Source organism: Arachis ipaensis, chromosome B6 (assembly GCF_059453495.1).
Source record: "Arachis ipaensis isolate K30076 ecotype BB chromosome B6, ASM5945349v1, whole genome shotgun sequence".
In the NCBI taxonomy this organism is placed as follows: domain Eukaryota; kingdom Viridiplantae; phylum Streptophyta; class Magnoliopsida; order Fabales; family Fabaceae; genus Arachis; species Arachis ipaensis.
Genome location: NC_142441.1, coordinates 2,320,445 through 2,392,533, shown reverse-complemented (window position 1 = coordinate 2,392,533; position 72,089 = coordinate 2,320,445). Strand labels below are relative to the sequence as shown.

General features: G+C 30.6%; 6 protein-coding genes and 1 pseudogene across 7 annotated transcripts; 3 read left to right on the top strand and 4 right to left on the bottom strand.

Annotated features, from left to right (window-relative positions):
• Positions 1-7,730: 7,730 nt before the first annotated feature.
• LOC107647928 (protein FANTASTIC FOUR 3) lies at positions 7,731-8,842 on the bottom strand. The gene has a single exon (XM_016351978.3). It carries the CDS (start codon positions 8,764-8,766, stop codon positions 7,936-7,938), a length of 831 nt encoding a protein of 276 aa, XP_016207464.1. The 5' UTR covers positions 8,767-8,842; the 3' UTR covers positions 7,731-7,935.
• A 7,352-nt stretch (positions 8,843-16,194) lies between these two features.
• Positions 16,195-17,964, bottom strand: LOC148554411 (uncharacterized). Its single transcript, XM_088489803.1, has 3 exons — positions 17,899-17,964; positions 16,723-17,820; positions 16,195-16,587 (listed from the first exon to the last, which is right to left on the bottom strand). Exons 1-3 carry the CDS (start codon positions 17,962-17,964, stop codon positions 16,195-16,197), a joined length of 1,557 nt encoding a protein of 518 aa, XP_088345929.1.
• A 7,701-nt stretch (positions 17,965-25,665) lies between these two features.
• Positions 25,666-28,432, top strand: LOC107645171 (uncharacterized). Of its 2 annotated transcripts, none has more exons than XM_016349139.3 (5): positions 25,666-25,836; positions 26,444-26,980; positions 27,067-27,150; positions 27,243-27,293; positions 27,922-28,432. In XM_016349139.3, the coding sequence occupies exons 1-5, from the start codon at positions 25,777-25,779 to the stop codon at positions 28,093-28,095; spliced, it is 906 nt and encodes a 301-aa protein (XP_016204625.1). In that variant the 5' UTR covers positions 25,666-25,776; the 3' UTR covers positions 28,096-28,432. The 2 variants fall into 2 exon arrangements, with proteins under 2 accessions (XP_016204625.1, XP_016204624.1); XM_016349138.3 differs by having other exon boundaries at positions 26,432-26,980.
• A 184-nt stretch (positions 28,433-28,616) lies between these two features.
• On the bottom strand, positions 28,617-30,244 carry LOC107645170 (GRIP/coiled-coil protein). Its single transcript, XM_016349136.3, has 5 exons — positions 30,010-30,244; positions 29,815-29,925; positions 29,454-29,672; positions 29,195-29,359; positions 28,617-29,093 (listed from the first exon to the last, which is right to left on the bottom strand). Exons 1-5 carry the CDS (start codon positions 30,172-30,174, stop codon positions 28,788-28,790), a joined length of 966 nt encoding a protein of 321 aa, XP_016204622.1. The 5' UTR covers positions 30,175-30,244; the 3' UTR covers positions 28,617-28,787.
• Positions 30,245-35,678: 5,434 nt separating this feature from the next.
• Positions 35,679-38,317, top strand: CYCP1;1 (cyclin p1;1). Its single transcript, XM_016349140.3, has 3 exons — positions 35,679-36,237; positions 37,062-37,466; positions 37,729-38,317. Exons 2-3 carry the CDS (start codon positions 37,069-37,071, stop codon positions 37,979-37,981), a joined length of 651 nt encoding a protein of 216 aa, XP_016204626.1. The 5' UTR covers positions 35,679-36,237; positions 37,062-37,068; the 3' UTR covers positions 37,982-38,317.
• A 3,514-nt stretch (positions 38,318-41,831) lies between these two features.
• On the bottom strand, positions 41,832-46,726 carry LOC107645173 (ARM REPEAT PROTEIN INTERACTING WITH ABF2). Its single transcript, XM_016349141.3, has 18 exons — positions 46,462-46,726; positions 46,208-46,359; positions 45,808-46,104; positions 45,650-45,724; positions 45,453-45,547; positions 44,840-44,915; positions 44,638-44,745; positions 44,214-44,342; positions 44,048-44,116; positions 43,818-43,877; positions 43,611-43,734; positions 43,379-43,518; positions 43,151-43,214; positions 42,973-43,049; positions 42,715-42,779; positions 42,481-42,598; positions 42,275-42,399; positions 41,832-42,170 (listed from the first exon to the last, which is right to left on the bottom strand). Exons 1-18 carry the CDS (start codon positions 46,697-46,699, stop codon positions 42,083-42,085), a joined length of 2,100 nt encoding a protein of 699 aa, XP_016204627.1. The 5' UTR covers positions 46,700-46,726; the 3' UTR covers positions 41,832-42,082.
• A 25,276-nt stretch (positions 46,727-72,002) lies between these two features.
• Positions 72,003-72,089, top strand: part of LOC148554410 (uncharacterized) — an 897-nt pseudogene continuing 810 nt past the window's right edge.

Sequence of the window (72,089 nt, the reverse complement as noted above, 5' to 3'; positions counted from 1 at the left end):
TTGCAATACCACCACGATAAATCACTAACATAAACTGCCACTAAAACTACATGCAAAACCACTAACTCAAATAAACCATGTGCACTTAATCATGAGTAATTCGAACCAATTAGGTTCGAATTATGTGGTGGCACCAACTCGTGTGTAATTCGAACCAATTAGGTTCGAATTATGTGTGTGTAGTTCGAACCAAATAGGTTCGATTTATATGCAAATGTAGTTCGAACCAAATAGGTTCGAATTACATATAAGTATGCTCTGGCTCATTCGTGAATCAATCTTCAATTTGGCTTATTCATGTAACAACTTTTTTCCCATGGTTTATTTATGTTTTTTACCCTTGAAGTTATGCCTTACTAAACATAAATCAGGAAACTCTAAGAGTAGATAAATATGTAAACCTGCGACCCAAATCATTAAATTAAGGGAATCAACGTAACTCTTATAATAAAAAATCAAAATTTCTCTCCAACATCGTATTGACCTGACGAAAAATTAATAATTAAAAATATTTTCTACAAGTCATTAAAAATTCAAAACTTTATAATTTTACCAAAATTATAATTTTAAATTTTAAATTTTTTATTTTATTGATTTGTTGAGCATTTATTAAAATAAAAAATTTAAAATTTTTTAATAACAATCTTAACTTGTATTCTTAGATATAAGAATTAAATTCAAAATTAATTAATGTTTTATCAAAATTAAATACTAAATAGAATAAAAATATTTTTATATGAAAAACAATCAATCATCTATATAATTATTAGCGCTATATACATCGAAGAGTCATTTGGCTTGGTGGTAACATGACATTGTTAAAGCTTTTCTTTCTTCCAGGTTCCAGGTTCGAGCATTGCCTTCTTCATTTGTGGAAGGTATACATAGAGTGTGTGGGTCTATTGGTGGAAGCACGGATTTAATGATTGAGTCGCTAAACAAATGATGTTTTCGTTTATTTGCTATTTAGTAGCGGTTTGCAACTCGCCGCAAAATTGATAAACGTTTAACGACGGTTATTCTAGCGATTGAATAAAACCGCCGCTATCCGTTTAGCCGTGCCCCATCTTCCAGCGTTTTATTAAACCGCCGCAAAATATTTTGCGGCAGTTAAAAACCACTGCTAAACGGCTCCAGGAACCACTCCTAAATGCCGGTTTTGTTGTAGTGTATGCACGACCTTCTAAAATGAGGAATACATTTTGCAAACAGAATTGTTAGGTAACTAACGCTAATTAGTCCTTGTTTAGCCAATAACATTTGAGTCTCAATAACATGATTGTAGAGAGTAGAGACGACCCTTATCTAAATTTATTGTGCTATTTAAAAGAAAAGAAAAAAAAAACTATTTTTTGTTTTGGATAATTGTATCGCAATTTACCACTATTGTGCGCATATGGCATCCAAAAGTGTTCCATTCTTTTTCTCTCTAGTAAGTAATTAGATTTAATTATATTTTTGTGATTACATTTCGGATGTGCTTCGGAAGTTTCTTTGTGGATTTGTTTAATTTTGGGTCTGAATTTGACATTTTTTAACTTGGTACAAATAATTTCAGATGTGCTTGGATTGTTTTTTAAAATTAGCTATTAAAGTTAATTATTAACATAAAATATATATTAAAATATAAAAGATATGTTAAAAATAAATTAAATTATATATATTAATACATAAATATATAATGACTAATTTTTAATATACATATAATACTTTTTTATATGGATAATTTTGTATATGAAAAAAAGTTTTGTATGTCTTTGGGTCGTTTTTAGATGTAGAATGACTCTTGAGTCTTGAATGCCTTTGGAAATGCTTATAGAATATTGGTGATGTAGAAAAGAGAAAGAAGGATGTAACCGTGGTACAAAAAATTGTATGTAAAGGTAATTTTAGAATGAAAATTGATGATCATATACTGTGAATAAGAAAAAGGAATTGAGAGTGAAAAAATGTGAAAGAAAAATCAAAAACATAAAAAGGGTGATTAATAAAAAAAATATATATATATATAAAATTAATTAACAAACTTTAAGATTTGATATTGGTTGATGAAAAGTATATGAAAAGTAAATATAAAGTGACAGAAGATTTAGTTATTTTGTGTTTTAAGAGTTCACTTTAAGAAAATAATATTAGAATTTTTTGAATTGTTAATTCCTTTAATACATTGAAAATATAAAAATATTCATCTTTTTAATAATTTTTAATAAATTATTATTTTATAGTATCCTTAAAATATTCTTTTAGGACAAATCTGTTGCAATATTCATATTAATTAGTTAAGTAAACATTCATAATTATGGGATAATGGTTCTAAAATTTAAGTATCCAAAGCATTTTTTATTGAAGAAAAAAAAAAGTATAGACAAAACGTTTGACCAAGTACTCCGTTCATACTAAAATTATTGAAGTTAATGCAATTACACCTTATCCCTCCAAACACAATATCTAACATCTACATTCACCAAAATTTCAAGTAATCCTATCAAAGTAATTGTTTCAGGTAAATTTTTTCTATAAAAATGATTCAAATTTTGTTTTATTTTAATATATAAAACATTATAATATTTTATTTTAATTATTTAATAATCATCCCTATCTATAAATAAAAATTCAATACAATAATTTTCACAAAAGCTTGAATTTAGTTTTTCTAGTTAGTGTGTATTACATTGATTGATGATTCTAAGTTATACTACTCATAGAATATTAATGAATTTAGGGTTTAATAGTAAGTAGTGTGTAAAGATAGTGTTTGACCAATGAATTTTGTAACTGTTTTGTCGGTATAATTTAGGGTCTGAGTTCAGCGATATTTTTATCCATATTTAGAATATACAAATTAGAGTCTGCATTCAGTCATATTTTTATCCATTTTGAGAATATATAAAAAAGTACTCTTTTATTTTATAATGATTTCGAACAACATAAGTTAAGTTTTGGAGTGGATCTTTGAGATTGGTTATCTACTCTAAAATAATTTAAAAAATATAATTGAATTAATTAAAATCTCAAAATGAATATAATTTAAACAAAAATATCAAGATACATTGAAAATTAATTAGCATATATTTGTGTATAAATATAAATATATGTATTATTTTATATATTTTATATTTTAATAATAATAATAATAATAATAATAATAATAATAATAATAATAATAATAATAATAATAATTAATTTAGTAGTCACTGTATATGTATAATATATTTTTTAAAATTTTTTTCATATAACCTTAATTAAGCAGCATTTTTGTGGAAGATACCATATTTTATATCTTTTTATTGAATAAAAAATAAGAAAACTTAAAAAATTTAAAAAAAAATAAAAAAGCATCTCTTTCAGCTTTGAATCAGGATTTGAAGATATTAACATTAGTACTGTACTAATGTAATTAGTTTAATTAAAATATCGAAAAAGTATTTTAATTGGTAAATATAATTTAAACAAAAATATCAAGATGCATTAAAAATTAATTAATATATATTTGTGTATAAATATAAGTATTATTTTATATATTTTTAATATATATTTTATATTTTAATATTAATTCTATAATAATAATTATAATTGATCATTTGATCTAGTAGTTATTGTATACCCAATCAATTTCTTTTTCTTTTTTTAATATAACATTAGTTAGGCAGCATTTTGGTGGAAGATACCATATTTTATATTCTTTTTATCGAATAAAAAACACGAGAAATTAAAAAATTAAGAAGAAGAGGAGCATCTCTTTTATTTTTGAATTCTATAATTGACTAACTGTTCTGTCAGTATTTAGTATAATTTAAAATTTATACGATTAGCTATATTTTTATCTATTTGAAAATCTAAAATAGTATTTAATTTTATAACGGTTTTATCGATATCTAATATAATTCAAAATTCGTACTATCAATCATATTTTTATATATTTGAAGAATCTATAAAAAGTATTCTTTTGTGAAATATAATTAATTTAATTAAAATTGTAAATAGTATTTTAATTGGTGAATATAATTTAAATAAAAATATCAAAATACATTAAAAATTAATTAATATATATTTATATATAAATATATGTATTATTTTATATATTTTAATATTAATTCTATTATAATAATAATAATTGATTTAGTAGTAGTTAAGCCACATATATACCCACCAATGATAGCTCCTCTGCCGCCAATATCGAACGGCACGGAGAAACTAATAGTTAATATACCTAGGTTGATGCCGACTTCAAAAATCATGGTTGATGATCATTCTTTCTTTCTTTCTAAGAAGATTAAGAGACAAATGGAATTTCTTTAATATTTAATCACATTATTTATAGTCTCTGATGTTCACTCACGTGTCAGAAATAATATATATACTATATATTATCTAAATTATACATTGTTTCGTTTTATACATTTTCTAAAATAATATATATATTATATACTATCTAAATAAAATACATATTCGTTATTATATATAATTACACCTATATATGGATTTGTTTAAAAAAATTAAAAAAAATACATGGAAAGTGAATATAAAGTGATGGATTTAGTTTTCTTGTGTCGTAAGAGTACATTTTAAGAGAATAATACCAAAAAAGTTTAAAATTTTTTATGCATTTAATGCTTTAAAAATATAAAAGTATTTATCTTTTTAATAAATTTTAATAGATTATTTTTTTATAATATCCTTAAAATATTCTCTTAGAACACATGTTAATAAAATCTTAAAGTAATTAAGACAAATTTATTGTAATATTTATATTAATTAATCAAACAATCATTAACAATAATGGAGCAATGATTTCAAAAGCTAAATATGAGAAACAGTTTTTTATTGAAAAAAGAAAGTATGATAAGAGGTTTGACATAATTGCAATACTGACTTACAAAGTATTGAAGTTATTGTAATTGCACCTTATCCTTTCAAATTTTCTCAATATCTAACATCTGTATTCACCAAAATTTCAAGTATTTCTGTCAAAATAATTTTTTAGGTAAATTTTTTTCTATAAAAAATATTCAAGTTTGGATTTATTTTAATACATCAAATTAATTATAATGTTTTACTTTATTATTCAATAATCACTGTCTGTGAATAAAAACTCACACAATAATATTTATCTGGTAGTGTGTATTACATTGATTGATGATCTCTAAGTTATACTACTCATAAAATATTAATGAATTTGAGGTTTAATAGTAAGAAGTGTACATAAGAATAATGTAGTGTTTGACCAATGAGTTCTGTAAATTGACTAACTGTTTTATCAATATTCATTATAATTTAGAAATTGTACTATCAGTTGTATTTTTATCTATTTTGAGAATCTAGAATAGTCTTTTAACTATTTTTAGTATTCAGTCACAAAAAAAAAACTATTTTTAGTATTCAGTCCTCAGTATTTAAAATCTGTAACTGCTGTTTCATCAATCAAATTGGTTTTCAGTATTTTAAATTTGTAGGGTCAACCATCTTTTTATTCCTTTAAAGAATCTACAAAAAATACTATTTTATTTAATAATAATTTTAAAAAATTCTTAGATACATAAAATATAATTTATAAGTTAAATTCTAAAATAGGTCTTTTAGATTGGCTACATACTCTAAGATAATTTTTAAAATATAATTAATTTAATTGAAATTATGAAAGGTATTTTAATTGGTGAATATAATTTAAAACAAAAACATCAAAATGCATTAAATTTGTGCGTAAATATATGTATTATTTTAAATTTTGTTTTATTTTAATATATAAAACTAATTATAATATTCTTCCTTTATTATTCAATAATCACTGTCTATAACTAAAAACTCATATAATAATTTTTAAAAAAAATTGAATTTAGTTCCTCTATATAATGTGTATTACATTGATTGATAGATGATCCCTAAGTTATACTACTCATAAAATATTAATGAATTTGGAATTTAATAGGAAGTAGTGTACGATAAGAATAGTATTTTAACTATTTTCGTAATGAAATCTGTAACTGATGTTCCATCAATCAAATCTGTATCTATTTTATCCGTATAACTTAGTGGGTCTGTCTGTACGTTATGGATATTTTTATCTATTTTGAGAATCTAAAAAAGTACTCTTTTGTTTAGCAATGATTTCAAAAAATTCTCATATGCATAGAATACAATTTATAAGTTAAGCTCTAGAGTGAATTTTGGAATTAATTTAAAAAATGTAATTAGTTTAATTAAAATCAAGAAAAATATTTTAATTGGTGTATATAATTTAAACAAAAATATTAAGATGCATTAAAAATTAATTAATATATGTTTGTATGTAAATATATGTATTATTTTATATATTTTTAGTATATATTTTATATTTTAATATTAATTTTATTATAATAATAATAATTGATTTAGTAGTTATTGTATACACATAATTTTTTTTTCTTCAATATAACGTTACTTAAGCAGCATTTTCATGGAAAATACCATGTATCTATATCTCTTTTATCGAATAATTAAAAAACAAGAGAAATTAAAAAACCAACTCAAGAAAAGAAGAAAAGCATCTCTTTCAGCTTTGAACCAGGATTTGAAGATATTAACATTAGTACTATACTACACTACTACCCCCTCCATGTGACATTAAAATTAAGGGACATGCTGATTTGCTCGGGAAGATTTTTCTTACCGTGAAATGATATGGTGAGAGAATATGTGCCTAATAAAGAGGCTATATACCTTACAACTAAGGTTCCAAAAAGCACATGATGTTAGGGACCAAAAACCTCTTGCATGCATGTGAATGGTTGAAAGTTTCGTTTCACTGTCATTGCTTATATAGTAGTTTCTTCCCTCTCAACAAATTTAGTTAACTTCTGGTTGGCCACACTCCACGATTTGTCACTGCCTTCGATTCCTCCCTCTCTTAAAGAATCCCACACCCAACTTCTTAATTACCAATCATGTAGTTGAAGAGAGCTTTTGATTGAAAATTAAATTCAAATTATAAAAGGTGACACCATAGGATGTGATAGAAGAATATACCATTCTTTAATAAAGGGAAGGGAGTAGTAGGGTCATGATAGATAATATTTTTTTCCAATTTGCGATGTGTGTGTTGGTAACATGATTGGTGGATAAGGGGAAGCACATGGGTGATACCTAGGTGATGAAATGAGTCCATGTTACAGTGTTTTTTGGGGACCCTATTCTCCTTTTTGATAGTTACTGGGCATTGCTTGGTACTGTGTCCGTACACAAACACCACAACTTGGGGTTTTAGACTTTTAGGTTTGATTTCTATTGGATGATGATGCATGAGTGTACGTGTAACAATTCTACTTTTTTCAAGTGACCCCCGTTTTGATTTATTACCACATTAAGTAGCCATGCACTTTGATAGCTAGAAGATCCCCATGATGAGCTAGCTTGCTAGATTCCAAGCCCACCACCACCCATGTTGTTAACTGACATTGATGTAGGGGAAGCAAGGAATGAAGGAAGGAATACATCATTTCATTTCATCCGTTCCAAACATCAAACGCGTGAGTAGTGATGATTCATCACTTATCTTTCATGTTATTGCTGATACTATATACACAACTACTCATATTTAATTTCATTCTTCAAGGTAGTTAGTTACTTAGTTATAATTGCGTTTTAGTGCTAGCTAGCTGGCTCTACTACTATTTTGAACAACTAAAACTTTTATTTTATTTATTTACTCAGAAATTAAATATCCTTGTTTTAATGTCTAGTGTATGTATGTGTTGGCATTAGCAAATCAAAGTTTTTATAGTTATGAAAGGAAGCAATTTATAATACATAGATATAGAAGGACGATAGTGAGCAAGAGCAACAGGAACTAACAGTAACTAATAACTATAATAACTACCAATTAGAAGATTCAGAAAAAAATGAAGGAGCTAACCAATCCTAAGATAGATGAGAGAATAGAAATAATATTATTGTACTATACTATACTATACTTGTCCTGATGAGATCAAAGAAGGAATCAGCACCAAAAAAGTTTGGATTCCCGCCTTCCTTGCACCTGCCGCCATTACTCATGCCTCTCCCAAACTTTCTCACTACTCCCTCCTCCACACTATTCTCTACAGACTCTTCTTCATCTTCTTCTTCATCTTTGTCGTCTTTATCTTTTTCCTCTTCGCTTTCACTCTCCTCGGGGAGGGAAAGCCGAAGCCTGAGCCTGCCATGGCTGCGTTCAGCGTGAAAGTAAGCGCCACTCTCCGGAGGAGGAGAAGCGACGGCGACGGCTTCCAAGACGAGCCTGCCGTCATGGCGGTGAGGCATTAGATGAGTGATGGAAGTAAGAGGCGGTGGAAAGCTTCGAGCCCCGCGGCCGTGAGGCGATCTCTTTCTATGCTTTATCAAAGTTGTGTTACTACTCTGATGAGTCTCGTGAATCTCAGAGATGAAGAGAGAATTTTGATCGCTACCTGTTTCGCTTCCGAGGCTTTCAGTGCACATTTCTAAGCTCTTAGCACTGAGCATTGAAGAGGAGCGTTTAACTGTTGGATGAACATAAACTTTGTCATCGTTATTATGATCATTACATTGAGAAGTAGGGTGGTGTGAGAGTGCTTGAAGGAAACTCCAGTCACCACTGCCAGCAGCCATGTCCTTTTTCTCATCAGGTTGTTCTTGTTGGTGGGACTCGGATTCCGAGGGTGGAGGAGCAATTTTGGAACCTGGTGGAGCCAATTTCAGCCTAATGACACGTGGCTCAATCACACGGGGTTCAAGACATGATTGTAACCCTTGACACACGCTTAACGATGACATTCTTTTTCTCTTTTTTAAAATAATGGTGAAAAAAAAAAGAAAACAGGGGAAAACAGAGGAAGTGGTATGAGTTTCAGTGAAGTGAAGAAAAATGAATGAGGATTGAGTAGTGAAAAGTGGATGGTATATATATATATAGTTCAGCAACGGTGAACCTACCTTGTGGTTGTGGATAGAGGGTCCCCAACAACTAGATAGTGAATCATAACAAGCAATTTGTTTTCCATACTTTAATTTTTAAATTATTATTTGTTGAAATTTTTAAATCTTTTAATTTATTTTAATAAATACATAATAAATGTATTAAAAATGAACAAATTATATGTATCATTGCTCGTATGTAATTTACTATCATACTCCCATCTTATTATAAAGATAACAAAAGCAATAAAGCAATGAGACTTGGTTTGTTGGTTACATAATTGCTTAGGGGTGAACTTTTAAATTAAGTCACTGTTAAAGTTAGTTGTTTGAGTCTTAGATAATGTCTACTTACTCAGTACCTTCACAAAATTGAACGGCTTCAATAAATTTTCAAAATTTGAAGACTCAATTGAAAAATTAAACCATATAAAGAATAGTTAGAGATATAATTAATTTATATATTTTTTATTAATTTAAATTTTTTAGATCAATAATAATATTGAAAGAATTTTAAGTATACTATGTACATTAGTATTCTAATAATTTTAATCATTAATTTTAATTATAAAAAATATATATAATATATTATAATTAAAATCAACTGTTAAAATTATTAGGACACTCATGTTCTGCATATATTTAAAATTTTTTTAATAATATTATATCAAAAATTTTTATGATAAGAAGATTTAGAATAAAATTATAAACAAACAATATGGCAAATGATTTTCACTCTCGACGAACTATAATTCAAATGACATATTTTTTCTATACTCATTTAAGATGTCGCGAGTTTAAGCCTAATTTAAAAAAAAAATGTTCTCACTCTCTCTCGTTTGTCTCGGTCAATATTCAATAGTAAAAAGAAATGCACATCCACTATGAAATTTCACATGACATGGTTTTCTCTCTGTGTAGATATATAGAGCACATAGAATAGTGGGTTATCTCATTCTCCATTGTCTATTTTTGAAATATCTATGACCAGAGGCCAGAGGCCAGAGGAGTGAGAGGACTGGCTTGACAGATGTTTTCCTTTGTCTGTCAACTGAATTTCCCTTATTTACTACCTTCCATTTATTGTGACCATAGCTTATTGCATCACCATCTATAGAACAAAGGAATAAGAGAGAAAGCAACCTGCAATTATTATATACAGATACAAATTACTATAATTCATCTCTTTAATTTGACTCTTCAATTATATATATTCTTATTATTTTATTCTTATTCAAATGTAAGACTTAGACCTCATCTGTTCTAGCTTCCTAAGTTAACTTTTGTGTTATCATCACCGCTTTAACGCAAAGGTGTAATAAACTAAAAGAAATATCTTTACTTTATAAATGATAGAGTCAACGACATAACAACATATATAATTTATTTATATATTTACACTAATATTGTATAAAATTAACTAAATTCTTAGAAACAAACTTTTAAATGTATATATGAATTGAATCAGTTGTATACATATCATGTATGTTTTATGTTTTTTATTTTTTTTCTTTTATTTATCTATGTTTAGGAGTGACAAATAAAACGAAGTTCTACTATACCGATCCGTTTAAATTGTAAAAAAGATGAAGCATGCATAAAATTTGAGATTGAAAAAAAAAAAAAGGCTTAAACTCGCACCACTTAACCTGCAAACATTGGTGAGACGAGTTGGACTAAATGCATGCTGTTTCTTTTTTTTTTTTATCCGAGTAAAATGACAATTAGATCTTTCAAGATATTAATTTTGTATTAGTCATTGAAAAAAAAGTATCAATTAAATTCTCTAAGATAGCAAAGGATAGACATATATGTTCTTCTGTTAATAAATAATGCAAAACGAAATGAAATTATCTATATATTTCGTTATTTACAGTAGTGCATATATTGTTACTGTCATATGAGCAAGAAAATGATGTAGTTTTGGATAGTATCTTTTCAGTTTTCATATCTCTTTTATCAAGTGTTTTTCTATTTATCACAAATTCTTTTAAAACAAACAAAATTTTACTCTAAAAATTATTATCTACATGACTATCTTTTTTAGATAGACACATCAGAATAATTTTTTTTGGTGACTTTTCTTCATAACAAACTCATCATGGCAGACACATCAAAATAATTAACAGTACATATAAGTATTACCGTTAAGTTTTAATTGATAAATTGATAGAAAAACATCATATATTTATCATTTGTTATCTAAAAGAGAATCAAATTGATACTTTTTTTTCTTTAAAAACTAATTAGTTCGAAGTCAAAATCTTCGGATTATCACTTTACTCTTCTTTTTCTTAGACCATCATTAGTCTAAAACAGTCCAAATTCAAAACTTACAATTTATTAACTCTGAAAAAGCTCACTCACTTTTCTTCTAAAAAATACAGCCGCCACCCCACCCTGCCACCCACACTCTCTAATCTCAGCCTCTCACTCTTCCTATATCCTCTCCCACACTCCAGTTTAGTCCTCCGTTTGCGCTGCACTGTCCCTGCTTCCTTGTGTCGCCTCTCAACCTCTGTCTTCTAAAATTCGTTTAAATTTGTACTTAATACATCTAAAATAATAAGATATTATACGATACTTTTTGTACATATCTAAAATTCCTTTAAATTCATGTTTATATTTTTTTAACATAAATAATTTTTTTTATATATTTAAAATTACAAGATTACTTACTAAATAAATTATTAATACATTCGAAATTCATCCAAAAATAATTATATTCATTACTCTTGTTAAATAATTATATAACACACTTAAAATCGAACAAAATTGATTTAAATAGTATTATTTTAATTTTAATTTAGTTAGGGTTTTATTTTAGTTTGTTATTTTTATTTTATTAGATTGAAATTTAAATTTAAATATTTTAAATTTAAGGATATATGATTTTAAAGTTTAAATATATATATATATATATATATATATATATATATATATATATATAATAGAATAGATTTGTGGCATAATATCTAAAAATAGTTATTACAATTATTTTTTAAAATTTTTATAAATAATAACCGATTAAATGATGAATTTGAATAGATATCTAATTGTACCGGAGAAAAAAAAATAGACACATACATATAATAGTAGATATAATTTCACTCATGTTAGTTTCTTCTCAAACTAATCCTTTCTTCAAACCATTCCGATCGAATTTTGGAGATAACAAATTCTCATTTGAAATCAAGTAGATAAATTTTAATTGGCATATACATAACTACAAATTAATAATACTTGATTCCATTTAATTGTTATAACTCTAAAATATATCATAAAGTCAAAGTAGATGCTATTTGGACATGATAAACAATAATACCTGAGACATTTTGAGTGAATGAAGAAGGAACAATAGGTAATTAGGTATTGTACGTCGCATAATATGTGTTATTTTTAGAGGAAAATAAGCAGAGAGCTCTTCATTTTAATAACAAGTTATTTAATACATAGTAGTAGATAGTATGTAACTATTTATAGTCAAACGACCAAACAAGAGGGACCGAAGGAATGGATACTAATGTTTGAATAATTCCTCATCACTTTGATATATGTCTTTTAATAAGCTAAGAGGTTCCCCAACTTTCCTTGACTTTTTTCAATCAGTCATGGAGTTTACAACAAACACACTCATCATTTTTCAAATTCTATGGCCATTGTATATTTTTTCTGGTCAGAGAAAAAAAGATAGACAGCATCATTTTCATCGCTTTTTTCTTGCTATTATCCCTGGTCCTTTCTATAAAGGTTTAATTACTGTATTGGTTCTTATAATTTCGCAAAATTTTTAATTAGGCTTTTATACTTTTTTTTTTAATTGAATTCCTGCATCAATTTTTTTTTAATTAGGTCTCTCTTAACAGTAATTGGCTTAACTTTATAGGAATCCAACTAAAAAAAATTGGTACAGAAACTCAAATAAAAGAAAAAAAAAGTATAGGGACCAATTAAAAAAAAATTGGTGCAATAACTCAATTAAAAAAAAATACAGGACCTAATTAAAAATTTTGCAAAACTATAGGGATCAACAGAATAATTAAACTTTCTACAAATTCTATTGGCCAAAATTTTAAAACTGTACGAAAAAATGTTTATAACCAGTTTTTTTGAAAAAAAATATTTATTTTTATTATATTTTAAATATTTTTTTAACAAATAAAAATTATTTTATATTTAGATAGACTTTTTAAAAAAAATTTAAATATTAAAAACGTTTTTTACTTCTGTTTTTTAAAAAGTAAAATATTGTTAACTTTTAGAAAAAAAATAATTTACTTTTTTAAAAGACATATTTAAATAAATTTTAAATTAAATAAAAATATTTTATTTTTTAAAAAATATTTAATTACTCTGTTGGTCCTTATAGTTTCGTGAAATTTTCAATTAGGTCCCTATACTTTTTTTCCTTTTAATCGAGTCCCTGCACTAATTTTTTTTTTTTAATTAGGTCCCTCTTGATAGTAATTGAGTTAATTGTATAGAGACCCAACTAAAAAAATTGGTGTAAGAACTCAAATAAAAAGAAAAAAAAAAGTGTAGAGACTCAATTAAAAAAAAATTGGTACAAAGATTCAATTAAAAGAAAAAAAATATAGAGACCTAATTAAAAATTTCACAAAACTATATAGACCAACAGAATAATTAAACCTTTTAAAAAATACTTAAAAGAAAAAAACTTGTTAGAAACAAGAGATTGAGAGAGTAATCTGAAAAGTGTATTATTGAGTATGATCAAAGGTACAACATACAAGGGGTATTTATAGGTGCTAGATGAATCAAAGTAGACATAGAATCCTACAATTAATATACAGATATAATATATAAATATAGACGATACTAATTGATCTAAATTGATTCTAACGATTCTCTAACATCCCCCCTCAAACTCAAGTGGGAGCTAAGGATACCAACTTGAGTTTGGATAACAAAGTCTGGAAACGAGTCAGGTGATGAGCTTTCGTGAAGATATCAGCAGTATGATCCAGTGTTTCAACAGCAATGAGACGAACAGTATCAATAAGGATACGTTGCCGAACAAAGTGACAATCAATTTCAATGTGTTTGGTGCGTTCATGAAACACATTATTATGGGTAATCTGAATAGCACCGCGGTTATCACAGAAAACATCAGTAGGGGACAACTGAGGATCACCCAAATCTTCAAGAAGCCAACGAATCGAGATAATCTCAGCAGTGGTGTCAGCGAGTGCACGGTACTCAGCTTCTGTGCTTGAGCGAGCAGTGAACTTTTGCTTCTTAGCACGCCAAGAAATGAGAGCGTCACCAAAGAACAAACAGTAACCAGTAGTAGAACGACGATCAGTGGAATCACCAACCCAATCAGCATCGGAGTATGCCTGAAGGGTCAAAGAGGAATGAGCAGAAAAATAAAGGCCATGAAATAGAGTGCCTTTGACGTAGTGAAGAATGCGAAGAACTGCCGCATAGTGAGTAGTACGAGGAGCCGACAAGAACTGGCTGAGGACATGAATTGGATAGGCAATGTCTGGTCGGGTGACAGTCAAGTAGACGAGACCTCCAACTAACTATCGATAGAGAGTCGGATTATCCAAAACTGTGCCATCCATAGGGGTAAATCAAACATTAGGCTCAATAGGAGTAGACTCAGTGCGACTATCTGTAATCCCAACTCGAGCAAGAAGATCTGAAGCATACTTAGCCTGAGAGAGATAGATGCCATCATCTGTTGAGATGACTTCGAGACCAAGAAAATAGCTGAGGGAACCAAGATCTTTCATCTCAAAGGTACGGTGAAGTGAGACCTTGAGATCAGAGATACCATCAACATTATCTCCAGTAATGATCATGTCATCAACATACAAAAGTAGAAGAACAACTCCACGTTTGCTTTTACGAATAAAAATGGCATTCTCATGAGGACTAGAAGTAAAACCAAGATTGCGTATGGTAGTGCTGAACTTGTCAAACCATTCACGAGGAGATTGCTTAAGTCCATAAAGTGCCTTGCGAAGGAGACAAACCTTACTAGATGGACAAGGATATCCCGGAGGTGGTTTCATATAGACTTTCTTTTTCAAATCTCCATTAAGAAATGCATTCTTCACATCCATCTGATTGAGAGACCATTTTTTAACCGCGGCAATGGCAAAGAGAGCTCTAACTGATGTAAGGCGAGCGACAGGAGCAAAACTCTCTTCATAATCAATACCATACTCTTGCGTACAACCTTGAGCAACCAAGCGTGCCTTATAACGGTCAATAGAGCCATCAGAGCGCGTCTTGATCTTGTATACCTATCTACTGCCCACAACTTCCTGATCAGAAGGAGGATCAACCAAATTCCAAGTGTGTACTTTTTCAAGTGCCTGTATTTCTTCCTGCATTGCTTGTTGTCAATTTGGATTTGTGGAGGCTTCTCTGAATGACTTAGGTTCATGTTGATGAAGAATAATAGAAAAGCAATGATAATCAAGAAGATGAGGAGGTGGATTCCTTACCCGAGAAGAACGAGTGGGAGGAGGAGGCATGACGGTAGGAGCGAGATCGCCGTCTGGACTGGAATCATCGGGAGATGGAGAAGGCGGAGGAGCAGGAGCCTCAAGGGGTGGACTTGGGGTAGACCTTGTAGTATCATCACTAGGAAAGAGATCAACATTTGGGTTAGTAAAAAACGGTGACGGAGTAGAAGGAATGGACTCAAAAGAGGAAAAACTAGAGAACATGTGATGCTCCCAGAAGACAACATGATGTGATATACAAATACGGCGAGAGATAGGATCCCAACAACGATAACCCTTATGTTCAGAAGCATAACCAAGAAAGCAACACATAGCGAGCCCGAGGTTCAAGCTTATTGTGTTCATAAGGCTGAAGAAGGACAAAACAGACACAACAAAAAATATGGAGAGAACTGTAATCGGGAGAAGTACGATAAAGATGCTCAAATGGAGTAGTGTTACCAAGAACAGAAGAAGCGAGTCTATTGATAGCATGAACAGCAGTGAGAACAGCTTCACCCCAAGCACGCTCAGGACAGGAAGATGAAATAAGCATCGCACGAACAGAGTCAAGAATATGACGGTGTTTACGCTCAGCTCTGCCATTTTGTTGAGAGGTACCAGGACAAGAAAACTCGGACAAAGTACCCTGTTCAGTGAAAAAATTTAAAAGTTTGGAGTCACGATATTCCATAGCATTGTCACGTCTGAAAATTTTAATGACCTTTGAAAACTGAGTTCGAACCATAGTGGCAAAGTTAATATAAATCTGAGGCAACTCACAACGATTATTCATCAAATAGACTCAAGTAAAACGTGAATAATCATCAATAAAGACGACAAAATATCGAGCCCCTCCCATAGAAGCGGTGGGAGCGGGGCCCCAAACATCAAAATGAATAAGATCAGAAGGAGAGCATGCAATAGAGGAATTATTATTAAAGGATAAGGCAGGTTGTTTTGCAGTGCGACAAGAAATGCAATCTAAAGACTCATTTTGAACTTGACCTAAAACACCCGTAGATATAAGAGGACGCAATTTTCCTAAGGAGCTATGGGCAAGACGACGGTGCCACAAGTGAAGAGTAGATGGAGAGGAAGCAGCACAGAGATTTGTAGAGGGAACATGAAGGTTTTCGAGCTCAAATAAGCATCCAACCTTACATCCAGTCCCGATGATCTTTCCCGTCTGACGATCCTGCACACGACAACCAGAAATAGAAAAAATGACATCAAAACCGAGTTCAACAAGTTGACCGATAGAGATAAGATTAAAATTCAATTTTGGAATAAAATAAGCATCAGAAAGATGAATATTGGACTATGAAATAACCCCATGATGTGTTGCATGCAAGAGGGAACCGTTAGCAGTGTTGACAGAAGGTGCATTTGTAGTGGGAGACGACAACGAAAAAAGATGACACAAAGGAGACATATGATTGAAACAACCAGAATCAAAATACCATTTAGAATTACCTGGAGGGGTGGAAAGAGTAGCGGGGGTATTACCAGAAAAAGAGAGAAGTTGCTTAAGAAGGGTTTCAATATCTGATGGAGAGACAGAAGGTGTGTTGAGAGATGTGGAAGAGGTGGACTCAGTAGCAGTAGCAGTAGTAGAGGCAGGCACATGCGGAGAGTTGTTGGGACGAGGTTGATACTTGTTCTGATTTGAGCGTGGTGGTCGAGTATGACAGGTAGCAATCAAGTGACCCGAGAGCTTACAATAATGGCAGAACAGTTTCGGGCAGTTGGAGCCAATGTGGCCTTTTTGTTTGCACTTACGACATTCAATAGAAGGACAGTCGGAGAAGGAATGCCCAGACCGATTACAGTTGCGACAGATTTTATCCTTTCTGTCGGTGGCAGCAAAGACAGTTTTGCTTTTAGAACGAAGCAATCCCAATCGCGTTTTTTCGGACTTAAGACGAGGAAGAGCATCTTCAAGACTAGGCAAGGGATTCTGATGAAGAAGAGAAGCCCTAACCGGCTCATAGTCATCAGTAAGTGCCATCAGAAATTGGATGAGACGTGTCCAGTTCCGATAATCCTCATATGCCTTAGCATCAGTGGGATCTTTAAGAACAGGCTCACAGGAGGTCAACTGATCCCAAATAATCTCCATTTGAGCAAGAAAACCAAAAATTGCTTGGCCACGTTCTTGCTTAAGGCTATAAAGTTCCTTAAGCAGTTGGTACTGATGAGAGAGATTAGAAATAGTGTAACGTTTTGCCAAATAATCCCATACCTCTTTAGCAGTTTTAAAACGCCCAAACTGTAAATGAATGCCAGGAGTAGAAGTGTTGCGAAACCAAGTGATAATCTGATGATTTTTACTATCCCAATCTTCTAATTTCTCTGCATAGTCCTTCTCCTTCTCAGCATCCTCATTGGATTTGGAGACACCATCTTTGGATTTGTCAGTCACAGTTGGCTTAACAGGACAGGCAATATCACCAGTCACATATCGCCATAATTTTCACCCTTTAAGAAATCCTCGCATAGCTTCAACCCAATGTGCATAGTTGGAGCCATTAAGGATAACAGGGATAGGCTGAAAGACATTCGATTTTTTCATAGTAATAGAAGAAATAGCAAAAGAAAAAAGAAAATTGCAAATTCGGGGGCAGAAAACGAGAAAACGAGACGCAGAATCGGAAAGAGCTCACAAAAAAAACCTTAGGAGGGTCCCGCTTGTCCGCCACGTCAGCGAGACGATGACACGTGGCGGCACTGGAGATGAGCGAGAGAGACATGCTGGCAGTGAGGTGGAGCGCGGGTCAACCGCGGGTCGGGCCGGGTCGCGCGCGGGTCAACCAAGGATGGCTTCGTTTCGACACGTGGCAGCACCAGGAGCGTTGAATCTGCACCAAGATCAACGGCTGCTGAAAACTGGAGGGCGAGGAAGGCTGGCATCGCGACACCTGGGAGCGCGAGGAACGTCCGATCGGCGCCGAGATCTAACGGCTGCTGAAGCTTCTGGAAGGAGAAACAATAGAGGTGGGCAGCAAGATTCCGGCGGCGCGTGAGGGCACGTCCGGTAGCGGCTGGCGGCGATCTCAGCGGCGTTGGAAAGCTGACGAAGAGAAGAACACGATGATGTCAGAGGTGACGAACTAAAGCGTCGAAAACAGATCAAAAAACGATAGAAAAGAGGCACGGTCAGAGGAGAAAAAACAAGAAGGCTATGAACAAAAATTCATTGAAAAAAAAAACTTTAGGCTCTTGATACCATGTTAGAAACAAGAGATTGAGAGAGTAATCTGAAAAGTGTATTGTTGAGTATAATCAAAGGTACAATATACAAGGGGTATTTATAAGTACTAAATGAATCAAAATAATAAATGCATAAAATCCTACAATTAATATACAGATATACTATATAAATATAGACGGTACTAATTAATCTAAATTGATTCTAACTATTCTCTAACAAAACTAATCCAAACTAACACATAATATATTCCCTTACCCTCAATTACATATCCAAGATATTATGCAAAAGCATTATAAATGTAATACCTTTATGTTATATATTTCTTATTAATTAATTTTTAATCTATCGATGTAAAACTTCATCTCTCCTACTTGATATTTTAGGCATATAAATATCTAGAGAAGTTAAGTTTCATGATGCACACAAATTAAACGTGCAATGCAATTTATAAATAAACTTTGGTCCTGAAATATCTAGAGTCCATTCCACTATTTACTCTACACGTTTTTTTTCCTTCTTTGCTTAATGATCAATAATAGATTGCTATAGGGAGTGAAACCAGCAGGTTCAAAAAACCTATTTGTGTCTTGTTACTCAACAACGTACTCTTGAGCAACATTAATATATATCATGCAGTTAAAAAAAATGAAAAAGAATTAATAATAATACATGTGTATGTATCATGGAGTTAGGAAAAAATTGTCCACTTGCACCCACATGGAGACTTAGACATAGACCATGCTTTACACACTTCAGTTCTTGTACTAAGTAGCTTATATATATACACTATTTAGCATAAAAGACGCGTGCTACATTTTTATAGAAATTTTCATACATAAAAGAAAATTCTTTCCTAGTTTCTAAAATGGGATATTTACTTTGAACAAATACATTTTTTGTTGGAGAGGGTCTGCAAAATATACATCACGTGTATGCTTTTTTTTTTTTTTTCCTCTTTGTTCATAATTGCATGCTTCTTCTTTTTTATGTGCACGCTTGACTGCTTCTATATGCAAGTAATAGAAATCTGGCTGAAAAGAAATAAAATTTTAATTGAAACCTTCTGAAAAGCATTGATAGTTTTAAAAAATAATAAATCATGGAGAGATTGAAAAATTTAGTCTTTAAAATTTTAATCGATTTTATTTTATTTTTTGAATGATTTTCAAATCACAAATATTAATGGAGTATTGATATAGAGAGTCAGATACTATACAATAGAATCTAATACAGTACTGATTTTAATGTTTAAATAATCTAAAAATAATACCATATTACTTGTTTTAGGAAGAAAAATTTCAATTAACATTACTTATGATGTTATTTTTAAAATATTTAAATGCTAAAATCTAAAACAGCATCGTTTTACAAAATTAAACGTGATATCCGATTGTTTATATCAGTATTTTATTAACGTTTGTTAGTAAAAAATTACATCAAAAACTTAGTCACGCTTGCATTAAGTACAAGTCGATAGATGAATATGGCATGTCCCATGCATTGTGCTGCAAAGAACATCCTAAGTTACCAATTAGGCACCATGCTGATATTTTCGTTTCTTAATAAAGTAATATTATATATTGATTTGGTCAGACGTGTTGATCTCCTATGCATCCCCATATTTACAGTTAATATATATACATAGACACACGCGGTCGTGTCGTGGTGATAATTAGTTAACTGATCAAACGGATGGTTAATTAATTAATTATACTCATTAAGTTAATGGTTGATTAATGGATCGGAATTAGTTTGTTGCTTTTTTAAAGTTAAGTATGTGGAAGTTTACTAGTTACTTGCACCTCAACTCTTTACTTTCCTAAAATTATATATATCAAAAAGTTAAGTTAATATCATGGTTCTGAAAACCGGACCGGACTGGCCGGTTCAACCGGAATAACCGAGAACCGATTACCTAGTTGGTTTGGGTAACGTAAAAAACCGTCTGGCAAAAAATCGGTGGAAAAACCAGTCGAACTAGTGGTTAACCGGCGAACCGGAAGAACTATCCGGTTTTTTGGCGGTTTAGTAGTTTGTAACTTCAATGCCAAACGACGTCGTTTTGGCTTAAAAAAAAAAAAGAAGAAGAAGAAAAGGCAAATGCGAAACCTAACCCACTATGCCACTAACCCTAATTTGACTGAGCTCCCCTTTCTTCCCCTTTTCCCTAACCTAATCTGCGCCAGCCTCCATTCACCCACCAAGGCCACCATTGCCACCGACAACCATCGACAGCAGCCGCGACCACCACCGGCCGAGCCCGCCTCCTTATTCGCCTCCCACAACCATCGACAGCAGCTGCGACCACCACCTGCCGAGCCCGCCTCCTCATTCGCCTCCCACAACCATCGACAGCAGCCGCGACCACCACCGGCCGAGCCCGCCTCCTCGTCGCCGAACGTCACCTAGCCAGCCTCCTCATTCGCCACCCACAACCATCCATAGCAGCCGCGACCACCACCGACCGAGCCCGCGTCCTTCTGAATTCGGTAAGACTCTGTTCTATGCTCCTTCTTGATTTTGGATTTTGATTTTCTGAGGTTCTGTGAGCTCGCCTGTTCTATGTTGCCTTCTTGATTTATGATTTTGATTTTCATCATTGCTGTTTTTGATTTTGAATATGTTTTGCTGCTTCTGTTTGTTGCTTCATGATGAATATTTTTTGCTGCTTCTGAATATGCTTGCTGTTTCATTATATTCATGATTTTCTGAATCATTGTTGTTTTTTATTTTGAATATGTTTTGCTGCTTCTGTTTGTTGCTTCATGATGAATATTTTTTGCTGCTTCTGAATATGCTTGCTGTTTCATTATATTCATGGTTTTCTGAATCATTGTTGTTTTTGATTTTGAATATGTTTTGCTGCTTCTGTTTGTTGCTTCATGATGAATATTTTTTGCTGCTTCTGAATATGCTTGCTGTTTCATTATATTCATGGTTTTCTGAATCATTGCTGTTTTTGATTTTGAATATGTTTTGCTGCTTCTGTTTGTTGCTTCATGATGAATATTTTTTGCTGCTTCTGAATATGCTTGCTGTTTCATTATATTCATGGTTTTCTGAGTCATTGCTGTTTTTGATTTTGAATATGTTTTGCTGCTTCTGTTTGTTGCTTCATGATGAATATTTTTTGCTGCTTCTGAATATACTTGCTGTTTCATTATATTCATGGTTTTCTGAAGATGTTTTCTGGTCTTTGATTTTCTGATTTTCTGATTGATTTTCTGATTTTCTGGTCTTTGAATTTTACAAAAGACTGTTGTTTTTCAAAGGTGATTCTTGAAAGTGACAATATAGAAGTAATGGGTACCCTCAAACAGAAAATGTGTTTTAATTCTTGTTTTGGAACTTTTATTACTGATGTCATTTCACTTGTTAGAAATTTTAGATTTGTGGAATTTAGTCGTGTTAAGAGGGAAGGGAATAGAGTAGCTCATGAATTAGCAACCTTAGCTCTTACCACTCCAAATTGCATGTGGATGGAAGATGCCCCAAGCCATGTTCAGAACTTGGCTATGTTAGATGTCTTTCCTTTATCCTGAATGAAATTTCCTCTGTTTCAAAAAATGTATGGAAGAATACTATATGTATATGCTGCATATTTATGCTTAGGTGCTGACTCTACATAGCTTTCTTCTTGCAGTTTTGCTCTTTATTATGTGAAATTTTAAATTTTATTAAGTTAGAAATTATTAAATTTATATATTTATAATAATTTATTATTTAAAATTATTTTTAAATTTTTAATATTTTATTTAATATTTAATTAAACCGGTTGAATCCCGGTTGAACTCCGGTCGAACCAGTGAACCATTGAACCAGTGATTTCACCGGTTCTTTGACCGGTCCGGTTCTCGCAACCTTGGTTAATATAAATAATTATATATTTACGAGAAAATCGAGGAAGGCAACACTTTTTTTTTAAAATTTAGCCTTTTTTTTTTTACCAAAGATAGGAGACTCGAACCCGCAACCTCTTAATTGAGTATGGGGAGATTATGCCATTTGAGTTATTACTCATTGGCCAAAATTTGGAAATATAGGAGACTCGAACCCGCAACCTCTTAATTGAGTATGGGGAGTCTATGCCATTTGAGCTATTACTCATTGGCAAATTTAGCTTACTTAACTAGTAAAAAAAAATTAATTTTATATTATTAGATGTAATTTTACACTATTAAAAATACTAATAATAACTAATTAATAACTACAATAAATTACAAAATCTGATGACCTTCTATAACACTCTTCTTTATTTATTATGTCTAGTAATATAATTTGTTTTTATTTATATGAATTTTTACGTAAATGTTTTTCAATGAAAAAATTTAATATTATATTATAAAATTCTTTTATCCAAAAGATTTATATATATAAGAGAAAATATATAAATAATTATATATATTATTGATATCTCTTCGATTCTTTATGTATTAATTATTATTAAACTTCTTAATATGTGACCATAATGAAATAATTAGAGAAGATATTGAGTAATTTCTCTACCAATTTACCATAGGCATGCTTGAAATAAAGAACAATTAGATTTCAAAATCATAGACTATTATATACCTATAACTAGTGGTCACTCATCATCAACCTTAGTACCATGATGACGATGAAGAAAATAGCGCAATCTTTTTTTTTTCTTTCTAAAGATATACATTTCGGCGTCGAACCTTAATTAAAATGGATTAGTGGAGTGACACGTGTGAGATGTGTTGGTCCCCCTTAACGTTGTAGTAATTATACAAATTTTCATGAGACAAGGAATGACGTAAAAACCAATTATACGATACCAAGCTAAGTTTTGAGACAAACAAAAATGAATTGTGTGAAGGAATCTTATTCCAATAAAAGAGACTTATGTGTATAAATGATGAAACCGGTGAAGCCAATAGGAGAGGGGGCCTAGCACTCCTTCCTAGTTTTGTTACATCATATACACTCACATATATAGTCCTTATTATTAGTAGCTATAATAATATATATCTATATGTTATGCACCTAACACAAGAAATTAAAATTGGGAAAGGAATATGAGAAGGAAAAGGATAAGAATATATGCGCCATTCAAGAACATGCACACTTCCTTTGAAATTAAAGGCCGTGTCAATGCCCTAATCATATCCACTATAATGCGTTTGGAGAGCGGATCATTTCCAGTAAAAAAAAATTAGATGGTGTGCAGTATTTAATCTAATTATTTATTTTTTTTTATTTATTTTTGGTCCCACTTATAGAATCAAAAGTGAGACATCACACTAAATTCTGTCAAGTATTAAAAAAATTGGAAAGAATCTATTTCTAATGCGTTTGCCCAATATTCCACCCTTTGCATTCATTTGTGGTTCTTCTAAATTGGCCAATCAATGCTAACCTGTGCAAACAAATGCTTGAAAAGACATTTATATATATATAAAAAAAGTTAAGATGTTGATATATATTATATTAAATTATTTAATAATTTTTAGATATTATCTGATTTTTATATAAAAACATTTTTATACGAATAGTTGTTAAATTTTTTTCGGATTTTAGTAAAAGTGGTTTATTCAATTATTATTTAACAAGGCACACTAATATAAATGTGTGCCTTCGTTTTCTTAATTTGTTGAGTTTTGACTTGATTAAGCCAGTGCTAGTGTGCTACAAAAACCTTTCTTAAAGCTTCTTAATTAAGCCAGGGCAATAGGGCATGGTGTTCATGTTCACTACCCTCTTCTTCTCTTTGTTTTTGGATCATTACACAAACACAATCCACACTTCAATGCCCTTGGTTTGGGCTTAATGGGCCTTATACACAAGCTTTTTGGGCTAGACCATCACATATAGTAAAATATTAAAATTAATATCTCTAACCAAGTTGGGTTGGTCTAGTGGTTAGCTCACTAGTCCGCTTAAGCAAGTGTCGGGGGTTCGAATCCCGCCTTGTGCATGCAGCAACCCATTGGCCAGCGGCAAACCCTTAAATGGAGCTCAGTACCGCGACGGATTAGTCCTTGACCTGCCGGGTCAGGGGATACCGTGGGAAACCAAAAAAAAAATAAAATTAATATCTCTCAACCAAGTAGTTTTTTTTTTTACCAGAGATAAGAGACTCGAACCCGTAACCTCTTAAATTGAGTATGAGGAGACTATGCCATTTGAGTTATAATTCATTGGCCTCTCAACCAAGTAGTTGACCTACTGATTACTTTACTAATCTATTTAAATAAAGGATAAAGTATATTTTTTGTCCCTAAAGTTTGACAAAATTTTTAAAAATACTCCTAAATTTTATTTTGTTTCAATTTTATTCCAGAAGTTTTCAATTTGCATCAAATATACCCCTGACGGATAATTTTTCAAAAAATTTAAGACCAATTCAACAACAATTTCACAAAAACAACCATCAACACAAGCAAATCAAGCATAATTTTCATGCATTATTGTTAAATTAGTCTTAATTTTTTTGAAAATTTAGCCGTCGAAGATATATTTGATGCAAATCGAAAATTTTTGGGACAAAATTGAAACAAAATAAAACTTAGAGGTATTTTAAAAATTTTTGCCAAACTTCAAAGATAAAAAGGATACTTTGCCTTTAAATAAATATAGTTATAAAATACCAAATTAGAATTTGTATTAGGAAAATTTGTGCAATCTTCAACTCTACTTAATTTCTATTGGTAACAAGTTGTTTTTATTTATTTATTTTTGTTTAGGTTTTATATGGACTAAGTTTTTATCCGATTTTATTTTAACTCAAAAGTAATAAAATTTCGACAGGCCTAAAATTGGATAAAAATCTCAAAATATATCGGATCAATATTTATAATCAAATTTAAACTAAAATTAAACTCAATTTTACTCCATTCATGATATCTTTATTTTTAGAACACATTTTAGTTAAATTGTAAAAAAAAAAAAAAGTCAATGAATAGATCAAATGGTCAAATACCCAAGGCAATACCCACACGTGTCGTGAGGCTAGACGCTATGAATCAGCAACGATGCCATGCGCCTCGATTTTGCCATTTTGAGTTTTAAACCCAAAGAAAGGTTTTTGCCCCTTAAAATCCAATACACTGCTCGTTACTGTGTCTCATAAATTTCATTTCTTTTTCGGTTTTACTTACTTGTTCATTCCCTCGTTGTTCTTCTGTTTCCGTGACACTTCACCGAAGAAAAATGGGGCGAAAACCCAGTGCTTCCAAGAACTCTTCCATCGACAAGGTTCCCATTGCCATGGTACCCTCCAATCTTATGCTTTATTTTTCTGCTTTTGTCTTTTCTTCTTGTTATTTATTATTGTTATTATTTTAGTTTATTTTATGATTTTTTTTGGTGTAGTTCAGTAGTTTCCGTTTGCATGTACAACTTCTTGTCATCATTAGTTTGTTAATTTCTTTGTGATCATGGGAAGGTTCTTCTTTTTCCACCTCATTGTGTTGTCTGCACGTAACTTAGGGTTTCGATTTGGTTAGGGTTTATCGCCTTAGAAAGCGATAGTGAGCAAAGGAGGAATTTTTAGGACGAGGATTGAAAATGTGAGACCTTTCAGTTTGGGTTTTCATGCTTTCTTAGTTTGTTGTCCCCACTTCATACGTCACTGTGCAGTTTGACTGAGAAAAGTTCGCTTTTTTACCCCTTTTTCGTGCCATTAGGCGGTTTCACAAGCTTGTGGGAAACATGTCTAAACGTGTATATAGTATAGTAATGCAAAATATACTTTTTTTTTCTTTAATCCATGTTACTAACAACTATGGAATTCTATGATCAAATTAAGTGAGCTAATTGATCTTCATGTTGAGACATTTTACTCTTATTACTGACGTACCTTTAGTTCTCTTTGAAGCATGGAAACCCTTCTCTGGAGAGGGTGGTACCACAACCTTTCACTGGGAACATTACATCACCAGGGCCAGTAGACCCCCAGCTTGTAAACTCAAACTGCATGCGATCTCCACTGAGGGGTCCGAATCCCCCGGTGGATGAAGTTGTAATGCATAATGCAAGAACCCCGGTGCAACAGCAAGTGAACCAACCTTGGCTGCAAAAGAACACTATTTCATATACTAAGAAAAAATCTAAATCCCATAGTTCATATGTGAGGCGTTCTGAGCGCATTAAAAGTGCAGTTGTTCATACTGATAAAAAAATTCGTGGAATTCAATATATTGAAGATGGAGATAGTGAAAAAGATGAACCAGATGCTCAAATGGAACAAGTATTGTCTGAGCTAGGGCCACAAGTACAACCAGAACCAGAACCTGAGCATGAGCCCGAGCCTGAGCCCGAGCCTGCTGCAGAAAATTCATACTTGAAGAGTTTGGATGAAAAAGTTGAAAGTATCTTGCGGAGAATAGAAGCTCTTGAAAATTTAAAATTCAAGGTATTCTTAAATGCTGAACTTGGGCATGTATTACATTTTTCATGCACCTGTTTGTTATCTCTCTAGCTTATATACTAAACATGCAGGTTGATGGAAATGCTGGCCCATATGAAGCTCCATCTGCTACAACTAATGATTATCTGAGCTTGTATATTGAATCACAGAAGAAGGTCTATACTTAATTATTCTTAATGCAACCACTAAGATCCCCCATTTGGTTTTGGACTGATTTTTCTGTTCTTGTTATACATAATATACACAGGTTGAATCTTTGACTGCAAAGTTGGAAAATGCTCTTGGAAAAGTTGAAGTGGTATGATGTAACATTGCTCTGCTACATTATCATTTTAGTCCAGTTGTATCTTTAGTGTTTTTACTACAGAATGCATTATTATCCTAATCTCTTTGCTTGTAGAATCTTCTTCCCTATCTGTACAGCGCGACACATTTCAGTTCTTACTGTTGCTGGTTATTTAACCTCGTTTATGAAGAATGTACTGTTTTGAAGACCTGTCTTCTTTATGAGCATTTATCAAAAACTCTTATGTCACATAAAGGCACGAAAGCTTTAAAGGAATGCTTGTTTCCTTTTTTACTAAGCTTCTAGTTTAGGTTTGAGGAACATTACCTGAGATGGATGAAACAGTTTTCAAAAGAATTGTTCTTGTGATTGCTTCGTCTTGCTAACCCCACCTAAGGAAAAAGGAAAATGCATTATGAGTTTTGTTCTTGTTCTTGGGATTACTTCCTGCAATGCTTAGCTCTTAATGATGGTCCTCTTCTGTCATTAGTTTCTGAACATTTGGTACCAAGAGTATCAATCATCATAGAAGTTACAATAAAATTCTTAAAACTATTTTTCACCTATTTAATAGAACTTGTAGTTATGTTGAATGTTGATGTGCCTCTGATGTATAATGTTGGAATCTATGTTTTTGTAGTATGAGAAAGAGAACCAGGTTTTGACTGATGTTTTGGATAAGATGAAGGATGCCATTAATGCTTCTATGGTTTCAAATCTGTCAAAAGCTACTGAAGCGGCTGTGAATGCATCATCCCAAGCAATCCGCACTGCATGTTCAGCTAAAAGAAAGAGAGATGCTCAAGAAACTTGAAGGGACCTCACAATTATTCCTAGTGCAGCAGTACATTTGCTTGTACATCCTATAACCCTAGAAATAGACTAGCGTTTTAACCTGGAAATTATTGTCAAGTACTGCTTGAATTTCTATTGCCTAGTTTGATATGACTGTAATGTGTCTACTGTCCTTCCAGCTTTTATGAACAACTTCTGGGGTAATATACTAATATCTCCCGTTTTGAGGCTTATAACTCCCACAAGTTGTATTAACAAAATTGCAAAGTGCTTGTTGAATCTAGAGAAACAGATCATATTACAATCATCAGTTCATGTTAACATGCACCATCAATTTAAGAGAGTGAGATTTGCAAGAGGTTTTGGCATTGTGGAATTGGAGTTTATGTCTGTGGGCGTTTTAGAGTTTAGACATTTATGGTTGATTCTTGCATTCCCACGCTTTTGATATTAGTGTGTGCTTGTTCAGCATATGCAACAAGGTTTGAATATGAAACAGAAGGAAAGGGCCCATAGCTTAGCCCCAATATTCTCCGGTTAAAAATAATGATAATAATTTTTATTTATGTTGAAAACTGGAAATACAGGAATATTTGCAACAAAAGGTGGTGGGGTAGAAAAGTATTATTAAGAGGATAAAATAAATATTTATATTGGTTCAACAGTAAATCTTGGTTCCAAAATTTTCCTTCAGTGCTTAAAAGTTTTGGTCTACACTTCATCGTAGAACTCATCAAGTTTAGTAGAGAACTGAAAGGGATCATCACTTTTGGGTGTTGTTGGTTCTCTGCTTTTGTCATCATCATCACTTCTTGTCTCTTCAGCAATTGCTGGTGGTGATGAGAAGTCCAGGCACATTCCCTGAATAACATTCTCATATGATTCCGAAATGTCTTGAGAAGCTAGTTGGTGGTACTCCACAAGCTGGTGTAGGCACTGATTCTCCCTCACAAGGTTTGCATTCTCATTTGCAAGCCTTGACTTCTCTGCAAGTAGTGCTTCCAGCTGAAGCCTCACCTGTCAAAAAGGACACATTCTCCACAATATTAGTTTTGCTTTATGCATGTTCTTACAAATTATTATGAACATATATGTTATTACATGGATTAATTACTTACAAGATCATCTTCTTCTGGCCTTACACCTTTTGCGAATCCGTCTCGCAATCTCCTGTTCTCCTCTTCAAGCAGAACACATCTTTCTTGCATGAAGCTTAGATCTGACTTGATAGACTTCAACTCTCTTGCAAGTGAAGCTGCTTTGGTTGCCATTGACAGTGCAATCTGCACAGGGACAAATGAATAGTTATTATTAGCTTGGAACTAATTTGTTAAACCAACTTTAATTTAGATAAATTAGTGACAGAAAAATACCAACATTTTTGGCCCTCTTAATCATCCTATCTTTCAGTTGTTTTCCATCGCCAGCATTTTCTTCTGAGACATCATTGTGATCAAATTTCCTTTTTGTTCCTTGCTTTGACTCATCTATCTCTTTCTCTTCCTCCCCTGAACTCTCTTCTTTATTCCTTACTTTGTCAAACTTGCTATGGAATATATCAGTTAAGGTTGGTGGGTTTGCCAATTCTTTAGCACCCTGTTGAAAATTCAAACAGCTGGAAGCTTAAATATGAGTTGGTTCTTCAATTCAACACATAAAAGTTGTGATTTTTAAACACTGAATTCTTGTGAAAATACTATATCCGAGGAAAATTAACAGATAAGATAAGATAAAATACCTGCAAGGCATTGTCCAAATTGTTAGACAACTGAGAGAGAGTGTGGGCAACTGAGTCAAACCCTCTCATTAGTAACATGGAATCTTCCTTCATCCTCTTGGCTCCTTCATTCTAAATTAAGAATCAAAAACTAAGAAAAACAAAAGATACCCAATAACATTAACAACTGGAATCAAATCAAATCCAAATTCTAACCATAAGGGTTTGTTCCTCTTCCTCAGCCTTTGAGAATTTCCGGCGAGAATCGCCGCCGAGGAGTGTGTCAATCCTGCTCTGGAGAGTGCTCCAGAAGCGTTTATCAGATGAAGGGCTAAACACTGGTGAAGGAGAAGGCGAAGGTGTGTCCAAGGAGGTAGCCATTGTTGAAGAATGAGGAAAGTGAAGTGAAAGAAAGAATGGAACTGAGATAAGTGAAGTTAAGGAAAAGTTAACGGCTAGTTTTCAAAAGTGGTGGGTAGAAATTTAAACAATGGATGAGTTTGGCAACGTTCAGAAAATGTGATTTTCTTTACTTTTCTTTGTTTTTGGGCCAACTGAACCAGGCCTTATATTTGTTTTGTCATTATTGGGCCTTATTGTTTTATTGGGCCTCATTGAAAATATGCTTTTGGACTTACGGCGTTATGCTCAAGCTGGAAGATCCCCCATGACCAAAAACTAAAGGCAGAAGATCCTTGGAAAAAACAAAGGTGAAAATTTAGGTGAAGTTGATTTCATGTGAAGTTGATATTTGAGAGTTGTTAGATGAAAATTTAGTCAAATCAGTCAAATCATCTAACAACTCTCAGATATTAACTTTACGTAAAGTTGACTGCACCTTAGTTTCCACCAAAAATAAAATATCTCTTGAAAATCTTATAATTTATTAAAAATACTTCTTAACTTCTTATTAGATTTATACGTGTGAAAGAAAAATCAAGAGAATTCATCAAGATGAACCGTAAAAATAATAAATTACTAGTAATTAAATTAATATATTAAAATTTAAATTTTAATGTTTTATATAAAATTTTTTAATTAATAATATTAATTAACATGTACATAATAATCACATAAATTATTTATTCAATTAGCTTACGTAGAACAACCGGCAATAAAAAATCTGTTATTTAAGTTAATCCCGTAACCGATCAATGGTATGAAAGGCAGAGGAAATCGAGATTTTTGGTGAAATCGAAAAAATAAATTAAATACGTAAAATGTAAAATTTTAATTAGATTTAAATCATAAAATCGTTAAATTTAGTATAAATTTTGTAAAATCGATTAACTCATTTAAGATTGTAATATCGAAAAATTTTAAGAGTTAAATTGAGATTCTAACTGTTATGATAGTATGCCATAAAATGCAATAAACGTTTTTTATTTTCTATTTTTTAATTAAAAAATGTGAATGAATTATTAAAAATTGAGAATATACAACACCGACACGTTGCCAGTCTGTCCCTTCTCTCTCTCTTTCTTTCTTTCTTTCTTTTCATGCATAAAATATATAATTATGTATTAAACATGTCATAAGATTATGTGAAAATAAAATAAAAATAAAAGCATCGTATAAAATAAGTGCTACTAGCTAGTTGCTATATGGAATGGTACATTGGTAAATATTTTAAATATGTTTTATAAAAATGTAAGTTTAATTTGAATCTTTCTTTTCTCCTTTTTTTTTTTTCGTTTTTTAATTGGCTGATAGATATATCTAATCTACCTAACTACTTATTTTCCAAAAAAAAAAATTGCTAAATACTTAATCACTGTGATCATAGTCATAGTTAGGTTGATGAGAATTATCATTTATATATTATAATTTTATGATGAGAATGGAATAAAATCATGCCTCGAGGGACCCACATCCCTACATACCAAAGTTTATGATAAAATTAATATCATAAAATAAAAAAAACCTTATGCTATAGATGCACGTTATATGGTAAGTAATAACACGTTTAGGGGTGAGCACGGATAGCGGGTACTCAATTACTCGTCCGAATCCGAACTGAACCAATTAAATTGGTTCTGAAATCAACGGGTAATCGAATCCAACCCAAACTAAATCGATGACTTTTGTTAGTGATTGATTCGGGTATCGATTTTCGGATGCGGAATCCGAACCAACCTGCGAACCGATCATATATTAATATATATATATATATATATATGACTTTTCCATTAAACAATGATTATTCATTATTAATATGTTTGGATTTTAATGAGTTTAGTTTTTAATGTATTTGATATTTAACATGTTTGAATTATTTCTATTGATGTTACATGTTTATTGTACTTGTTGAGTTTTTAAAATAAAAATTTGGTTTTTTTTATGAATTTTAAAATCATCAGATACCCAATTACTCGAACCAAACAAATCCGTTCTTAATCGGTTTAGTTTGATTTGAGTACATGTACAAAAAAATGTAAATTTAAACCAAACTGAACCAATTATATTTTAATCAGTTCGATTCTAATTTTACCATAAATTCGAACCAACTCAACCCGTACTCACCCTAAACTCCTTACACCTCTTCGAGCATTGAAGAGATGAGTGCTCTGTGCACTTATTTGATGCGTTGACCAGCATTTCTCCACCAATAAAAATTGCATCTAATTAAAATCATATCATTATGTATCCGAAGGCTTATTAATTAGATTTTTAACAAAATCCTACCAAAGAATAGTTAAACCTAACTTGCACATCTCAAATGAAAACAAGTATTATATAGTATACGTGATGTTATGTTTACTATATATATATATATATATATATATATATATATATATATATATATATATATATATATATATATATATATATTAGACTAAATTACTAAACTCCGTATAAATGAACCTGAACCTATGCGATAAAGATAGTAAATATTAAAAGATTTGAATGTTTTATAAAGATAGATGACATGAGTTAATAAAACAGTTATAGTCATGAAAGGGAGATGTTTGGTTCACCTTCTAGCAAGATTATTTTTTTTTCCATAATTAATTTTAAATAAAAATGTCGGTGAGGTGTTACGTCCAGAATGATACATGTCCTCATGGCCATCGATCATATGTATTATAATTATATATATCGTGACAAACTATGATCATAACGGTAGGTCAAGGTTCTTAAAATTAAGCACAATAATAACGAGTGACGCACATGATTTCTCATTTTTAATAAATGCTTCTTCAATCTTCACACAACCTTTTTACAATCTATGCGTGATGTGTTAAATAAATAAAGTATAGGATATTTGTATAGGGTTACAGTTAAGGCCTCCTTTATCGTTATTACAAATGACTTTAAGCAATGTCCCATTAACTATGGCCTATCTTGCGGCGCAATTTATTACTATAAGGGAAGGGTTATGTTAATGTTCCTATAACTTATGGGGTGGGAATCACAAATCATTTTTTAAAATTTGCTATACTATTGTTTATTTTCGCAAATATAATTTATCTTATAGATAATGATTCCAACACAAAAGAATGAGAGAGAGAAAAAAGAAACTCCTTTTCCAATAAATTACTATGAGGTATCATATTACGACTTGGGGGAGGGAGTGTTTTTGTTTTAAAAAAAAAATTAATTATTCTATTAATTTCAATAGTTTTATAAATTTTTAATTAAATTTTTATATATATTTTTAATTAAGTCGCTATACATTTCAAATTTTATAATTAAATTTCTGTTGTTATAATAAAAATATTAGAATTAATAGAATATTTTATTAAACAAAATAAATATATCTAATATTTGATTGAATATTTTGTATAATTTAATAGAATATTTTGTTAATTTCAATATTTTTATTACAATATGAATTTTGTTATAAAATTTGATATGGTATGAAAATTTAATTAAAAAATATATATATAAAAATTTAATTAAAAATTTAGTAAAATTATAGGAACTGACAAAATAATTAAACTTTTAAAAAATTTGATAAAATTAAAAAATAAGAGTTTAATAATTATTGAATTTATAACTTGTATTATTTATAAAGTTCACTTCTTGATTCAAAATGGACTAAAATATTACATTTTCACTTTATTAGTTTTCTTATTTTGAAATAGCTTGAACCCATAATTTTACTAGGAATTAACATTTTTTTCAATTAATAATTAACTAACAAAGTAATAAATAGACAATAAAAGAGAGAAAAAAGTAAAATTTAAAAAATAAATAAGTATTAGTTATAAAGATAATTTTCTATAAGTCTGATCCATTTAACTAGTGATACTCTTGTGTTAGACAATATTTATACACAAACTCTCTTGTTAAAAAAAGGAAAAAATAATGGGAAAATATATATCTTTTTATGTGAGTAGATTAGCCTATACCACAATAATCCAGTCGGCTCTTTTTTCTGTGCATATGGAAGTAAAAGTAGTGATATATCTTAGAGGAGTGCTACACATACAAGTCTTTTTGACTTACAAGTCTTACAAGTTACTAGGCCTTTTAATGCGTTATTCAACGTTTCTTATTTTCAAAGTCTTTTTGACTTACAAGTCTTACAAATTACTAGGCCTTTTAATGCGTTATTCAACGTTTCCTATTTTCAAAGTGCTACGCTCAGAACGGTTCTTCTTCTTCCTCTTCCTCTTCCTCTTCCTCTTCCTCTTCGTTTTTTTTTTCGATTTTCATAGTTTCTGAAATCAAGCTTTGAAATCGTTTTGAAGAAGAAGAAGCAGCAGAAGATAAGGAGAAAGAGAAAGAGTTCTGAATTATGCAACGAATTTTGGGTGTATTTCTTAAATACTTTGGGTGTATTTTTTGTAATCCTTTGGTGTATTTCTGTAATTCTTTTGAAGATAATGGAACTTCAGAAATACACCCAAACGATTACAGAAGTACACCTAAAATGATTACAGAAATACACCCAAACGGTTACAGGAATTTACCCAAACAATTATAGAAATACACCCAAAGGATTACAGAAAATACACCCAAAGAATTTAAAGAAATACACCCAAAATTTGTTAAAATACATCTTATGCATAATTCAGAACTCTTTCTCTTTCTCCTCCTCATCTTCTACTGCTTCTTCTTCTTCAAAAACGATTTTACCATGAAAAATCGAAAAAAAAAAAAGATAAAACAGAGAGAAAGAACGTAAATGAAGAAGAAGAGGAAGACGATGAAGAAGAACGTGCAGAAACGAAAGAAAAGGAGAAGAAGAAGAGTAAGAGGAAGAGAAGGCAAGAAACGAAAGAAAAGAAGAAGGAGAAGACGAAGAGGAAGAAGAATGGTTCGAAGCGTGTTTTGAGCGTTAGTTTTAATTGAACTTGTAAGGCTTACAAGCCTTAATCGCTTGTATGCCAAGAATTACTCTATATCTTAATATTGTAATTTTTGATGTTTTTTAAAAGTGTAGAAGATACACAAATCGGAGAGTCCGATTTCTATACTTTAAATTTTTTAATTTTTTTAACAGAAATCCTTCGGTCTGATTTCTATTCTCTCACAAATTTCTCGGTCCAATTTTACAAATTTATCAGATCGATTTCTATATCCTCATAAATCGGATGGTCCGATTTCTATACTCCTCACAAATCGGACGGTCCAATTTTTATTTATCTAATTAAACGATTTCACATTTAAAAATAACACCCCATCAACTTACATTTTGAAAAAACACCGATGCTACTCCAATATCAAAAACAAAATCTGCTCCTTCAGTCACATTCACAGTCACAGTGGCCACCCACAAACCCCAACAAGGCATACACAAAATTTTCTTTTTGTGTGTGGATATTATTTATTTAGATTAGAAACCAAAAAAGGGTATTTTCTATTTTGCAAGAACACTTGTGGACCCACCAGTAGTATGCCTGGTTGAGAAGGCAAGTAAATAAAAAATATAAAATATAATAATTACTTTTTGATATATCTTGAAATATACATCTTATTTATTTATAAAAAAAAAACATCATATTAAGAGTACCAAAATAATAATCCAAAGAACACAACTCAACAAATATACGACACTTTAAGATTCGTAGCAGCTACTTTGATCAATGAACTTAGGTGCTATTGATATGGTATGGTTGTGCTGGATTGCATTACCGACACACTAAGCTTTAAAAAATTGAGAGAGAGAGAGAGAGAGAAGGTAGGGTGTTTGTGTTGTGTTGTGGTACTTTTGGGATAAGATAAAACCAAAGAAAAAACAAAGGCAAATCCTTTATTTGTGAGCACAAAAGAAAAAAGAAAAGCAGCATAGTGTGTATGGATAGATAGAAGAAGGAGGAGAAGATATTATTACTAACATTTCAAGAAGGGCACAGGAAAATGGTGAAGGTTTAGGGTGGTTGAGTTGTGTCTTCACAAGGTTACTGCTGCTACTATTATTGTCTTGGTGCTTCACCCTTAATGTAAGGAAAATCTGCCACCATCACCAAAGCTGGAGTCTTCCCTTCACAGTTTGTGAGTTTCTTGATTTCTTCTCTCTCTACTTTTCTGTTTTTCTTTTATGGGGAGTCTTGAGAGTATTGACCATTCCTATAATGAGTTTTGATGGGAATTAAGAACATAGCTCAAAGTTTCTATCTTTATTACAGGGTTGTGATGGGTATCTTTGGTGTAGTTTAGTTTAGTTTCTGGGGTTGTTAAGTTGAAGTAAAAGAAGGTAACTTTGTGAGATCTGGGGCTGGTTCCTTCCCAGCTAGGCAAATTTTGAGAGCTATATCCTTTTTTGTTGTTAACTGTTGTGGAGAGCTTGTATTGTGTTGACAGGGAGATAGGAAAATTCGTTGAATTAGATTGGATTTGTTGTAGTTATAGTTGTAGTTTGAGACAAGATTCCGGAGATCTAGGGGTATCTATGCTCTTTATGTTGCTAATGCTAGATTTCCAATCAATGGGGTTTGCTTAGATCTAACCAAACATGAAGTTCCCATGGCATGATTGAGACTATGTGAAGTTTGAAGTATGGTGCTGAAAATGGCAGAATGAGAGGTTGCTAATAGCTATTATATGATTTATTTGATATTGTGAAATTGAGGGTTAGGGTTCATGAATGGAGAAGAAGATGTTGAGAGAACTTGGTATTTTCTGAATTTCATGCTGAACATAACTATTTTTAACATATCACAAACTCAGCCCAATATATATTATTATCCTTTAGTCACATTTGTTCTAAGTTCTAATAATGTGTTTGTTTTTGTTGAGGTTGTTGATTTGTACCAAGAATTGGAAAAAAATGCATGTTAATAGGATTACCCTTTAATGGTTATTTTGTTTCGTTGCAGATTCGATATGGAGACTCTGGCGCTGGAAACCGAGGATGTAAGCTCAGATATCTACCTTTCGTTGGGACTTAAAGGAGTGGATAAAGGAGTAGGATTTCCAAGGGTTTTATCACTTCTTTCTTCACTTCTTGAGAGATCGGTTCAGAGGAATGAAACACTAATTGAGGCAAAGCATGTGAAAGATGTTGTTACTGTTTTTCATGGTTTAAGAGCACCTACTTTGAGTGTTCAAAAATATATCGATCGGATTTTCAAGTACGCAGGATGTAGCCCGTCTTGCTTTGTTGTTGCACACATATATGTTGATAGATTTCTTCAGCACACAGAGGTCAAATTGACTTCACTAAACGTGCACCGGCTTTTGATAACAAGCATTATGGTTGCAGCAAAGTTTATGGATGATGCGTAAGTGAGTTTGAAATTGCAGGAATGCTAATAGTAGTTTTGAAACTTTGTCTAAAAATTTATTCCCTCTGATTCTTTTTAGCTGTCACTGTTGCTTTTTGGTACATCATTGATCAATAGACATTGGTCCAAGTAACATAAATAACATATAAATGGAAATGGAGAGAATATTATTGACTCTTGATAACTCAATTTAACTCATCTAGTAGGTTGAAAATGACACCAAGTAGTGTTTTAATTAAGCTCTCTGCTGTTTCTGCAGATTCTTCAACAATGCATACTATGCAAGAGTTGGAGGAGTAAGCACATCTGAATTGAACAGGTTGGAGATGAGCTTTCTGTTTGGGATAGATTTTAGGCTTCAGGTTAGTATAGGAACTTTTGGAAAATATTGTTGGCAATTGGAGAAAGAAGCAATCCAAATTGAAAGGCCTATGCAGGCTTGTAGAATCAAAGAAAACTGGTCAAAGTCAAACAAAGAGGATGCTACTTGTGCTTCCACAATTGCAAGATGAAAAAAGATATTTAAAAAAAAAAAAGGGTATCAGATCAGTGTATTATAAATTATAATGAATTAATCATTGTACTTCCACAATTAGCTGTGGCAAAATGAAATTTGAAGTATTTTCCCAAAGCTAAAGAAATGATTGGTATATAAATGTGTCATTAGTAATTCATCCAATTCTTTAATAGACACTGTTGTGGTTGGTAATGCATCATTTTCTGTGTCTTCCTTTTTTTATTTTATTTTTTTAATTGGTGTTGCATTTGATTGTAATTGAAAGGTTGTATTGGATGGAGATTGTGATTAAAGTTTATTATCCCTTACCATTTGGTAAGAGTTTCCACTAGTACTTATGGTGGTTGTGACCTGCATGAAAGCAACATCTCATCTATTTGATTAGGATTGTAATATTTGATGCTAAATTCCTTGGGAGATATTCTTATATTGTATGGTGTATGGTTCTTGGTTCCTCTAGGAGCATCTCCACCTCAACTTGGGTGGCCATTCAATGGTCAAATGTCTCACTCTTTCACTAGCATTTTTTCTAACTAGTTTTTTTTATTTTTATTACTACTATTATTATTACAATTTTATTGACAAAATTTCCTATGGCACTAGGTGATCAAATTTTTAAAAAGAGACGAATAAATAACAGCATTTATTCCTTCAAAATAGAAAGGAATGTCAAAGGCTCAAAGGGGTTCGGACAATTATAGGTTTTATGTTTCGTTAGAACCATATTAAATATACACTAAAATAAATCATTAGTGTAAAATACATATCAAAATATATATTTAAAATAAAATAAATTATATATATATTTATATATAAATATATCATTTTTGGTTTCCTTATTGTCTTTATTCAAACAAAATCACTACAACATAAAATTTTAAACATGGTGAGGTAAAAAAATTAATTGAATAAATTATAACAATACATATTTTAGTTTAATATATGATAATTTTTTTAATTTCTAAAAAGCAAAACAAAGATATTTGAGTAAATAATGTACAATAGTTGAATGAATTCAACGAAAATTGTTATTTTTTTATTTAGTTTTACGGACAGAAAATGAAAAAGATAAATTATTAGCCTTATGAAAAAAAAAACATCAAAATTATACAATTAAATTAGTTACTTATAATGAATTACCAGCCATTCGTATTTTGAGGTCTAAGTAGAAAGAATGATCAAACCCAAAATATGTGGTGTGGCTTTAGAATTAGAGTATAAGCTTGGGAAGTGTAAGCCAACTAAATTCAATGGTAACAGCAGGAAGCATTCTTTGTTTGGTGTAACTTAAACTCTTTAATGGTGTTGTCTTTTTCAGAACATTCACCACCTTTGTCCTCCATTCATGTCATTCATAATCACCAAGGAGGATTGAATTCTAGCCCTGGAGATATTCTTACTTTCAATTCAAGCTTCACAAGAGTTCTGATTTCGAAAGCGGACACCACAACATCCATCATCTAGGAGGCCTCTCCAGTGCAGTCCAACCGAATTGTGAAAATTTCCATTAAATACTTGGAGTGCAAGCTTCTCTGCAAATCTGCAGTGTCATAAAAACATGTTCTAAATGAAACCAAAACTATGTATATTCTGAAGAGACACGCCTGTTCAACACGTTTTATCACATAAATGATAAAGGCAGAAACTCAAGTACAGTCAACTTCACGTTAAGTTGATAACCGAAAGCTGTTAGATGAAAATTTAATCAAATTAGTCAAATTTAGGGTTTCTTTTTTGAGCTAAAACTTCAAATTTAGACAGAACAAATTAGTTGTATAATACTATTATTCGTGGGTAATCTTGTTTTTTAAACTATTAGCACTTGAACAGAACATACTGCCATTTTCCTCTAGGTGAGTTTTATTTTAGTCACTGGATGGGACTAGTTCTTATATTACTGGAAAATTTAAAATAAATTAAATGGCAGTCATGTGTTTTAAACCCTAAACCCTAAATCCCCCAGCTGTTGAACACTGATAAAAGTTCAGACTTAAGTACTCAACGTTAGAAGACATTAATTTCAACTTAAACAGAATACAAGTTCATGAACAATTAAGAAATTGTTTTCAATTTTCAAAACACTTAAATTAAGTAAGTTCATTTAAGTTACATGGAGATAACTCAAGCATTGCTCCGAAACTGGTCTATTGATCAACAATAGAGAATCCCCCGCCCCCAACCAAAACAAACAAACAAACAAATTTGCCTGTGGATGAGTTGTGGACATTGGAATTCTGCCATCTCGCACCTCAATGACAACATCCATCAACCTAAGTTGCTGCTTGAGTTCTTTCTCTGCTTTTGCAATATGACCAGGAAACCACTGCCCAATTAACCCTCCACATAGAATTAGCTACAGCAACTAAGCTTATACATAGGGCAACATGAATTCAAAATAAGAATAGGGGTGGCAACGGGCGGGTAGGGGCGGGTTTTTGCTCTACCAGACCCCGCCCCGCTTTATAATAATCCGCATAAAACCCGCCCCGCTCCTACCCGTGGGTAGTAAATGATTGAACTCTAATCCGTCCCGTGGGTAGTAAATGATTGAACTCTAATCCGTCCCGCGGGTACCCGTCCTGCCCCTACCCGCCCCGCCCCTATAATTATTAAAATCTAATAAATAAAATTAAATTTCAAAATTTATATAACCATCATCACATACATAATATAAATTAAAGTAAAATTTTAAATATGATACAATATTATCAATCATTTTATTAATTATTATATATATATATATATATTACACATATTATATATTAAAATTATATATTATACATATACCGGGGCGGGTAGTACCTAAACCCGGCCCCGTCCGCCCCCGTTCTACTAAAAACCCGTCCCGAGATGGTAGGGGCAGGGTGGGTATCCGCAGGTTCGGGTGGTGTTGTCATTCCTAAATAAGAAGGTGAGTTCTATAGTGTCTTTGTTGTGGTACTTAACTTCTCTTTTAAACTAAAAAATAAAATATTTAAAATTAAAAATAAATAATGTAAAATTTATTAAATATTATTTATTTATTTTTTTTAGTAATTTAGCTACAAAGTAATAGTCACATAGCATTCACCAAATAAGAATACCTGCACAGGACGCAATGCCTGTGTCCAGTATAAAGATCATTGTCAAGATCACTCCAATAATCATTATCTCCTTGGAAGCCATCAAATACATTGTTGCTTTTCACATTGACATTGCCATATCCATCATGGCCTTTCACACCAACAATCTGCAAATTTTACATCGCAATTAAAACTATTCAAGTACACGTTCTAGAATCTAGATAATTCCAAAAGAATACGGTAGTGTTTGTTTGGCGATAAAGATTGGAACTTCAACGAATGGTTTCTTGCCTGAATGGTGGGAGACTGGGAAGAGAGGTTGGGTGTGGCAAAGAGAACTGAAGGGGAAGACCTCCCTCCTCTGCCTCCACCGCCAGGAAGAAAGAGAGAAGGTGTGACTGCCGGAGAGTTGTGGAGCCATCAACCTGAAAGCTGAACACTCATTATGACTATGCTTCTACTCGTTTTTCCGCTCAGTCAATATTTCTCATATTTTATAATTTATATGACATGTTCGCATCATTTTACCATTATTGTTGTCAGATTCAATGGTAATAAAAAGTAATGCATGCACAAAGATTACCCCAATACATATACTCCTTTCAATACGATTTATTAAATTAAAACAAGGATGATTAAATCCAATGCTACAACCAAGTCTGAACTCTGAACTGAGACAACTCAACTTGTTTGTCCCAACAAAATTTTGGAAAGAAAAACGGCAACAATTTCTAAGCACTGAAGAGTGACGACTGAATTAAAATATTGCTAATCAGCCAAATAAAAAGCCAATGTGGAAGATAATATATAATTGTCAAAATAGCATAGCATGGTTTCTATTCGTGAGTCAGTATACTACACAAAAGTGTACCACACTTTTTACCATACCACACCTCTTAAGCCAGCTATCAAAAAATGATAGTTATATTCCTAAATCCTGCCTATAAATATAATATAGATATATACACAACACATACAGCATTAGTTATACATTTCAAAATTGTCCATGCCATTCCCAGAAAACCTATTGATCCTCATGAATCAGCAGAACTAGACTTCCCGAGTAAAGTTGAGAAGAATTTGCGTATGTCTGGAACAATGCTGCAAACCAGGTAGCCATACCTGCAATTTTACATTATGGAGAACTTCAAATTTCTGGATTGAAAAAACGGAGTACACATAACAGCAGTGAAAGAGTTACCAAGTTTGAAATGAATGTGACATACCATGGTTTGGAACTCAGCTTATCAAATTGGTCCAACACAAACATTATGCATGCATGTTTTAGTGAAGTTGCATTAAAAGTATCTGACATCTGGTACATTAGTGCAACATTTTCTGCAGTAATATCCTGCACATAATTCAATAAGTCATGCCATCAGATCGAGAACAATGAACTACAAGTAACAGCAAAGCTCAGTTCTTGGTTTACCTGCGAAATGGTATTTTCGCAGAGACGCTTAAGACCCTCAAGAAGATACTGATCAGCAGCTTTGAGAAGATCCTGAGCGATATCCAGACTAACATCTGCTGTTCCAGTGTATATATATCTAGAAGCGCCAATAAAAATCAATTTAGAGTTTGAGCATGTGAACATCTGCTAAAGACAGATGCACATCATTGTAGAATAAAATTATATTATATAAATGGACTGTGGAAATTGCACCTCATCATCAATACAAATACATCCCATTTGATGTTTGGAATCTCTATATCTTTGGCTTCCCTTTCCTGCATTGCAAATCTTAAGATGTTACTAAGAATATCCATACAAGATTGGAACAGCAATCAACATTAAGTTTATATTTGAATATTTACAAGAAAAAAAAGGAGCTTAATCACAGTTAATCTGCTAACTTCATGCATAAATAAAATAAAAAAGAAAATGACTTAAAAAAAAGTTTCAAGGATACTCAAGGCCTACCCTGTAACCACCATCAAACATTGCTCGAAATATATCCGACTTGACTAAGCAAACTCGATGAGCATAGAATCTTTTGTCTGTAGAAGGAAAACAGGGCAAATCAGTACATAAATAAAAATCAACTATAAATTTTAAAAATAAAAATAAATAAAGAAGAATTTAGCAGCAACTTATCCACCTTCAACCAAGAATGTGACATCAGAGAGCTTTGGATTGTTAACACAGTGCTTGCCTAAGAACTCCTACAAAAATATAAATAGATATTAATGCAAAGTTCTAAACAAAAGGTTTTAAGTAATCACTTTTACTCTTTTTTTCATTTTTCATATCCTTGATGTATAAACCCAAAAAAAACTAAAATTAAATAAAATAAACAGAACCCGTGACAAAAGAGTAGCAAAAGTACCTGGGGAGTTGGCGATGAAGGTGCAACATCACCAAGAGGGACAGAAATGGCTCTGCTAGCCAACTTGTGAAGTGCCAGCGAAGCAACACCTGTCTGTTTAAGGTTTGTAGATCCAAGAAGCTCCAACAGCAATTCTAATCCTGCAAGATATAGCAGCAAGTTGATTGGAAATACTTCAAAGCACTACTAGGTGAAAAAAATATTAAAATGAGTAGATAAAAGCTCATTGTACCATTGTAGTCAATGAAGACAGTTCTACAATCATCAATAGGACATAAATGAGCAAGAGCAAGAGCAACACGCCGTTGAACACCCTTTTCCGCAAAGCGCATAAGATATAACAAGTGTTTCAATACCTTCCAAAGAGAAAGGAACAATATAAGAATCATATTCAACAAAACATCCATCATAGGAATCAATAATTTGCAAGAAAACTCACTTGCCCCTGGATCTTCTCCTCAAATCTTGTTAAGGTTTTTGTTACGCACTCTCTAGTTGGCTGCAAGTCAAACAAAAATCACCAGTTAAACTTATGAATTACAGAGAGATATAACTATAGAAGTTTTACTCTATGAACATAAACGATTTTATTATTATCAAAGACAAATACCAGTAAATTAAACACAAGTCAATATATGATACTACAGAGTAAAGGAAAGAAAGGCATACTTGAGCTTTGAAACTTCCATCCTGAAGTTTGTGAAAACCACCAGCCTTAATAACGTCTGCAATAATGTCCTGTCACACACAGTTGATATTTGATAAGTTCATAAAGGACAACATAATAATAACATACAAATTTTGACAAAGTTAAGAACAATAAAACCAATTTCACCTCATTATCCACCAGGCCATATAGAGCAAAAGCTGCATTGTGCTGGATGAACGCATTCTTTGAGCTAAGAAGATCAATTAGAGGCTCAATACCTCCATGATAAGCAATACCAGCTTGATTGTGTGAATCCTAAAATGTGAATTACATAAGCCAAAAAGAAGAAAATGAAAACAAAAGAAAAGTGAATCCAAAAATACTGGCATTACAGACATAAGGTAGAGTAATTTCAGCATCCTTTGTTACTAATTATATACAAGACAAAGGTCAGTAGCACTAAATAAGACTTGTTTGAGAACAACTCCCATAAAAAGCCAAAAAATATTTAGTCAAACATTCTTATGGCTCAAATATAAACCCAACTGTATTTTGACATCAATTTCCTACTCCATATACAGCAAAAATATTCTTTGTTAGCAATGATTACCTGCGCCAACCTCCCAAGAGCAAAAGCTGACATTTCCTTAAGCTGTGAATCTGATGACTTAAGCATGCCAACTAATGGCTGAATTGCCCCTCTTTGAGCAATATGAACCTATGTGAACAAAGAAAATAATTGAGTTATGAAAAATATGAGCATAAATAACAGACTTATTATTGCATGCTTGCAATAGCACAAATTTTCCCACCTTGCAATCTGTATCCGTTGAAGCAAATTGACCAAGTAAAAGAGCCGCTTCTCTTTGACTCTCCAAACAGCTAGAACTGCAATTGAATTTTAAAGGTGCTAAACTATTATTAAGAAAGTTGCAACTCAATTGCAGCAAACAGCTATGAAGTATAATTCACATCATTTTCTTGTGTTGTAGTAGTTGGTTTGGTTTTTTTCAAGTTTGGGGGTACATGGGTAGATAAGGGCATGTGTATATGTGTATGTATGAAATTAGTTTAAGCTCATAAACACGCAACACAAAACACACAACAAGAAGAAACATCCCATTTGTATATTTTCTCTTGTAATGTTGGTAGAGTTTGTTATTTTAGTTTCTCTCATTTGTCAAGAGTTTAGTTATACACTAAATAGTTTAGACCATGAGGTATTTTAGGTGTATTTAGAACTCGTGTTTTTCGTATCTTTGTCATATTTCATAGTAAGATATTTATTTGTGGTCCTAAACCCATGGACATGAGCAATAAGCCAAACTTTTTTGTTGTCACTTCCATGTCACTCTAAATATCTCAAATCCTAACATCTTGAACATTGCTCATAGAAAATATAAAATCCAAGATTTAAAATTTTACCTAAGTAATCCAATGACAGGTTGTAATGCCCCAGCTTGAATAACTTCTTTCTTAATATTGGGCGAAGAGTGTACAAGGTTTCCTATCACACCAACCTGCAAAAGAGATAATCCTGTTAGTTCTAGTAGCATGTGCACGGCAAAACGAATGTGTATATATGTATCAGATGTCGCAATTCATTTTAGTCAGTGTCTAACCGCCTCATAATGTACAGTAGGATCCTCTGATCGGAGCATTAGCACAAGAGTTGGTAATGCTTTGCATTCAACAATCTGCAATTGGATTATTCAAGTCAGCCAGCATGAAATTTTATTCTTTTTCTCACATCATTTTTTCCTCTCACAAAGTCAATTACCTGATTTTTATTCTCATCATTCTTGAAGGCAAGAGTTCGCAGAGCGCCAGCAGCCGCCTTCTGTACATTTATGTCATTGAATTCAAGCAATTCAACAAGAGGAGGGATACCACCTTCCATCCTAACAAGGTTCTTTATGGTGGTATTTTCATGTGCAAGATTAGTTATTGCATCAGCTACTCTCCTAAGAAGACCAACGAGACCAGGAGAAATAATGCTACTAGTTTTGTGCCTCTTTAACAAGTCCACAATATACGGCAAGGCTCCAGCATCAACAATCAGGTGTTGATGTTCTGGCTGTAAAAATCAGCATTAAAGATTACACTTAAGATCGTAAACACACATAAATATTACGCAAATTAAAGACACTACAACATATCGTAATGCCGTAATTAATTACCTTATTAGCAAGAAGGCCAAGAATTATTGCACACTTTTTCTCTACCTCATAACCATACGGTCCACAAACACAATCACCGTCAATCGGCACCTCCAAATGCTTCACCACAGCGGGTACAACACCACACTTGACGATATCATCAACCATTTCCTCTGCAAGCAGCAAAAACTTAGTGCGACGAGCAAAATCAACGCATAAAGAAATTAAAAGAGAGAATCCAGTAAAGAAACCATGGTTGTTTTAGAAATTAGTACCGTTCTGGGCCAAATCGGAGAGAGCATGGAGCGATCTAAAAAGAGCAGCACGGTCAGTCACATATGTGGATGAAGGGGAATTGAGGAGATCTACATGTGAAAGAATGACAGCGGAGAAATCACGAGAAGAAGGAGGAGGAGAATTTTGAAGCGGCTGTGGAGACTTGGTGCGATCTGATCCAAGTGCAACCGAATCATGTTCGAGTTTGCGCTTCAAACTTTTGCGTTTGGGAGCCATGGATGAACAGATGAGTGAAGAGTGTGATGGGAGAAAAGGTGAGATTAAGAGAACTATTTGAGTCTGTGGACATGGTTGATGTGTGAAGGTGGGAGTATTGGCGGAAAAATTTTAGTACGCAGAAAATTTTGGTGCCAAATTTTTGAATTTTCGTACCAAAAAATTTGGCTCACCCTTAAAAGCTTCTTCTTAAATTTGCCTTGTTGTCACCAAAAAAAAAATTTGCCTTGTTAATTCATTAAATTTAAATTTTTTATTTATTATATTTTATTTAAATAATCTAAATTTAAAAAGTAATCTATTAATTAGGTTAATTATTTTCTTTTATAAATTTTAGATTTTTTTTATAAGTTTTAGATATTAGACTAAAATCTAAAATAAAAAAATAGTATATAAATATTAAAAATAATGTTTGTACAAAAAAAATATTTAGACTTTAGAACTAAAATAAATAATATATAAAAAATTAGTTAAAAATTCATACGCTAAACTCAAAAAAAAAATATATTAGAATCTTAAAAAAAACAATATTAAATATATATTATGTATATAATATTAAAATTTATAGTATATTTTATTTTATGTAAAACAAAATTATAATATTAAATATGAACACAATAATGATAAAAGATTTTGTGTTATATAAACTTAATTAAAAATATTCACGTAAAAAACAAACAATATATAACAATTTTATTTTGTGTAAAACAAAATTATAATATTAAATATGAACACAATGATAAAAAAAATTTTGTATTATATAAATTTAATTAAGAAAAACATATATACTCATGTAAAAAGCAAACAATATATAACAATTTTTATTTTGTGTGAAACAAAATTATAATATTAAATATAAACACAATAATAAAAGATTTTGTATTATATAAATTTAATTAAAAAAATATATATACTTAGGTAAAAAGCAAACAACAACAACAATAATAATAATAATAATCTCATTAGTTGTTTATCCAAAGCTAAATGTAGCTTCTCAAATATAAATAAAATTATTAGGCTGCGTTTGGATGATAGATTAATAATGAGAGAGAGATTGAAAGATAAAAATTAAAAGACCACAAAGACTACATAATTTTCTGTATTGTATTTAGTGTAAAGTGTATAAGATTGAGTTATGTAACGCCCTACCACACCTAAGATGTAAAACAGAAGTGGTGAAGCGTTACAACCTCTAAAATAAAATATATATAGTATAATAATTGAAAAAATTTAATATACAAAGAGCCTTGAAGAAAATGTAACGCAAAATCGCAAAATATAAAAGCGCAACATTCAGAAGATATGGTTACTTGTGTACAAAGAAAACTAATAGTTCATAAACATATAAACATGGAAAGCAAGTGTAAAGGATCAAGATATAATTATCAAGCTCCGAACTCAACCTGCGAAGTTAAGGCGGGCCAGAAAATAGTTACATACATATATATTTATAATCCATAACCCCAAGATACATAAAAGTGATCCTAGTTCTCCATAAACTTCTATGAGGTACATAAACAAAGCAATTTTATACATGAGAGGAGAAACTATAAATTTATACATAATAATATCAAAATAACAAAAGGAAACCCCAAAGTAAACCACTTCACCGCAGAAACTCCAGACGCTTACCGAGGTGTCTCTCGCTCTGCATCTGAAAAACGACAACATAGTATGGAATGAGAACCAGAAGTTCTCAACATGGTAAAGGTGCCACGCATATAAGATATAAGGTCCTGAGAATGCTAGAAACAATCCTAGAACGCCGATATTCAGATTATAAAACTTGAGAATTAAAACTGAAACCATAAATAAGGGTGGTTTACTAAGGATTCCTAAACTTAACCAAATACATTAACCTAACCCTCCATCTTCCTCTTTCCTCCAAAACCTCCATCACTAGTATAATCACATAGACAAGCAAGCAAACAATAGCAAACACAATTAGGATACAAGTAATGCAAGTAGCACGTATAAAAGTAAGCATATGAAAGTCACATAGGCATTCCCAATTAGAATATGAACAAGCAATTCAAGCAATATGCTTATGATGCATGCCTGTCCTATGACTATTGATATCAATTGTCGGTTACTTAGCCAGCCCGACATGTCCTGGTAGCTAACCGTGGACAGAACACCAAACACGGAGCAAGTGGGACAACGCCTCAACCCTTGCATCTTACCCGCGTACCCGGAGCAGGGGACAACTTCACCCTGCCTCTTATCCAGGTAGTGTTACATTCTCGGCGCGAAGCAAGCAGTAACAGAACACAGCCCTTGCATCTTACCCGAAGCCTTGAATTTTTTCTGGAGCAAGTGGATAACCCCACTACATCTTACCTGGAGTCACATACAGAAATACACTTTCATTATCATAACCATTCATTCATTCATCCATTCATTCTCAATTCATACTCGGAGCAAGTGGATACACCACTGCATCTTACCTGGCAATCTCGCCTCTTACCCGGAGCAAGTGGTTAACACCACTGCATCTTACCCGGAGGCACATCACAATCAATTTCAATTTCATTATCATTATAATTCATTCATAATCATCTATAACCAACGCATAATCATCCTTTACAACCATGGCATCACATATACTTTAGTTCTCTGCATTTTTCATAGATAATTCATCATTTTCAACCTTGCTTCACCCCTAAGTTACCACTCTTTTCTAGTTCCATCTCATCACTAAGATTACTAACAAAATCTAGAACCAAAGAAATGAGAATAGAGGTTTAGAAGTTTAAAATTAAAAAACCAGATTTACTAAAACAGGGGACACGCGTACGCGTGGGCGTGAAAAATCTTTGCTCGCGTACGCAAGTCCCTGCTCGTGTACGCGTGAATCCCAACCCGAAAGGGTTGGTCGCATCGCGAGCAGCTAGACGCGTACGCAAACCCCAGGTCACGCGCACGCGTGGGTCACCCTTACGCGTAGGCGTACATTTTCTCAAAAAATTTTAACCAAGTCTAAAAAGCTGTAGAATTTCAATTTTAAAACCCAAACTTCCGACATGCATAACTTTTTCGTTTTAAATCATTTTTCTTCTGTTCTTTGAATGGCGTAAACTTTACGGACCCAATTTTCATATCAAATAGATTTGAAATCATTTGGGGGTTCGAAAACTGAGTTATGGCTTGCCGAAGTTTGGTCAAAAACCAGAGTTACACAAAACTTCAAAACCTCTACTTTCTTAAAAACCTAACTCCAATTTAACTTACCATACCCATAAATCCCCAACACAACACATTTTCCTCAACACCACAATAACCACCATATCTTACCATATCTCAAATCAACAATGTCATGCATCAATCTCTCAAATACATCAACAAAATCATAATTCACCCATCCTAAACATATACATTCATGTCATCAAACAATTAATCATCAATACATACTCAATCCAAAACTTACCAATTCAGTACCAAGCATTCTCTACTTTCTTATTTATCCACAATTCATCAATCCACCACTTCTAACCAATTCTCAATTGAATAACTCAATCTCATTAATCACCAGTAATTATAATTCAATATCATCACATGCAATTTTCATGATTCATCAACAAAGACATCAATTTCACCCTCAAAATTAATGGCAACATAATTCATACCATTCACTATAACCAATCAACAATAACACAATTCAATTCCTAACGTATGGTCGTCTAATATGATCTAAGTTTTCACAGAATATTATATATTAAATACGAGAAACCTAAACTATACCTTAGCCGATTTTCATGTATTACCCGAGACAACCCACACAAAGCAAGCTCACGAGTTCCACTTCCAAAAATCTAGCCACCAAAGTTGGTCCAAAAGCTCCAATTCACCAATTCAAACTTCAATCTAACATAATTTCAATCTAATTTACACAATTCACTAAATTAGCACTAGGTACACAAAATTGGATAACTCACAAGGGTTTAAAGTTTTCTTACCTTACCCATTGATGATTGGAGTATAACCCAACGATTATCCAATATTAGATTGCACCTAAACCACCAAAATCATCAAAATCACTCTATATACACACAAAAACGCGAAACAGAAAGGGGAAAGGAAACTGGGCACAAATCACAAAGGTTCTTACCACTTGGTTTAAATAGAAACGAAGAGGACTCCGAGACGAACGCGTAGCCATAAATAGCTCATCAATCGGAGCTCCGGATTGAAAGATATAAGCAATTGAAGGTAGAGATGATTAGGTTTCCTTCTCCTCTTCTCACCCCTAACCCTTCCCCCCTTTTCTTGCCAATTGCCAATAGAGAGAGGTCAAGAGCTGGAGCTCCTTTCATTTAGTGGATTTGGGTTAGGCCTTGGGCCCAATATGAGTCTGGTTCAATCGGTTCGGTCTAATTTTGGGCTAAATTCTTTAAAATTAGTGTCAAAATTATTGTTTTAATTAGCTCTATCTTAATTTACTATAAAATTAATATTTTTAATTTTTTTTATTAATTAATTATTCACTAATTTTTCGGAATCTACAAATTATGTTTCAATATTTTGTTATTTAAAATGTATATAAAGACTGAAACAAACAAAAAAATAGTTAAATATATTTTTTTCTAAAAAGATATTTTAATATTTCAAAATTATAATATAAAATTTTAAACATAATTAAGCAATCTTACTTTTAAAGGAGTATTTTATATTTCCAAGATTAATCCTAAAAGGCTATTTTAATATCTTAAAAAGTAAACATAAGAGTATTTTAATGTTTTAAATATTATTTTAAATTTTTAATTCCTAATACAATTAAATAGTATGAATTGGTTCTTTTAAAATTACTTTAGAATTGTGTTCTTTTACAAATTAATTATAAGGGCATTTTAGTTTTTATTTAAAGTTTAAATTTATAATTTCTAATATAATTAACAAATATTTATTCTGAAAGAGTATTTTAATCTTTATTCTAAAATGATATTTTAATTTTTTTTAAATTAATTCTATTTTAATATTGAATTAATATTTTTAATTTTTAATGTAATCAAAGAATTTCAAATAATCCTATAAGTGTAATTTAGTATTTTAAAATTAATGTGTAAAATATATTTTAGTATTTTAATAAGTAAATAGTCAAATTAATTCTTGAAAGATTACTCGTTCTTTAATTTGGTTTTTTAAATATTTTTTTAATCAAATTCGTCCTTTAAAGATTTTAAATTAATCATGTTAGTCATTTTGCCACTTCTATTGTTAACGGCGTCAGAGTTTATGTAGTATGTTAAATAATATAACAACACACACCTAATAGTTCTAATTGACTATTAACATTATTAGTTAATGAAATTAGATCAAATGAACCCTAAATTGAGAAATTCCAATACTACAAGTTCTTTCTCAATTAAACTTTGATTTGATCAAATTTCATAAATTTATAATGTTAATAGTCAATTAAGACTCTTAGGTTGTATTCGATTTTGAAAACAGGACAAGACAAAATACTGAGAACTAGACAGAAAGGACAGAAACACACAAATTAATGTTCTTGTATTTTTTTGTTATAAACTATAACAAATTATGAATGTCTAATTTATTATCAATTTTTTCATTCAAAAAATGTAGGAATAATAATAATAATAATAATAATAATAATAATAATAATAATAATAATAATAATAATAATAATAATAATAATAATAATAATAAGAGTTATAATTATTAAAAATTAACAAGAATAATAAAAGAAGAAATAAAAAATAAGTTGTGCCTCTAATTAGTGTCTCTATGTCTTTCCTGATTGGAGGATGAACACAAAATACACTAATTCAGTATCTCTTGACACAATATTTATGTTTATATCTCATCTGTCAAACATGATTTTGTGTATATGTGTTTCTGTCTCAGTGTCTCGTAGCTGTAAACAAACGCACCCTTAGGTGTATGTTGTAGTATCCCTTAACGTATCACATAGTCTTCCAATAAAAATTTCAAGGTTTCTGGCTTTCTGCTCGTATCCTCATTCCCAAATCGTCGCTTGTGGTCTCTCTTACTTTCTTGAATTTCTTGTTAAATTTTTTCAATTTGTTGAGTAGGAATATGTTTAGGTTAATTTTTTGAATTTTTTAATTTGTTGGGTATGAATCTGTTTGTTGAATTTCTTGAATTTTTTTGAATTTCTTAAATTTTTTTTAGTATGAATCTGTTTAAGTTAATTTCTTGAATTTGTTGAGTATGACTCTGTTTGTTGAGTTTCTTGAATTGGTTAAAATTTTTTATGTCTTTTTTATTATTAGTGTTTATAGTTATTTTTGTTGATGTTGCTGTGAATTTAGGGTTGCTGAATAGGGAATAAGGAATAGGAAATATGTGACGTAAATTTGTAATAGCTATTCGTTTTATACTTTTGCTATTACATATTGTTTTAGAATGATTTCAGCGAATACACCATCAGAAACACCATTTTCGCAAGAACAAGAATAAACTCCTGATACATCAATTGGAACCCAAAAAAATAACAATAGAGCAAAAACCGATCCTACATGAGGTCATCGTAAACAAGTTGTGGAATTTGAAAAAATTATTCTGTTATGTATATATTGTGAGAAGCTTATTAGGGGTGGAGAAATTCATCGGTTTAAGCTTCACTTTGTTAGAAAAAGAGGAGATATTGAGTTATGTCAAAAGGTGCCAACTGCAATGAGACACCAATTCCATCAAAGCATTGAAGAGCTTCGAAGCAAGAAAATAAAAACTCAAGAACAATATGCAAAAAATTATAATGATTGTGATGATATTGAAAGAGAATTTGACGAGATCGAACGTAATGAGATGCGACAACAATAAAAATCTAGAGTTCCAGCACCTAACTCTAGAAAAGGAAAACAAGTCAAATTATTACAATCCTTTTTTCTATCGGCAACAACGCCTGAAGCTCAACCAACTATCGAAAGCGTTCTTCAAATCAAAGAAATAGTGGAGAAGTGTGAATGATATTACTATTGCGAAATGGATGATAGATGCCTTGTGCCATTTAATGTGGTTAATTCAGCTTATTATCATCCAATGATTGATGCTATTGTAGGCATTGATGCAGGGTATAAAGGGCTAAATTATCCAAGAGTCCGTGGGTATTTGTTGAGTAAATTGGTTGAGGATGTCAGGAAAATGATTTATGGTTATCGTGAGATTTGGAAACAAACTAGATGTACTATCATGGCCAATGGATGGACTGATCATTGTAGGCATACTTTGATTAATTTTTTGGTTTATTGTCCTAAAGGAATTATTTTTCCAAAGTCAACTGATGCTTCTAATGTCTCGAAAATTACTGATGCTTTGTTTAAGTTGTTTAGGAATGTTGTATTATTTATTGGTTCTGAGAAGTGAGAATGTTGTGCATATTGTAACGGATAATGCTGTAAATTATGTTGCTACGTGAAGGTTGTTGGAGTCTGAATTTCCTAAATTGTATTGGCCACCTTGTGCAGTCATTGTGTTAATATGATGTTTCAAGTTATTGGGAAGTTACAAGAAGTGAGTGAAATTGTGTCACAAGCTTCAATGATCGTCAAGTATATCTATAATATTGTTATCCGTTGTTCTTGATGAGAAAATTTACAGGTGGACGGGAAATCTTTTGTCTGGCTCCAACTCGATTTGCCACTAATTTCATTGCTTTGCAAAGTATTTTGGCTCAACAAGATCCTTTGAGAGCTATGGTGACCTCTAAAGAATGGATAAGCTCAACTTACTCCAAAAAAGCCAAAGTTAAAAGATTTGTGGATCAAGTCTTGGATTCTAAATTTTGGAGTCAATGCACTGATATTGTTAAGCTTACTGAACCACTTGTTCATGTTTTACATATTGTTGATAATGAAGACAGAGCTGCCACGAGTTTTCTTTATCAAGCTATTTATAAGGCTAGAGGAGAAATGGTGAATAGGTTTCAAAAAATAAAGAATGTTGCTAATCCTTATTTGAAGATTTTAGATACATGTCGGGATTTACAACTTCGGAAAAATCTTCATGCCGCTGGTTATTGGTTAAATTTAGCTTTTCGATTTAATGCTAAAGAAGTTGAAAAGCACAAACAAACGACTTTTGACTTGCTAGGTATCATTAAGAAATATGCTTATGGTGATCCATATTTAAATTCTAAGCTAATAAGTGAGATGAGGATCTTTAAAAATACTGAACAAGATTTTGGAAGACCGTCTGCAATACATGAACGAAGCATTGATATGCTAGGTGAATTTCTTCATAAAATTAGTTTTTTATGATTGTGATGTATTTATGATTGTGATATATTATTTTTTTTTTATGTTAAGATCAATGGTGGGAATCTTATGGTTGTGGAGCGCCAAATTTGTAAAAGTTGGGTGATTCGTATTTTAAGTCAAATTTGTAGTTGTTCATGTTGTGAGCGTAATCAGAGTATTTTTTAATACATTCACTCAAAGAAGAGGAATCAGTTAGAGCATAAAAAACTTAATGATCTTGTTTATGTTCATTACAACTTAAAGTTACAACAAAGGTACTTTCTTAATTATTTTAAGTTGAAAGCATTATTTTAAAATTTTAATCATCATAAGAGTAACGAAATATATTGATAACATAAGAACCAAATGAGAAAGCAAGTTTATGATCTAATTTTGTCTTGATGCATTTGAGGATCATTCAGAATGGATATTGAAAAATTTACCACCATTTTTAACTCCTGAAAAAGTTGATGCTTTACGAAATGATCTTGTAAATATGTCTCTTTAATCACCTTTAATGATTTAGGTATGCTTTCTTTTATTTATTTATGAATTATGATCAACTATGATTTTAGTATGCTTTATAAGATGTTTTATATTATTTTTTATCTTGATTTGTGAAACATTATCTATAATGCTAGATTATTTGGATTTGAAAGATAATCGGAATTATGATGGAGCTAATAATTATGTGAAAGATGCAAATCAAAATGAAACCAGTCAGGATGTAGCTCCACATTTGTTAGATGAAGAACAATTCTCCGACTTTAAAATCACTCCTTGGATATAGTTCATGGATTGTTATTCTTGTTATGTCTAATTAAGATACTATTGTAGTAGTACTAACTAATTTCATGTTTATCTTTGTATTAGGTATTTTTAGAATTTGAGACTTGGTTGTTTTTAAAATGTTGGTGAAGATATGTATTTTGAATTTTTTAAGTTAATGATTCTTTTATATTTTTTATTTACGCGAAATCGATTTTTTTAGTTCAACCAGTAATTTATCGGTTGAACCAATAAATCAGTAATTTTACCAATTTGATTATCGGTTCGATTCTTACAACTATGGTGAAAATATGTATTTCAAAATTTTTAAACTATTTTATATTTTTATTTACGTAAAATCGATTTTACCGATTCAACTAATTATTTATCGATTGAACCAGTAAATCAATAATCTGACCGATTTGATCACGGGTTCGGTTTTTATAACTATGCATAAATATATATATATATATATATATATATATATATATATATATATATATATAATTTCTTTTTTTTTTTTAATTAGGGTCAGTGAAATAGTACTGTGGTAACAGAATTCTGTTTTGGTCATAGGAATAGTAACAGGCTTAAAAATCCATTAATGAGTTTTCTTGGGTGGACCCATAATTGATCGCTCAGCCATATTTTGGTCAAAAATATCTAAGGAATGTTTTATTTATTTGGTCCGGATTTAAGTAGAGAAACACTAAGGAAGTTATTATTATCATGAAGTATAAGCATAAGAAGAAGAAGAAGAAGAAGCTTCCTCTCTTGGGTTTCCAAAACACACACTAGTCTCTAGCTAGCTAGCTACCTATATCCTCGTTCATTATTTGCAGCCATTTTTCACTGCTCAACACATCTTCTTTTGTCCTTTTCCTCTCGCTTCTATTTCACTATATTTTACTTCCAATGTCAGTGCTACTATTATTATTACTGTTAGGGGACTTGTCTCTAGCGTCCACTCTATTATTTATTTTATATTCTATAAGCACCAGCGTGCATTATTTTTGTAACTATTATTATTTAATTGTAATGATGATAATCTAATCAAAGTTCTTAGCTTATTAGGACTATACTCAGCCTCATCATCATATCTTTGCATGTAATTAGTTAAGTTCCATTGCCATATGCCATTAATACTTCAATTTTTGTAGTGGTGTATGTATCTACCGTACCACTAACACTAATGCCATTTGTTTATAAGTACGAAACATTGAAACGATACAGATCGATAAAATATAAATATAAATATTGTGTTTAGAAATATTTATTAATATATTTTTTGTGACAAAAAAATATAAAAATATTAATAAAAGACATAATTTATTTTTTATTATTTTTATTATTTTTTATCAAATTTTTATAATTTTATTTTTTATTATTATATTTTTTTTTAATTTATCAAAAAATATTAGTGTCGTTATTTTTTATGTCTTATTTTCAGTATCATATCTTATCTTATTTTTAGAATCAAATGCAACCTATAACAAAACAATTATATTATTTTACATGGTATTAAAAATACATATAAAGAATATATTTTAGTTTTAAAATTATTGACTTTTTTTTAAACATATTTGTATATTTATTTTGATTTAATTTAATTTTTAAAATTAAAATAAATTTTAGTTTTTTCTTTAACTAATTTTTCAACAATTAAATATTATATATATATATATACGGATCCGATTCAATTAGATACATGTTGCTTCACGAGACATATATTACATGAATCTCGAGTACTTAATTAACATTACTAAGTGCAAGGTTGTTGATGGAGCGATTCTTAATTAATTAATTAATTAATTAATTTAAATAAACTATATTATATTATTTTAATAATGTAGCATATATTGTACTCTGACTTCGATCTTGCATCCATGTGCAGCATCTACTTACCGACACATATAGATACTCCTTAGGCTGCTCGTTTGACTCTTTATTTGAACGCCATGAGAGTGAAGAACATGGTCTTCTATTAAGTCAAACCCCGCACCAAGTTTTTTTTAATAAGTATGTGATTAACTCTAACTAATTAATTATTTTACTATTATATAGATGCGTTTTTCTCTCTCTCTCTCACACACAAAAATGATACGATAACAAAGTAAAACATTGTTTGACTCGCCACAAGATATATAAATCGCAACATATGCTTTAGAGATTTTTGTAATTTTTGGAAAGAATTTATTACTTTAAGTCCAGAAATTTAAGAGGGGATAAAATCAACGATCAATTAGCGTATAAAAATACGCATTTGATATTTTATAAAATAATTTTATTATATTATTAAATAAATAATTATTAGTCCTTTTATATTTGATTATTTTATTATTATAATTTTAATTAAGATAAATTATATTTTTTATTCATAATATTTGTAATATTTTTTAAAAATATTTTTATCGTTTAATTTCAATTGATTTTTTATATTTATTTTTAATTTGTGTTAAAATTATCTTTAAAAATTTTTAATTTTATTTCTAATATTTTTTATAAAATTAATATTTAAGGATAATTTTAATACAAATTAAAAACGTTAAAAAATTGAATAAAATTAAATATTAAAAATATTTTTAAAAAATTATAAACGTTAAAAATAAAAAATATATTTTATATTTTTAATTATTTTAAAAATAAATTATTATGTTAATAAAATATTAATTAAATCACGTTTTTTAGTGTATATAAATAAATTTTTTATTAGCAATTAATAATAGTAGTATAATAAGAAGTCAACTTTGGCACACGAATTGCATAGAAGTCAGTTTAGCCGTACACGCATGTGTGCCACGTGTCTTCCTTTTCAACTTTCAACGATGTTAGTTTCTGCAAATATATTTGCAAGCTGATCAAGGAATAATGAATTTCAAATACTTGCATTGTATTCAGCAAAATATATACTCCGGCATCCTCAGCTTTTTCTTTTCTCTACACTTGATTTTCACAAACTTTTGGTTTTGAGGCTCCAATAAATTAAACATAGACACAACAACATAATAACCTCTGATTTCTTTTATTGATATATTTGGCCATCACTTTATCAGATAGGTGTTCCATCACTTTACTTTATATCATGGGTTATGTGGGGCTAATTCTTTTTTTTGAGTATTTACTCATTTTAATTCTTAAAAAATTTTGAATAAGATATTTTAGTCTTTAAATAAAATTAATTATTTAATTAGTGTTTAATAATTAATTCTATCAGTCATTTAGGTTATTTGCTCTATCAATTCTAATGGAGGACAAAATAATTCTTGACAACTTTAACAGGAGACAAAATAGTATCTGACTTCTTCTATTCGGAAACGACACTGTTTTTCCCTCCAATTTTCATCATATCTCGCATAACACTAACAGTTTAACACTGTGACTTCAAGCTACACAATGCACACTCTGTAACTTCAATATTCATAAGAAGAAAAACCTTCAACTTGTTCTCAACTAATTCATACTGAGGAAACTAATGATTATGTCTCTCAAGTACTTGTCGTCTTCGATGGATCCCATTAATTTAGACAGCAAGTCTGATTTGTTAAGACTCGTCGTCATTGTCGCCATCTCCCTCCTCCTCAGCGCTATCATCTCCATGACCACATTGTCCGCCACTCCAATCACTTCCTTCAGCTTCTTCTCCAAACCATGTTCAGTAATCGCTTCAGTTTTCATATGAGCAGCAACGGCAACTTCGTTGTACTGATAGCTTGGATGTGAGGTCAAAGCTGTTTGCTAACTTGGACTTCGGAAAAGAATGAATGAAGCATTCGGGATCCATTTCAAATGAGAATTTGCATATGATGTCAAAGGAGAATCTTCTAATGATGTCCTAATGTCCAACAATCTATATTACTTGCCGGAGAGTGGAGAAAGGCATGCCCTTAGGGTAGTTGAGGATGTGGTGGACGTTGTTGGGGTTGGAGGTGTTGCTGTTATCGAGGACGTAGAAGTGAATGCTTCTGGTGGGTGAAGTGCGAAGGAGGTGGGTGTACCACTCACAGAAATTTAGGATGACATGTTGAAGTAGGTGCGACACGCGTGGCAGTTACACCATGACTTGATCGTGAAGTTGAAGAGGATGAAGAAAAAGATGGAAAAGAAGACTGTGAAGGTGTAGAAGGAAAGTATGAATGTTAGGATTATGCGAGATTTGATGAAAATTGGAAGAACAGTGTCATTTTCGAACAAATGGGTCAAGAAATCATTTTGTCTCCTGTTAGAGTTGTTAGGGATCATTTTGTCCCTTTTTTTAGAGTTGTCAAAAACTATTTTATCTTATGTTAGAGTTGACAGAGGCAATGACCTAAGTGACTGACGGAACTAATTGTTAGGAACCAATCGAATAATTAATTTTAATTGAGAACTAAAGTGTCTCACCCAAAATTTTTTGAGGACCAAAATGAATAAATTTTTTTTTTATATTGGATAAAGAGGTGTAATTTACATAAATATTATATTATTTTAATTAAATACATTAATATATATAGAAGTAATTAAGTAAAATTGAAATTGTGATGACGATTTTGCAAAAAACAAAATAAAAATAAAATAAAATTTGTGACTCACGATTTCATATAGAGTAAAATTTTTTTTTTTTCAAGTCACCAATGTTATGTGTAATACGAATTTTCATAAAAAAAAAAAAAAGAGATCGTGAGTTACGATTTCATCCAGAAAAAAATGCGATTAATATTTTTGGCTGATTCAATTTTATTTCAAATGTTTTTACGTTTTGTTAAAATTATTTTTTGATATTTTTAATTTTATTTTTATTAACATATTAAATAGAAATAATGTCTAGGATTATTTTTGACATAAATTAAAAATATCAATGACAAAATTAAATAATCAAGTTGTCTAGAATAATACAATATAAAAGAGTATTTATAGGTACTAAGAGAATCGTAATAATAAAAACATAATCTCCTATAATAAATATTCAGATATACTAAATAATACTAATTAGTTATAATTGATCCTAATTATATTCTAACAAAATCAAATGTTAGAGATTTAAAAAATCATAAATGTCAGGAAAAAAAATATTTTAAAACAAACTAACATTGTTAGTATGAAAAGAAAATGACCTATATATTACATTGAAGGGGGAGTTGTTCTTCGTCAGCAACTTCTTAATCTTTACTTTGAGGATTTTTTCGTTCACCTCAACTACTAGTCTTGCAAATTCACAGGACGTTGATTTATGCAAGAAAGTCCACAGTCTAATCTAGAGCCTTTAGAATAAAGTCAACAGTTGTATCTAGCTAAAGAGAGGTATAATAAGTTCATCACATGCATGACAGAGAGGAATGCTCGCGATGTAGAGATGGAGTCTCTGACGTAGAAGATAGAGCAAATCCAGCAAATGCAGTAACAGATAGTGATCTGATCACCATATGTGCATTGATGGTGGCAGCATAGCTACTGGATGGAGTTCCATATCATCAATACAGAGTTTATCAAACAGATTAATCATATTAACCCAAGATAACTTATAAATTTGTCAATGAGTAATAGTTCAAATGACATAATTTTTCCATACTCAATTAAGAGGTTGCGGGTTCGAGTCTCATATCTTTGGTAAAAAAAAAAATAATAACTTATAAATTTCATATATTAAAAAATGTTTGAATTTATTTATTACCTTGGTTTTTTTATGCTATTTATACATTATTGTATAAATTGATCAAATTATATTGCATTTATGAAGATAATAAAGCTAATCAATAATAATATTAAAGGATATATAATTATGTATACAAAAAAAAAAACAACTACGCACAACTTATCTTTTTTAATATTTATTAATTGCTACAGTAATTAATTAATACTAAATAAGATAAATTATTGCTGATTTTGACTAATTAAATTTTTTTGTTATCAAATATTTTTAATAGTTTAGTTAGATATAAAACGGCATGAAATTTATGTTCAAAATTCATTGTCATTTATATAACAAACAGAATATTATGTAGTTTAATCTATGCTTGAAGTTAAATTTTAAAGCAAGCATTTCACAAGTCTAATACATTAAAAAAGGAAAAAAAGAGGAGATATATAACTTAAGGAAATCTTTCTTTCCAGCTGGTCAATAAATCATAATATTTCAACACATGACAATAGTTTTATTCATTGTAACTTTAAAATCTTTTACAATATGTATTTGTTTTCTAATAACTAGTGTCGTACGTGTCTTCTTGACTTTCTGTTGTATGAATGTATCATGTGTATATATATACGGTAATAATAGATTGCCAAAAATAGCTAAAATTTATTTTATTTAATATTTATTAATTTTAATAATTATTAATAAATATTAAATAAGGTAAGTTTTGATTTTTTTGTTGTTAACAAATATTTTTATTATACATTAAAATATTTAAATTTTAATTTTTCGGCAAAACTATTTATGTTAAACACTTTAATACGTATGTTTAAGAAGGGACACTTATTAATTAGCAACATTTATTAAAAATAAAATAAAACAAAATAATGTGCAAGTCAACTAGAGAGTAGAAATGTGCTGAGTTTTATGCCAGCTAGGCCAAATGGTTTTACCCATGTACGCATTATGTATAATTAATCTTTAACTTAAATTGTATAAAAAGATTTTGCTATTTGTTTGTTTATTTATTTGATTTATGTATGTGCATTACCTAGATGGGAGGGAACTTTGTTTGGGAATCTCTCGTGACACTTGCAGAGGAGACGACAAATACGAATTAGCTAGCATATATACATATACATGCAACATTTGTACAACGTGACAAAACCTCATCTATTATTTCTGATCTCATCTACCTACATCTTCGTGGATTCTAGTTTTAGACTCAGATATTCTCAACATATTGTATGTGTCAAGGGTAAAGAATAATTTTACGATATGGTATTAAATTTTTTATATTAAAAAAATTTAGAATTTAATCACTGATAAACCAAAAAAAAAAAAAATGTATCATAAGGCAAAAATAAAAAGAAAAAAAATTGTATAAAAATTTAAATAAATTCAATTTTTTTTTTTTGAGATTTTGATTATATTAATATGGTTATAGTTGGATAATCCAAGCATAAATGTCCAATTTTGTAAATATTATTATGCTCCAAATTAAATATTAGTCCTACCGGTCGTTCAAGGAGTGAATTAGAAGTACAATCTAATGTTAAGATATATTTTTTTAGATATTAGAATTTAAATTAAATAGGCCTAAATCAACGTCAAAAGTTAGTTTATGTGATGAAAAATATCTCACATTTACAAATTATTTAGATATTTTATTTTTAAAAAATATGAGACTTAAATTATTAAAAAGAATTTTTAATATTAAAATTATTTAGAAGGATTAATTTTATAATATTTAAAAAAATGGACTAAATTTTTTTTTGAAGAGACAAATATATCTTTAGATTATTTTTTATTTATTTATTTTTTTGTAAACATATTTTTTTTAATTACCTATCATACTCAAATCCTTATTATTATTCATCTATAATTCATATAGACATTTGTTACTCCCAATCACAAAACATAAGATCTGAGAGAGTACCTGAGAATATACTAATATCTTACTATTATCATATATAGAGTAGTCAATAATGAATATCAAATAAATCATTCAAAATTTGTGAAATTTGTCTCGAGAGATCTCTTTCTTCAATCATTCAAGACTTAGCCCTTGAATCAAATTCAATAATCGGTACTGATCTAATTGGTCTCTGACGTGAAATATTTGTACACCTGACTCCTAGTAGGTAAGTTGATTTTTCAATACTGCATTTGGTATACCCTTGCAGAAATATTGCTAGTGAATAAACCTCTATTACCCCTCATGACTTACTTACTTTTGAGGAATCTAAAAACAAATTTGAAAGAAACATATTACTCAATAGCAATGTTTCTGTAAAGATATACCAAATGCAGCGTTGAAAAATCAACTTACCTGTCAGGATTTGGTATCTATCACAAAGGTATACAAATATTTTACGCCAGAGACCAATTAGATCAGCACCAATTATTGCATTTGATTCAAGGGTTAAGCCTTGAATAATTGAAGAAAGAGATCTCTCGAGACAAATTCCACAAGTTTTGAATGATTTATTTAATGCTTATTGTTAACTACTTTATATATGATAATAGTAAGACATCAGTATACTTCAGTTCTTATGTTTTGTGATTGACAGTAACAAATGTCTCTATAAATTATAGATGAAAAATAAGAATTTAAATATAATAGATAATTAAAAAATTATGTTTAAAAAAAATAAAAAAAAAATCTAAAAATATATTTATCTTTTCATAAAAAAATATTTTTTTTTAAATATTATAAAATTAATCTTTCTAGATAATTTTAATATTAAAAATTCTTTTTAATAATTAAATTTTTTTAACGGTCCCACATAATAAATTGGTCGATCCCTTCATGTTTGAAGCATAAACATTTATAAGTGGTGGGTGACTCAATAATATTAGATTGAATATGCTTAACTCAAATAACTCCGATTAAAGCTAGTTTATGAGGTAAAATATATTTTACACTCATAAATTATGTAGATACTTTATCTTAGAGAGATATAAAATTTTATAATATAAAAAAAAAACATATATGTATTACGATATAATTTTTTAAAGACTTAAATTAATAGAAAAAAATTATGAAAAATTATATTTTTAATACATCAAAAAATATAAATGAGCATTTGTTATGTATAGCAATTTTATTATTTGAATAAATAAAATTAATTTTGATAAATAATAAAATCTCTTAATGTATTAAAAAAAAAAAAAAACAGTTTTACTCTACTTCGTTATAGAATTTTTTTTTTTTAAAATCACTAATGCCTGATTGGCAAATGGACCACAATATTCAACCCTAAATCTCAAAGGACGGTGTACAGAGTACTGAAAGATTTTCGCATATCTTTTTCTTTTTCTTCCCTAAACGTAACTGCCTGCGAGATAGAGTATATTAAATTATTAAAGTTGAACTATGTAACGCATTAAAATCTTAATTGAATTAAATTATTATTATGAGATCTTTGCAAATCTCATTGAATGCATGCAGTGATCTAACTCATTCTGTCCTTCTCCTTCCTCACTTAGTCATCACTTCCCTTCGGGGCCCTTATTGCCAAGAGCCATCGTGTCAGAACAAAATAATGTAACAGCTGGGTGAAAACACTTTTCAGATATTTTTTGGTAACAAAGTTGCCAAAATATTTCATGGACACTTTATAAGAAAATTCTATTGAATTTAATTGTCTTAAATATTTATAAATTTATTCTATTTTATTATATAATAATTTGGTAACAACTAAATTCACCACAACGAATACGAACGTATATATCATTGACCCCATCGGCGGTCAATGCAAATGGACCTTCCATTCCGAGGTGATCGCCACTAAAACCGGTAAAAATTTAATTGTAATTAATTTTACGTGAAGTTAATAGATAAAAATTATTAAATAATTTAAGAAATTTAATTAAATTATCTTTTAATAGTTCTCAACTATCAATTTTATATAAAATTAACGGATTTGGATTCTTTAAAGTTTGAATTTTACCTTAGAGAGTAAAGTGTGATTTTTCATCATTGATTTCATAGGTGGGACCAATAATAAATATGAAAGAGAAACTATTCAAAGATAAAAGATCACACTTTACTCTCTAAAGTGAAATTCAAACTTTAGAGAATCCCAATCCTTTTATTTTATTACACAGATCAATTTTAATATCAAATTTTAATAAAATAAAAAAACTAGATAAACCAAACGATCTTTGTCGTTACTTAACAAAAACATATATAGTAGTCTTTAAAAAATAAGAATTTTTAACATTTTTACATTAATTTCTCTATATAAACGAACAATCTAATACAAGGACTAATTTATTTAACATAATAAAAGTTTGAGAACTAATTAATTTAATGATTAAAATTAGTTAAAAAGTAAAATATTCAACAAAATATTTTTCAAAGATTGATTTGAGGTATTATTTTAAAATAAAACTCGGTATTAATCTGGTTTTTATGGTAACCAAGTTGAGCCACCAAAAATTAAGGTTCTTGTTGTGATTTCCTTTTTTTTTTTTTCTAAAGTTAGTAATAAGATATTTGAATCCGTTACTTTTAGATGAGTGCGGGAAAACTATACTATTTGAGTTATAAATCATTGAAAAGTGATATGGTCGTTACACTTATAAAACTCGACATCACACGTTACATCTAGGCCATAACTCGGCATTATACGTTACAAACACGGTTTTTATGAGTTATAACTCGGCAAATTGATGTTATGAACCAAAAACGCCGAATTAAAACTGACTTAAGCATTGGAGTGCCTTTGCAAGTACACTCCCCTTCTTTTCATCGTCCATACTTTCACAAGTCAAAAGGAAAAGTTCGGACTCAATAAGTTAGCAGCTCAGCCTCTCGAAGAGATAGCTCGGCAGATATCCATCGTAAGGAGCCGACCTATTCCACAGGCAAGAACAAAAAATATTTTGAATAATGTATTTATTTGATGTTTGGTGAATCAATTCGATATAATTTTAGTATAAGACAAATAAAAAAACAATAAAACACATGCAAAATTTTATGTAAAATTCAAAGAAAAAATTGTTTGCGAAAACATGTTAAAAATATATCCATAATTCCATATTAATTTAATCTTTTAGAAAAAAATGATTTGATGAGAACTGGCTAGCTCTACCTGTGCTGATACAAAATGAAAAATAAAAATGGAAATGAGAGCATTGTTGAATATAATTATTATTGGAATGTTAGTTGTTGAGGCATTGATAGTTATTGTTGAATGAAGAGAGAGTATGATCACGTTAGAGTAGCAGAAGTAAGTGTACTAGAAACTCGGTGTCGGCATACTATTTTCATGTTAATGTATGTCAGATTGTCAGGGTTTATGCCTAAAGCCCTAAGGCAATGGGGCTCCACTCTCATTCAATCTTCTGAATTCTCATCCCAGTTGGTAATTCCATTCAATTAAAGAATCAACCTAGCTATACCCATGCATCCTCTCAATATATATCATCATGTTTGTTCATACTCAGCCTGCTCTCCCATTATTCAATTCACACAGCTTTATTTGAAGTCAATAACAAAAATTATAATGAGAAAACAAAGCTTATTATTATTATTATTATTATGATTATAATTCTTGAAAGGTATAGTTTAGTTAAATGGACTAAAAATCATGTTATATATTTTAACTTTATTAAAAAAATCCGTCAAAATTGATCATTCATTTGAGATACTAATAGCAAGAGAACTTGTGATTGATTTACTTCATATTCAGAGTGAGCGAGGAAGTGACAAACAGGGATAGAGCTAGGTGAAATATGAAGGAAGAGACAGAAATTAATTTTACGGTTAAGGAAAAAAAAAGGTGAGAACTTGTTTTATGTAATATTTATTAATTATTATAATAAAATGATATAAATTTTAATTATTTTTAATTAATTATTTTTATTAATTTTATAATAAAATAAAAATTTTAGAAATGACTAAATTAAAATTTGTATGTAATTTATAAGAAATAATTAAAATTTAAGGGAACATTACTCTCTTATTTATTATGGAAGACTACATCGATAAAGACACTAAAAATGTCTTTTTTTTTTAAAGACGTTTATATGTGTTATGATACTATTGGACATTTTTATTAAATCGGTTAATAATTTATTTTTTAATAAATCAAAATAAAATCGGTTTATTATAACAACAATAATAAATCCAATTGCCCACACTATAATTATTAGATCCAATTTGATCTAACCGATTTATATCATCTAAATCGAATTATATTTAAATTTTTTGATAAAATTAAAAGATAAATACATCTTTGGTTTTTATTTAAAAAAAAACATGATCCAGTGGATTATGTTAGTCGATACGACCGAATCTGATAACAACTGAGTTTATTGTTATTGTTATAAAAAATCGATTTTATTCTAATTTATTAAGAAATTAAAAAATAACCGGTTCATTAATACGTCCAATAATAATATGACATATAAATGTCTTTAGTTTTACCCATCTTCATGGGAGAATCCTCCTTTATTATGAGGCTCTGTATCAAGCAAGTGATTTTGGTAGTAGAAATTTAAGAGCAGTTAATTTTGGATTTGGATCCTCTAATCTCTAAGGTAAAATTCAAACTTTAAGGATCCAAATTCAAAATAAAAAGTTATAGACTTACTAGTTATTAAAATTGTTAAAAGATTAAAATGTTTGACTAAAAATTTTTTAGAGGCCCGTTAAAATATTACTCTTTATTCTATTAAAGAAAAGTATGATAAAACTTGATGAGAAATAATAAGTAATAACAGTAGTATACGAACTTTCTAAAATCAAACCGGTTTTATTATTCTAAATTGGTGCTGAAATGGTATTCGACTTTCTCACCAAGCAAATCGTCCACTTCTTTTGTACCGAAAAATAATAGGGTTTCATTATGTCTTTCTCCACAACCAATAGTGTGTGACGCAGTCCATAAGATTTTATTCTTCTTCAGTCTAAAAATACATATATTTTTTGTTTGAATGCTTTTTATATATATATACTCTCATCCGTGATCATCAACGTATATAAAAGCGTGCCTATTTAATTTGTTGTTATTGTTAGTTGTTTGCATGAACCATGCATGTGATTAAAAATGAAACAAAAATGTTTTGAAAATCATAAAAAAATTAATCTAAAATAGTTTAAAATTATTTTATTTTATATTCTTAGTTACTGTTCTAATAATTGAATAATTTTATATATAATAAATATATAATATAAGTACTATATATATAAAATTATGAATATTAAATTAAATAAAATAATTTTAAATTATTATCCCTTCGCATTAACAAAGATAGATGAACATGGACTCGTTAATGGTAAGTTTAACTATTATTCCGTCTTTCATTCTTATGTGTGACTTTCTCATTTTCATTTTCTATCTTTATTGGGTTCTTATCTATAAATTTCAGCAGGTTGCAAGTTGCAACTTGCAAATATATATCATAAAATCTTTTTTTTTATTTATATATCTAACATGATCCTCACTTAATACTCTGTTTTGGATTTGTGCGAATCTTTTTATATAGTTTTTTTTCTTTTTTTTTTTATAAGTATAATATTAAAATTCTTTCTTTTAAAATAAAAAGAATGGAACCTAGACCTTTTAAGTTATAAGAACTTTAATATTATGTCATGAAATTATTTTTAAAAAAAAAATAATAGGAGTCGGCATATAAATAAATATATCTTTAATAATATGAATAAAAGTAAAAAATTAATAATAATAAAAAATATTTTAATTGATTTAAACATAATACAAAATAATTCAATCACACATTATAATTCAGCTTAAAAATTTATAAATAAAAATATTTACAAAATCAACAATATAATGGTATATGTATAATTATAATTTAAGATAATAAATAAATAACATTTTCTTAAACTAATTTAAATTAGCTAAAATTTAATATTAATATTAATTAGTACATATTATATATAATTAAGATTGTTCAAAATATTGACACATGGAAAAAAAAAAAAATTGCCTGCTACACCATCAGCGCTTTTACAAGAAATAAGATTATTTCAGTTCTCTTACCAAATACCAACTGTGAAGAAGCCTCTATATGCAACAGTTGATCCTAGTCAATATATATGGTAGAGGAAAAGGTGAAAAATTAATATTTGAATTTAGAAAGAAAGACACTCAATTTTTTATTTAATTTTTTGATGCAAACCAAAAATTTCCTTAACTTAATTTGTCTCTATATTACAATTTAGAAATTGAATTAAAGAAAATCATTTAATCTTCTATAATTTTACCCAATTTTTCAATACAACAAAAAATGGGCTTATTCAATTTCATTTGTCTACATTATGATTTCATCACGAAATCAAAATGTATTTTGATATTTCTCTAATCATTTTATATTATGACTACAATAATTAATGAGGTATTTATAACCTCTTATTAGATTAAAATAAAGAAAATCATAAATCTACAAATATAAAGTCTAATTTAGTAATTAAATAAATAAAATTAAAATATAGGGTTAAGTATGATTTTGATCCCTAACGTAAAAGCCAAAAAAAATTTTCGTCCTCGGTCTTTTATTGCCTACAAAATGGTTTCGAAGGTTTAACTTAATTTTAAAATTGCTCTTTTTACCAAAATTTTAATTTTTATTACCAAATTATCCCTAACTAAAAAATATAAAAAAGAAAAAAAAAACGGCTTAAAAGGCTGGAGAACAGGGAAAGGAAATTACGCGGAAGGTTCAGGAAAAAAGAGGGTGAAGGGAAGGAAAGGGGAAGGAAATCCACCGCCGCTGCTCCTCGTTCGGTTGCTGGATCTCGCCGTTGCTTCTGTGGGCTCAGCGGAAGTGCTCGATGGCTGTGGTTTCTAGTTCGAGGCAAGAACAATGGAAGGCTTCACTAGTTTTATGATGGTGGGTGGAAGAGAAGCCGACGGTGATGGTGAAGCTCAAAGAAGATGGCACAAACTGGAGGTGAGCCGAGGGAGGAGAAGAGGGCTTCAAGCTGTGACGGTGGCACTAAGGTAGTACGAAAAGAGAATAAAAAAAGGGTGGCGGCATTGTGATGGCGGATCGGCCAAGGGACAGTGAACAAACGAGAAGAGAAAAGAGGAGAGAAAGAAGAAAAGAGAAAGGAGGGTGGTTCGGATGGCTCGCTGGCTTCTGTTTCTGCTTTCATTATTCTTCTGCTTCCACTCCTATTATGTTTGATTTCTGATTATTGTTGCTTCTGGTTGTTTCTGCTTCTAGTTGATTACATTGTTTCATTGTTGTTGTTGTTGTTCTACTCCTACTCCTACTTCTGCTTCTGCTTGATTACATTGTTTCATTATTTCATTATACAGATTTGTTGATCCATTATCAATTTTTTAATGTTTATTACATTGTTTCGTTGTTGTTGGTTCTAGTTCTGGTTCTGGTTTTGCTTTTGCTTAATTTTGGGGAAAAAGAGGAAGGAGTATTTTGGTTCGATGGATGATTTTAAAACTAAGTTAAACCTTAAGAATGATATTGTAAACAAAAAAAGGTTAAAAACAAAAAAATTTCGATCCCTACGTTAGAGACCAAAATCGTACTTACCCTAAAATATATTAAATTAAATTAAATATTTTAAAAATATAAATTAATAATTTTTAAATAATACTTAAACTCTACCTATCATAAATATTTAACCTTGATAAAAAAAACTCATGCATAATGTATAAGTTCTCTCATCATTAAGAAAAGAGTAATAATTATATCATTACATTAAATGAATTGGTTTGAAAATCAAAATATTTATACTTTTATTATAATCTACATTTTATTTAAAATTTTGCAACCTCTTTTTTTTTAATCTCCTTTGATAACTTTTTTAATAAGATAAAAATTTATATACAGTTATCTTTATATAAAATTATTATCTAATAATTTTCGACTCTTTAATTATTTTGTTTGCTACTAACAATAACATATATTATATAATAAAAAATATAATTAATAAATTAATTAACCGAACATGCATGATCACCAAATAAACCAATGCAACCATATCAAGACACCACGGCTCCTCTTCCATGGAATTTTTAATTAAGAGTAAAGGACAAATAAATCCCTGAGCTTTTAATTCGTAGACATTTAAATCTCTAAAGACTGAAAAATACAAAACGATCCTTGACCTCTCAAAACGTCGTATAAATTAGTCCTTTCGTTCAATCTGTATTGCAACACGTTACGAATTCAGGTTACGTGGCACCTATGTGGCGTAGCAAAGGGTACGTGTCTCCAGGATGGTGTGAACGGGACTAACGTGGTCAACTGCAAAAAGGTTATGGAGCATTGTGGTCCTTGGGTCCTAAGACGACGTCGTTTTGGAAAACGTTTTACAATGGTTCTTATGAGCTTTGCCAATGCTGCCCATCTTAGTCAAAGACAATTACAGGAAGCCCTAGCACGTACGTTTTTCCTCCAAAAAATACAACGCTTCGTCTCTTTGGTGTCGTCGTTGCTGTTCCGTGAAGCAGTTCCATTGAAGCTTTGTGGTTCTACTTGCATCTGCCGTGGAGAATGGTGAGTATATTGTTGTTCAAATTTGTTTTGCTTATACCCATTATTTGTTATCAATGTCGTACGATGGGACTGATAGGGTCTGTAAGTGACTGTCGTAGGTGATTAGTTGTGGGGTTAGTCATTTGTCAGGAATTGTTTAGTGAGGTATTGGAGATTTTGATAATAAGGATTTGTTTTGTGTTGTGTTGTGGATTGAAAAATTTAGCAGATGGTTGATATATTCGGTGTTTCCGTGTTCCATCATGGGGGCATCTTTTCAAGGGCGGCTACCGGTGAGTTAGTCTACCTGCATGGT

Bases quoted from the DNA above. Each gene is read 5' to 3' on its own strand.
- LOC107647928 (XM_016351978.3), bottom strand. From the start codon at position 8,766: ATGTCATCGTTAAGCGTGTGTCAAGGGTTACAATCATGTCTTGAACCC.
- LOC148554411 (XM_088489803.1), bottom strand. From the start codon at position 17,964: ATGAAAAAATCGAATGTCTTTCAGCCTATCCCTGTTATCCTTAATGGC. The intron at 17,821-17,898 runs GTTGAAGCTATG...TGTCCTGTTAAG, and splicing joins GCTCCAACTATGCACATTGG to CCAACTGTGACTGACAAATC. The intron at 16,588-16,722 runs GTTATTTCATAG...TGTCGTGTGCAG, and splicing joins TGCATGCAACACATCATGGG to GATCGTCAGACGGGAAAGAT.
- LOC107645171 (XM_016349138.3), top strand. From the start codon at position 25,777: ATGGGGCGAAAACCCAGTGCTTCCAAGAACTCTTCCATCGACAAGGTT. The intron at 26,981-27,066 runs GTATTCTTAAAT...CTAAACATGCAG, and splicing joins TTGAAAATTTAAAATTCAAG to GTTGATGGAAATGCTGGCCC. The intron at 27,294-27,921 runs GTATGATGTAAC...ATGTTTTTGTAG, and splicing joins CTCTTGGAAAAGTTGAAGTG to TATGAGAAAGAGAACCAGGT.
- LOC107645170 (XM_016349136.3), bottom strand. From the start codon at position 30,174: ATGGCTACCTCCTTGGACACACCTTCGCCTTCTCCTTCACCAGTGTTT. The intron at 29,926-30,009 runs GTTAGAATTTGG...TTCTTAATTTAG, and splicing joins AAGAGGAACAAACCCTTATG to AATGAAGGAGCCAAGAGGAT. The intron at 29,094-29,194 runs GTAAGTAATTAA...CCTTTTTGACAG, and splicing joins GGCCAGAAGAAGATGATCTT to GTGAGGCTTCAGCTGGAAGC.
- LOC107645173 (XM_016349141.3), bottom strand. From the start codon at position 46,699: ATGGCTCCCAAACGCAAAAGTTTGAAGCGCAAACTCGAACATGATTCG. The intron at 44,117-44,213 runs GTGAAATTGGTT...TGTGTGTGACAG, and splicing joins ATGGCCTGGTGGATAATGAG to GACATTATTGCAGACGTTAT. The intron at 43,050-43,150 runs GTGGATAAGTTG...TTCCTTCTACAG, and splicing joins TGTCACATTCTTGGTTGAAG to ACAAAAGATTCTATGCTCAT.